The sequence below is a fragment of the Haliotis cracherodii genome, unplaced genomic scaffold (assembly GCF_022045235.1).
Source record: "Haliotis cracherodii isolate W230 unplaced genomic scaffold, xgHalCrac1.p SCAF_34, whole genome shotgun sequence".
Taxonomy (NCBI): Eukaryota; Metazoa; Mollusca; class Gastropoda; order Lepetellida; family Haliotidae; genus Haliotis; species Haliotis cracherodii.
The window spans coordinates 835,584-899,821 of NW_027266291.1; the positions used below are offsets into that span (position 1 = coordinate 835,584).

Sequence of the window (64,238 nt, forward strand, 5' to 3'; positions counted from 1 at the left end):
GTCTTATACATTACATGTCCTGTATGTCTGCTGTCAAGGCATGTGTACATGCCCGTATGTCTTATACATTACATGTCCTGTATATCTGCTGTCAAGGCATGTGTATATGCCCGTATGCCTTATGCATTACATGTCCTGTATGTCTGCTGTCAAGGCATGTGTACATGTCCTTATGTCTTATACATTACATGTCCTGTATGTCTGCTGTCAATGCATGTGTATATGCCCGTATGTCTTATACATCACATGTCCTGTATGTCTGCTGTCAAGGCATGTGTATATGCCCGTATGTCTTATACATTACATGTCCTGTATGTCTACTGTCAAGGCATGTGTATATGCCCGTATGTCTTATACATCACATGTCCTGTATGTCTGCTGTCAAGGCATGTGTACATGTCCTTATGTCTTATACATTACATGTCCTGTATGTCTGCTGTCAATGCATGTGTACATGTCCTTCTGTCTTATACATTACATGTCCTGTATATCTGCTGTCAATGCATGTGTACATGCCCGTATGTTTTATACATCACATGTCCTGTATGTCTGCTGTCAAGGCATGTGTACATGTCCTTATGTCTTATACATTACATGTCCTGTATGTCTGCTGTCAAGGCATGTGTACATGCCCGTATGTCTTATACATTACATGTCCCGTATGTCTGCTGTCAAGGCATGTGTACATGCCCGTATGTCTTATACATTACATGTCCTGTATGTCTGCTGTCAAGGCATGTGTACATGCCCGTATGTCTTATACATTACATGTCCTGTATATCTGCTGTCAATGCATGTGTATATGCCCGTATGTCTTATACATCACATGTCCTGTATGTCTGCTGTCAAGGCATGTGTACATGTCCTTATGTCTTATACATTACATGTCCTGTATGTCTGCTGTCAAGGCATGTGTATATGCCCGTATGTCTTATACATCACATGTCCCGTATGTCTGCTGTCAAGGCATGTGTACATGTCCTTATGTCTTATACATTACATGTCCTGTATGTCTGCTGTCAAGGCATGTGTATATGCCCGTATGTCTTATACATTACATGTCCTGTATGTCTGCTGTCAAGGCATGTGTATATGCCCGTATGTCTTATACATCACATGTCCTGTATGTCTGCTGTCAAGGCATGTGTACATGTCCTTATGTCTTATACATCACATGTCCTGTATGTCTGCTGTCAATGCATGTGCACATGCCCGTATGTCTTATACATCACATGTCCTGTATGTCTGCTGTCAATGCATGTGCACATGCCCGTATGTCTTATACATCACATGTCCTGTATGTCTGCTGTCAATGCATGTGCACATGCCCGTATGTCTTATACCACTGCATGTATACATGTCCTGTATGTCTGTTTATACCACTACATGTAGACCACTACATGTCTATATGTCCTATATGTCTGTTGTCACTATATGTGTACATGTCCTGTAAGTCTGTATATACCACAACATGTGCTCGTGTGACCCGTGAAGATCCGGGGTAGAATAGCTCTTCAGCAACCCATGCTTGCCGTAAAAGGCGACTATGCTTGTCGTAAGAGACGACTAACAGGATCGGGTGATCAGGCTCACTGACTTGGTTGATGCATGTCACCGATCCCAATTGCATGGATCGATGTTCATGATATTAATCACTGCCGTCATATAGCTGGACTATTGCTGAGTGTCGGCGTTAAACAACAAACCAACCAGCCAACATGTAAACATGTCCTGTATATCTGTGTGTACCACTACATGGAAACATGTCCTGTATGTCTGCTGTCACTACATGTAAACATGTCCTGTATGTCTGCTGTCATTACATGTAAACATGCCCTGTATGTCTGCTGTCATTACATGTAAACATGTCCTGTATGTCTGCTGTCACTACATGTAAACATGTCCTGTATGTCTGTGTATACCACTACATGTAAACATGCCCTGTATGTCTGCTGTCACTACATGTAAACATGTCGTGTATGTCTGCTGTCACTACATGTATACATGTCCTGTATGTCTGCTGTCACTACATGTTTACATGTCGTGTATGTCTGCTGTCACTACATGTATACATGCCCTGTATGTCTGCTGTCACTACATGTATACATGTCGTGTATGTCTGCTGTCACTACATGTAAACATGTCCTGTATGTCTGCTGTCACTACATGTAAACATGTCCTGTATGTCTGTGTATACCACTACATGTAAACATGCCCTGTATGTCTGCTGTCACTACATGTATACATGTCCTGTATGTCTGCTGTCACTACATGTATACATGTCCTGTATGTCTGCTGTCACTACATGTTTACATGTCGTGTATGTCTGCTGTCACTACATGTATACATGCCCTGTATGTCTGCTGTCACTACATGTATACATGTCGTGTATGTCTGCTGTCACTACATGTAAACATGTCCTGTATGTCTGCTGTCACTACATGTAAACATGTCCTGTATGTCTGCTGTCACTACATGTAAACATGCCCTGTATGTCTGCTGTCACTACATGTATACATGTCCTGTATGTCTGCTGTCACTACATGTTTACATGTCCTTTATGTCTGCTGTTACTACATGCATACATGTCTTGTATGTCTGCTGTTACTACATGCATACATGTCCTGTATGTCTGCTGTCACTACATGTTTACATGTCCTTTATGTCTGCTGTCACTACATGTATACATTTCCTGTATGTCTGCTGTCACTACATGTAAACATGTCCTGTATGTCTGTGTGTAGCACCATAGGTATACATGTCCTGTATGTCTGTGTGTAGCACTACATGTATACATGTCCTGTATGTCTGCTGTCACTACATGTTTACATGTCCTTTATGTCTGCTGTTACTACATGCATACATGTCTTGTATGTCTGCTGTTACTACATGCATACATGTCCTGTATGTCTGCTGTCACTACATGTTTACATGTCCTTTATGTCTGCTGTAACTACATGCATACATGTCGTGTATGTCTGCTTTCACTACTTGTAAACATGTCCTGTATGTCTGCTGTCACTACATGTATACATGCCCTGTATATCTGCTGTCACTACATGTAAACATGTCCTGTATGTCTGCTGTCACTTCATGTAAACATGTCCTGTATGTCTGCTGTCACTACATGTGTACATGTCCTGTATGTCTGCTGTCACTACATGTAAACATGTCCTGTATATCTGCTGTCACTACATGTTAACATGTCCTGTATGTCTGCTGTCACTACACGTAAACATGTCCTGTATGTCTGCTGTCACTACATGTAAACATGTCCTGTATGTCTGCTGTCACTACATGTATACATGACCTGTATGTCTGCTGTCACTACATGTAAACATGTCCTGTATGTCTGCCGTCACTACATGTATACATGTCCTGTATGTCTGCTGTCACTACATGTAAACATGTCCTGTATGTCTGCTGTCACTTCATGTAAACATGTCCTGTATGTCTGCTGTCACTACATGTACACATGTCCTTATGTCTGTGTGTAGCACTACATGCATACATGTCTTGTATGTCTGCTGTCACTACATGCATACATGTCTTGTATGTCTGCTGTCACTACATGCATACATGTCTTGTATGTCTGCTGTCACTACATGTATACATGTCTTGTATGTCTGCTGTCACTACATGCATACATGTCTTGTATGTCTGCTGTCACTACATGTATTCATGTCTTTTATGTCTGCTGTCACAACATATAAACATGTCCTGTATGTCTGTGTGTACCACTACATGTATACATGCCCTGTATGTCTGCTGTCACTACATGTTTACATGTCCTGTATGACTGAATTAAATATTCTGAACTTCACCATCATAGTAGCGAAATAGGTCCATATACAATTCGACTTCAGATGTGGCAACAATGTTAATACTGTGATAGGTCCATTTTTAATTCGACTTCAGATGTGGCAACAATGTTAATACTGTGATCGAAGCATGCCCATAAGAAAATGTACAGTAAAAAAGTATATTTTTAAAACAACATTCAGAACCATAGCACTTAATTTACTCACCCAAACCTTAATGAAGTTAAGTCAATACTCTCATAACGGTACCACATATGTAGAAATTTCAGTCCTCTCTGAATCTGCAGGATTTCATATTTTGTGATATTGGTCATTTTGCAATTTTATTTAAAGGCTTTATCAGGAAAATTGTGAGTTGGAAGTGATGACTTTGTCGTCACTGATAGCCGTTTTTCCCCATGTAGATTGATATCCTTGTTCCATCTTTTCCTCGTCAGTTTTCCTTACATTTAATTATTACCATATAATCGGTTACACATAAAGTACTGACCATTTCATTTGGTTTCAGGATGCTGTAACGATGTACGACTATGCTGAAGTGACCACAATCCAAAGAAGTTCAGTGACCACACATACTTTACTGGCTGTTTACCTCAAACACCAAGTATTTCAAAATGTCAGGTAGGTGTTACTGTGTGGGGCACTATTTCATCGTATGTGTTCGTGGCTTTGTTCAAGGGCACCCTACAACTGCGACATATGGCTGTTAATATGTTACCCAAGTCGGTTAGTATTGGATCATTTGTACGAGGTGGTGTATAAAAATCTATTGTTGTTATTCTAGCAAGATTTTTTCCTGTAGTGACGTTTTGAGTTGTGGTATCATTGAATTGCGGTGTCATTGAAACAACGGTAGTTATTGCACAAGTGGAAATACCAGTAATGATATCAGTACTGTTGGTGACAGTAGTAGTAGTAGTAGTAGTAGTAGTAGTAGTAGTAGTAGTAGTTAACCTTTATTCATATATGAATTTATAAATTACTTTTATTGTGTTGACTAGCAACGTGGAACACAAGGTAGAGTTATGTGTATAACGGGTTCTAATTCATTCAGCATTACAATTGTCCTGTAGGAAGGGCCAGACATACGTTGGCTCAAAGGGGCGACGTCAAGCGTGGCCGTCCGTGTGCTCATTCAACTAGCGTCAGACGCCACGTTAGACCCGGAGGTCACGGCTGCAGATGTCAGGGGAAGGGATTGCTCCCCCGGGTGGTTGTGGAATGGCCTATCGTTGTGTATCACAATTCCAACTCACAAGTGCACTTGCGATTCCTATGGAGACGTCTCAGGTACGAACAATATGGGAATTTCCATTACACATCATCACGTGACTTTTTTAAATCAAGGAATATGATTGGTCGGAGGGCGGGGTTTCAAACGACTATTAATTAGAGGTGCACGTGCTGCTTACGGTGGTATTTGGACGCTGTTGTTGGGACGGGTACTTGTATGAAGTTGCCTTTGGGAGCTTGCACTGCGGGTACGTATTGGTGTTGGGACGTCATCACAAGTGCGCTGGTGCAGGCATTACTATGTTACCCGTACTCTTTGAACAGGCTATTATAATCGAATTGTTTCTCTTTTTCGGTGAAGACTCAGGTATATGCCACGTAGATAATCACATTTCGCACTACGCGTGGAACATTGCTAGTGGTGTTACTTTGCAGTAGGATGTTAACAAAACTGTTGCAACATGCGCAGTAATTGTATGTTTTTAGGTATTTTGATGAAGGATAACTATAGTTATGCTAGGTTTATTACAGATATCCAGGGTACATATAACACAGCATATATGGCCATACATAACTGATACTCATCAGTGTGCGCCTGAAGCACTTGAGTAAAACATGCTTAAAACGTAACGCTTCTGTGACATAGAAGAACTACGGTAATGGTGTTCACATGGCCATGTCCTGCAGTAATAACAGTATTCCTTTTTTCACCAGAACCCGGACAAAATACAGACTCAGCATGGCTCAGACAACATACGTGGAGCATATGCCGATGTTGTACGACCAGCGGGGATGTGGTGAGTGTGTTCTCAGGACCAGCAATTACACACTAGTGGAAGTGGGACAAAGTTGCGAAACTAGAAACCATTAAGATTTGTGAGTGAGTGAGTGAGTATGGTTTAACGCCCCTCTTAGCAATATTCCAGTGATATCACGGCGGGGGACACCACAAATGGGCTTCACACATTGTACCCTTGTCGGGAATCGAACCCGGTCTTCGGTCCGGCGTGACAAGCGAACGTTGTGTAGAAGCGTCGGGTGTATTTTGACTGTTACCAAGTCAAGTGCCATTGTCTGGACAGTTAAGGGAATACCATGCACACAAGTTGTGATAGGAGTGGTGGTTGAAGTGGTGGTGGCACGGTAGACAGTAAAGTTGAAGTAATGCGAAATATTGTTTTGTGAACAATAAGAATTGGTTACTTCCATACTGCTGTAAACATCAGACAAACTATTTTGTATCTGATTCAAGTGTACGAACTATTATCTAATGCTATAAACGTAGAATTTGCACAAAGTCAGAGTGAATTTCCATTTGACAAAATACGAATATGACCATATTCTCCTGTAAGAAGCCTGTTGGAACCCGTGACTGGGTTGAGGGGAAGTGTGCACGTGGGCAGTGAGGTGATGGTAACATGGATGTTCTGTAATACAACATTGCTTTCAGACTACACGTACGACTATTCGTCCGATGTGTCGTCCCCGGCGTCCTCCTCAGCATCCCCCCAGCACTCGCCTCTCCTCTCTGACGACGAGGCCGCCCACCACTGGTTCCTCACCAATCCAGGTAATTACCTTCCTGCATCAGTTGTGTGCATTGTGGGTTCATTATAGGGAGCGGGGATTTCTTACCGTTACCCGTCTTGCAGTTTCGATGATCTGTTTGAACATGCAGGTGAACAAATATCATAGTGAGACTGACGGTATAACAATTTTCGTAGATCAGTACAATCTTCAAATCTTCGTTATTTGCATGTTAGTTTTAGCATGACCTTGAAATATTGGAACCTGCAGTGACTTGGGTGAAATATCCTCCGCGGAAGATTACTGTGTCTGCTGGGTTGCCTTATATTTCGTTATAATATACAAATGTTGAGGTTTGTTTTGGGGTGCTTAATTCCAGTGGAGGTGACGTATAGCGGCTACCACATCAATGAACCTGCGCAGGAGTACACCCCACTTGCTCCAATGGACAGTTCATGTTTGCATTATGTCGATCCTCGGCCAGAAGGTAAATACATACATCGTAACATTGAAATTGAGGTAAACAATCTATGGGAATCAGTCGTCTGGAACATGTACACCTTACCAACGTTATATGCGATTTGCATGATGAAACCTCCATCTGTTGGTCAGAACGTTCAATTCTCAAATATAGCTCCCGTTCGATTGTTCTGTTTAACGTCCTCATGGTGATATGTAGTATATTGAGAACCAGCGTTGTTGGTTCGTACTGAAAACAATAAAGATAATAAAGTTAAAATACAACATAACTTAACAATCATGTTGCTTTTGTATTGAAATACACGGTGATTATGTATTGCAGTTGAGATGCACATGCCTCGAGCACATCCCCGAGGCAGTGATGTTTTGAAGATAGAAAAGTTGGAAAATCAAGTGTTTGCTGTTTTTGGAAGGCATCGCTACAGCATTGACCCAGAAGACAAGTTTGATGCCAGTAACTGTGAGTGTAAGAATTCATTCAAATCACCATACGCCCTCGACTTGTTACCCCGCACCACGTAAACGCCGCATACATTATTTGTATATGTGCAAACTGTACCTTCATTAAGATTATGACGCATCATTTTATCCCAATGTTGGTAGTAGAGGCTAGGGATGCCGCTGTAGTTCCAAAGGAAACTCAAAAACTGTCAGAATAGTACAGTGAAACGTGATATTTGTCAGTTACTGATACTGATACTGATACTGATATTGATACTGATGCTGATACTGATACTGATGCTAATACATCTCAGCGCACGAAAGGATTGTGTTTTTATCATGAACGTAACAAAGATTTTGCGTGCTTTATCTAAACATGGTTGGATTGTAAACACATTCACACTACGTACCCACAACATCACCAACATCTGAATACCTGAAGGATACAATGCGTAAACGTGTTTCAAATTGAAACGAGTTGAAAACTTAACCACAAAAAGGGATGTCCGTAATAGTGGCACTCAGTAGTTACCTCCCTTGCCAGAGTCAACAGGAAGTATACGTACGTTACACTGTGTACAGCAGATCTACTGTCGTATCAGAACAAATAACAAATTTACGAATCTTGGGTGGATCTTTCCCTTTACGAAGATCTTAGAATACTTATTTCACGGAAAATTAAGCATGTTATCATATTTCATGATATTCAATCCAAATATATTTACACATTAAATATGGGATTCTCTGAATATTGTTGGTTCGTAGTTTGCTTTGAGAACTACTGCAGAAGAGTCGTGGGAGGGAGGTAGTTATGTGAAATGTTGTAACTTGGAAGCCCTTGGCCTTGATACTGTCCCACTGTAATCCTGTCTGTCTTCCCGGGTGGCTGTGTCGTCTAGGACGCCTCGCTTCACTGTCCCACAATGCGAATCCTAGGCGAGCCTTAAACATCTCAGTGTGAGTTCGACTCCCAGACTCAGCCTGATTATGTTTTCCAGGTGTGTCAGTACCAAACACGTCCTCGTGGTATTTGTTTATGACCTGCACCGCTTCGGGCTTTCCTCCCACAGTATGCTGATACGTCACTGAAATACTGTTCGAAGCTGTTTAAACACAAACTCACTCATCCTAAGTGTTTTCTTTTCCCTCGCAGACCAACTGCATCAGGTTGACTTCTTGGCAAATTGCAAAATATGCCAATTACGAATCTATATATTCTGGGCATGATTTGGTTCAAAACACATGTTTTAAACATGTTAATTGAAGGTCCAAAACATTACAAACACAATCATATGTCTAGGCCTCTAAACATGCTTAAGTGATGGGACAAGGAACGTATTCAGGGTCGTGTTTGGGATCTAAACACAATTAATGATTGTGAAGGGGGTGTCCAACAAACTATTTATTTACTGAGAACCATCAAACAAACTATTCATTTTGGGCATATTTCTATAGAAACTGTTCATTCAAAAAATATATCCTTTGCTTAGTTGTGTACTCTGTTGATGTGTTACGTGTTTTGTTTGCAGGTTACCCATCTAATGTTGCCAAAAGTGTCGTCACGCATACAGCTGCAGAAGAAAGTGTTTCGATCTTCTACCCCCAGCCCCCGAGACGCACACAGGGCACCAGGAGCAAGCGACGTAAGACTTCTTATTTACCAATTGTTTTTATCAGAACGTTATGACAAAAGTGACAGTCAAGATTATATTGGAGTATAATGTACTGAATAATGTACGTGTATTGAATTTATAAAAATATACATTTATGATGTGTTTTTTTATTTAATTGATCTCGCCCCACCCTCCACCCCACTCCCCCCCCCCCCCCCCCCCCCCCCCCTTATCCCACTCCCACACAGAATATCAAATGATCGGTCCCTAAACGAAACAGAGCTGCACATTATCAATTACAAAAATAAGTCTGTCGCGGATCTCTTACGGAACAACGATGAAGGAATTTGACAAAATAACGCTACATGTCAGCCTCATGGTACTGCCGGCGTTCCCTGAGACGTCACACCATAAACCTTTCAGTTTCGCGTCTCTACATTTACATAAATCACACACTGACGTTGAACGATTACGCTCTCAAAAACTTGTAAAACGGCTGGCCATACTAGCGTTACGGCGTCCTTCAATAAACAGCCGCAAGCACGTGTGCTATTATAACAGAAACGCTTGTCAGGGGATGTTATTGTTGCTTATGTTTAACCGCGCCACTGGTCCATAACCCATACGAATAAAGACGTCTCATAGAGAAATATTGATTAGCGTCAATTCACTGTAATACAAGCATAAGCTGTCATCAGCGCGAGACGATTGTGTAAGTGGGTGTGGGAATGTGAGCCCCAGATTTAGAAACCTCTTTGTTCTGTTTGCAGACTTATTAACGGTGACATTCAAAGGATTATTTTGAGTCAATTCACGTGGTTTTGCATGACTACTTCAACTGAAAGTGTAGTGTTTTTATCCATTTAATATCTTATTCGCATCATTTTCAAATACGGCCTGGGCTAATAATATGTGTTCTTTTGGAATATGTCAAGACACGGATTGTAAACAGGTTGCTACATGTAATTTAACTTATGCTTTCTCAACATCTGTGGCTTTAAGATGAATAGTGCTTCGCATTGAGTAGTGTCAGTTATAGGAAATTGCAGAAACATGAAACTGTAAGCCCCATGGTCCGTGGAAAGAGCGGGGCCTAGAAACAACATCGCTTCTCTATATTTCAGTGTACCGCGATGCCGACAACATCGCTAAAAGCAATCACTGTGCTAGTAACTGAGTAAACTGACCACATGACTTGATAAAGAAGATGAGTAGGTAGAAGTAAATATATCGTGCTGTGAAGGCAGGAACCACCAATAAAAGTTATGCAGAACTCTTCTTTAAGTTACTAGCTTGTATGACTTCTTCGCTAAACACAAGAGCATTGTGGGTAAAATGGACATATTGCCCAGATAGGGGCAGTGTGTGAAGGCTATCGCTGGTGTCATTGAAACTGGATTCCCCATGTCTTCCTCAGCCTGACAGTGCCCGTCTCACCCCCATGTCTTCCTCAGCCTGACAGTGCCCGTCTCACCCCCATGTCTTCCTCAGCCTGACAGTGCCCGTCTCACCCCCATGTCTTCCTCAGCCTGACAGTGCCCGTCTCACCCCTATGTCTTCATCAGCCTGACAGTGCCCGTCTCACCCCCATGTCTTCATCAGCCTGACAGTGCCCGTCTCACCCCTATGTCTTCATCAGCCTGACAGTGCCCGTCTCACCCCCATGTCTTCATCAGCCTGACAGTGCCCGTCTCACCCCTATGTCTTCATCAGCCTGACAGTGCCCGTCTCACCCCCATGTCTTCATCAGCGTGACAGTGCCCGTCTCACCCCTATGTCTTCATCAGCCTGACAGTGCCCGTCTCACCCCTATGTCTTGAACTGCTTGACAGTGCCCGTCTCATCTCTATGTCTTGAACTGCTTGATAGTGCCCGTCTCATCTCTATGTCTTGAACTGCTTGATAGTGCCCGTCTCATCTCTATGTCTTGAACTGCTTGACAGTGGCCGTCTCACCCCCATGTCTTCATCAGCCTGACAGTGCCCGTCTCATCTCTATGTCTTGAACTGCTTGATAGTGCCCGTCTCATCTCTATGTCTTGAACTGCTTGACAGTGCCCGTCTCACCCCCATGTCTTCATCAGCCTGACAGTGCCCGTCTCACCCCTATGTCTTGAACTGCTTGACAGTGCCCGTCTCATCCCTATGTCTTGAACTGCTTGACAGTGGCCGTCTCATCTCTATGTCTTCCTCAGCCTGACAGTGCCCGTCTCACCCCCATGTCTTGAACTGCTTGAAAGTGCCCGTCTCATCTCTATGTCTTGAACTGCTTGACAGTGGCCGTCTCACCCCTATGTCTTGAACTGCTTGACAGTGGCCGTCTCATCTCTATGTCTTGAACTGCTTGACAGTGGCCGTCTCACCCCTATGTCTTGAACTGCTTGACAGTGCCCGTCTCATCTCTATGTCTTGAACTGCTTGACAGTGCCCGTCTCACCCCTATGTCTTGAACTGCTTGACAGTGCTCGTCTCATCTCTATGTCTTGAACTGCTTGACAGTGCCCGTCTCACCCCCATGTCTTGAACTGCTTGACAGTGCCCGTCTCACCCCCATGTCTTGAACTGCTTTACAGTGCCCGTCTCATCTCTATGTCTTGAACTGCTTGACAGTGCCCGTCTCACCCCCATGTCTTCATCAGCCTGACAGTGCCCGTCTCACCCCTATGTCTTGAACTGCTTGACAGTGCCCGTCTCATCCCTATGTCTTGAACTGCTTGACAGTGGCCGTCTCATCTCTATGTCTTCCTCAGCCTGACAGTGCCCGTCTCACCCCCATGTCTTGAACTGCTTGAAAGTGCCCGTCTCATCTCTATGTCTTGAACTGCTTGACAGTGGCCGTCTCACCCCTATGTCTTGAACTGCTTGACAGTGGCCGTCTCATCTCTATGTCTTGAACTGCTTGACAGTGGCCGTCTCACCCCTATGTCTTGAACTGCTTGACAGTGCCCGTCTCATCTCTATGTCTTGAACTGCTTGACAGTGCCCGTCTCACCCCTATGTCTTGAACTGCTTGACAGTGCTCGTCTCATCTCTATGTCTTGAACTGCTTGACAGTGCCCGTCTCACCCCCATGTCTTGAACTGCTTGACAGTGCCCGTCTCACCCCCATGTCTTGAACTGCTTTACAGTGCCCCGTGCGGAGAGGCTGTGGGAGTTCATTTTGCGGCTGCTTCTTGACCCCAGCTACAACCCGTCACACATAGAGTGGGTGGATCGGGAGAAGGGGATGTTCAGGCTGGTCAACTCCAGGGGCATTGCCCGGATGTGGGGGAAGCGAAAGAACAACCTGGACATGACCTATGAGAAGTTGAGTCGAGCTATGAGGTAAATATAAACAGTGTTGTTGACATCCATCTCCATGACCTTGTCAGTGACGTGGTTAACATAAAACACAACGTATGAACGATGCAACTGTAACGTTAAAATTATCCCCATCTTTAGATTGAAACTTGATTTTCATTTATATCAGGGGCGGTATGTTAGGTAGCCTAAATGTTACAGCGTTCGCTCCACGTCACACCGAAGGCCCGGTCTCGATATCTCACACAGGTACATTGTGTGAAGCCCACTGCTGGTCTCCCCCCGTCACATTGTTGGAATATTGCTAAAATCGGCTTAAAGCCACTCGCTCACTCATTTACATTAGCTTCCAAACACGAACAATGCCAATGAAGAATTTGTGGCCTTGATAATTATAAAAAAAATCGTATACTAGGCCCATGGATAAATAGCTGATACATATAAGGTTAACAATGTTGTAAACAGAAGAAGCTAGATACTGTCTGGTCAGGTGAAGGGGCTTGCTTGAGGTCTCCGTCTTACACGCGTGGTGTGCGTCAGTCTTGATTTCAAGTGTCTTCCACGCACGGCGGCACAATGACTAGTGAAGACATTGTATTCGTGGATGGTATATCCAACAATAATCAGCTGATCTTTGTTGAGGTTAATCTGACCCAGATTCACCTGTCGCCAAGCCCGTTAAAATTGTGTGAGAGGCAACCAATAAGCGTCCGTTGTGTATGCAAATAATGCCTATTACAAGTGCACCGCCGGGGTATTCTGTACCCGAGCTCACTGACCCAGTTATGCAGGGTTGTGCAGGCGTCTCCTTGTATCAGGGCAAAGGCAGAGTAATGGTGAACGGCCACTCTATTACATACACTTGCAAGAAGGATTGTTATTTAGTGGACAGTGTATTTTGACCTAGTTTCCGTGGTGTTTAAAGGAGAACCCTTTATTCAACACTCGATGTAAACCGTGACAATGTGTTGCTTTCTTTGATAAAAACAAGCTGTTTTGGGTATTTCTAATATAGATCATGTTGTATTCCAGTTTCGTTGAACTGATATCGGTCGAAAATTAAGTCTCTGTGCAGGTCACCTGGTGCTCCACGGCCGTATTCTGACATGTAATGTGTTGAAATTATCCAAATTCGAACTATCCCAAAGATAAACTGTGTGAAAACACGCAGACAGGTCCGACAAGCAATGACTCTTGCAATAGCTTGATACATTAGGGCATTCACTTACACTACTTATGTTTTAGCGAACCAAGTCTGAATGATAAATGATATCAGTTATGTTTATTAATTTTGCCGTTCCTCTTTTACAGATACTACTACCATCGAAAGATTTTGCAGCCTGTCTTTGGTAAGAAGCTTGTGTACAAGTTTGGACCAAATTCGACGGGATGGCAACTGAACTGAATGTGCACGCATGTCGCCTGCAGCTGTTTATATATTTATATCCTCTGTTGATAGATTATGTAACTTATGCTGAAATCAGCTGAAAGCTTAATGATAAATAATAAGTTCTCTAAAATGTAACATATTGTCTTGTGGCAAATTTGCCAAATGTTTTAATTCACGTTAAAATGTTTATTTTTATAGCTGTATGTATAGTTTGGTGTCTCCATTTTGAGACGTGTTACACAACTACCTTACTCTTTTAGCAGTGGAACAGATTTTATATTGAGAACAGAAAAATCCATGTTATACGTGCTGTGTTTTAACCGCAGATCAATATTTCTATTTCTTGTTTTGTAAACGTTGTAAATATTATAATAGTGCTAAACTAATATCCCGGTGCTCAATAATATAATTGATATATTTTATACAGTCAGTTTGGATATTTTTTATCAATGTGTTTATATCTGTACATTGAACATGTGTATATTGATGCTTTTACATTATTGTATAATGTTGTGGGCTGAATACCTGCTTTATCGGCCAAACGCTTAGGTACGTCTTGTATTTAACACAACAGGTTAAATATAGTGAGGTAAAAATTATTCTTTCCTCAACTCTGTAAAATATAGGAATATCTGAGAATAGATATCTTACATCGTGTGAATAACCACGTTAAAAATTACGTCATAGTTATCTTTTAACTAAAGCAGTGTCAACTTCTTAAATATGTTATTCATTTGTTAAATGTTTTATAGAAAGTATGATTTCACTGACTCAATATCCCCGCCCCGATGAGAGTCTGTGATGTGGGTTCTAATACATAGCATTATATATATTTGAGGATTATTGTTGCAAATTAGTATTTCGGTTGAAAAATGCTTTCATGATTCCCTAAATATGTATTAGATTTATTATTTAAGGGTCAAACTTTACAGTAACGCAATCTGTAAATTTCACGAGTGGACTTTGCAAAACAAAATGCTCTTAGTTTGATCTCATGCATAGTGTATATTCTGTCCTGACATTGCTGTGTCCACCACCAATCTGTGTTCTCTAATGTCCAAACAGAGATATTTAAGTGATGAGGTATCTAATCCATGTGTGGCTAGTCAGTGTTATTTTCTCCTTTATAAATGTCTGTACGACACAACCGCACTATAAAAGACTTAGTTACTTAACCAACGATTTCATTACCATCGTCGTCATCGTCGTCGTCATCATCATCATCATCATCACCATCATAATATCAACTCTATCTTTAATCACATATGTTATGATTGTCCTATGTAAGTGTCAACATTCCCATTCGTTTGTTGATCAAAGTATATTGTTAACGTCAGGTCTGAATATTAGCTCTTGCGTCCCAAACATATATTGTACATGATCATTTTCTCATACCCATAATTCTCTTCATACTGCAATCATCCTGATTCATTGTCATCTCTGTACACTAAAACTTTGTCTCCTCGTTGAGTTACATTTTCCTTCACCCCTCTTGCAATAACTCCAGTCTTACCTGTATGAAAGGCCTCTGCCTTCTCCTGTCTGCCTTCCTGGTTTTGCCTTGCCCAGTCCATACCACCTGCCGCCGTCCATTTCAGGAAACATTTTCAGATTCACATTCATAATTTGGTTAAATAATCCTTGACATTATCCCGTGAGGATGAGTTCCTCAATTCTCTGCCATCGAGTAAAGTGTGACAGATCCAATTTATTCAAAAAAGAAGTTGTAGTCTTTTCCTTTACCGACAATCATCTCGAGGGTTACGGAGGTAAACATGAAGAACGTGAGGCCAAATGGCTGCATTGTTTGTACATCCAAGAACTTTAAGAAAGCTTGACACCATTTCTTCAAAATTTCGTTTTCATTTTTCTATTTCTTCTTATGCTTTTTCTATTACCATGATGGTGACTTTGCCGATTATATAAAGAAATCAATAACTTTACTTTACCTGTAAGTGTACATTTTGTTATAAACCAAGATAGCATAATGTTATACTATATGTAGTGTAAGATTTTGGCAGTGTTCAAATTCAAACTGCCATTTTGTTATCCCCAAAAATGTTTTGTTTTGGTTGTGAATAAAACGTTTATTTTTCTTGAGATTTTATCTGTTCAATATTTTCACATGGATATTTAGCAGTATTGTACTCAACACCATGATCAGATTGCAATGCGGTGTCTAGGTCTAGCTTCGTGTGTGGCCTGTACATCCAGACCAGTTCATCGTGTGTAGGTATAAACTAGACAGACAACATTAGACTATAGCATGGTGCCAAGGTCGAGACCGTGGTGTATTGTCTAGGTCTAATGTGTGAGGCGGCGTCTAGGTGTAGACTAGACCAGATAGTAGTGTCTAGTCTAGATCAGTTGGTAGTATCTAGACTAGACAGGTTGGTGGAGTCAAAGCCTAGACTTGACTAGATTGTGTGTTTAGGTCAAGCATGTGTGTGTGTCGTCAAGGTCTAGCCTTAACTATAGTTTCTTGTCTAAACGAGGGTGTGTTTTTGTGTCTACGTTTAGACCATGAAGTGGTCCCTGCATATCTTGATACGGCGTCCTAAACACGACTAACTTGCGCTGCGGTGTCCAGATCTGGGCCATGACGTGATGCTTGTGTCTAGATGAGAGATCTCTTTTAACAAGACGTCTTCTGATAATGTGTCTAGATGCGGTGCCCAGATATAGACCATGACGTAGTGCCTGTTTAAAAGTTTGGTGTCAACACATAAACTATTTTCTTTCACACCATACATCGCGTCCTTTGACCTGCACGCAGCTAAACCACGCCCCAATAAGACACGAAGATGTGTCACATGATAAAAATGTGTAAATAAAACGACACATAAAATGAATAACAAACACAACGCGTACGTTCGTTTAGTGTAATATAAACTGTGTTTCACAAGTACTTTTGCAGTCAAGCTCATACAACATGCTGCGATATTACTGCAATAGTGTTATAGCTACCAGCAGCCCAGGGCAAGTTTATCTCTCGTAACATAAGCCATACATGATAAGAGCGCAGGACGTGTATATAATTTCAACCTAGGGCCATGACAAGAAATTTCATCCGATTTCCTCACAAAAATTGTGAAAAAATTGTGATAGAATGTCCAACACAACGCGGGGTGGGGGTAGGTGGGTGGGGACATGCACATCCTTTCTTTGTATAGCCGTGAGCAGCAAGCGTGGACAACATCCGCATTTCCATCTCATTGGGGACAAAGACCCCTGGTCCAACAACGTGGCGACTGTTCCGCACCAGCTTTTATTATCTGTGACGTCGTGTATTGTTTACACGATTCATTATCTGTAACAAGTGGATAGTTAGATGGCAACTATTCACGCCTATATCTTGATCCCATATGTAAATTACTTGTTTCGAAAAAATGCGTCGCCAAAGGGGACGGGGGTGACTGACAAACATATATTTTGTCCATCAAAATACTAAGAAAATGCAAATACCGTCAGTGTAACAAAATGTCACACATATCACCTTATGAGCATGTATTTTAAACCTGTTTGTAAGCGAAGCGTGCCCTGGTGAATGATTCTGCAGTCAGCAATCAACAACCTACTGCAGGCAGACTGTGGTCGACATAGCATGAGCCACGATCCACGCCGACGGGGGACAATGACGCACAATCATTCAGGTCACATAGAGTAACCACCCGATCCACATAAGCATGGACATGTGGTGATTTGAAACTACCCTTCCCGTAACCCCCACAGAAGAATAATGGGGGTTATAACAGCGTAACGTAATAACGTGCGAGAGTTGGACGTCAGTAATCTGTAATGTATTGAGAAAGACAGTATTTAGTAGAAATGTGGAAAAAACCATTTACGTCTTTGTAACCTGGAATCCTTTGCATCGGCTCTGGTGATCGCCGTGAATGACGTGATGAGGAACATGCTCCACGACGTTATGTGGTCTCTGTTGGTCGACGTGAATGAAGAGATGAGGAACATGCTCCACGACGTTATGTGGTCTCTGTTGGTCGACGTGAATGAACAGATGAGGGACATGCTCCACGACGTTATGTGGTCTCTGTTGGTCGACGTGAATGACGTGATGAGGAACATGATCCACGACGTTATGTAGTCTCTGTTGGTCGACGTGAATGACGTGCCCCTGTCTGACATTCATAATTGTGTGCCATAGCAATATGCCCTTACATTGGTGGGAGTATGATCCCTCGTCTGACATGCATAATTGTGTGCCATAGCAATATGCCCTTACATTGGTGGAAGTATGATCCCTCGTCTGACATACATAATTGTGTGCCATAGCAATATGCCCTTACATTGGTGGGAGTATGATCCCTCGTCTGACATGCATAATTGTGTGCCATAGCAATATGCCCTTACATTGGTGGAAGTATGATCCCTCGTCTGACATACATGATTGTGTGCCATAGCAATATGCCCTTACATTGGTGGGAGTATGATCCCTCGTCTGACATGCATTATTGTGTGTCATACCAATATGCCCTTACATGTGTGGGAGTATGATCCCTCGTCTGACATACATCATTGTGTGCCATAGCAATATGCCCTTAGATTGGTGGGAGTATGATCCCTCGTCTGACATACATAATTGTGTTTTAAGTCTGATAGTATAAAGGTTTCATTAGCCGTAAGTTGTACTGAAGACGTGAAGATCTGGGTGAGAGTTGATCTTCAGCAACCCAAGCTTATTGTAAGAGGCGGCTAACGGGATCGGGTGGTCAGGTTCCGTGACTTGGTAGATGAGTGTCATCGTATACCAATTGCGTAGATCGATGCTCATGATGTCAATCACTGGATTGTCTGGTCCAGTCTCGATTATTTACGAACCGCCGTCATATAGCTGGAATATTGCTGGGTGCGACGTAAAACAACAAACAACAAGAAACAAACAAACAAAAAACGAAAACAGAACATGTGAACGCATGTTTTATGATTAAAACATAAGAAAACAGGGTAAAACCCAAATATTTCCCGCATCCGGGTGCAATGGATACTCAAAAAACAAGTACCGTGTATGTCCACGCAACTCACAGTGGCAGCGATGTTTAAAAGGTAATTTGGCAATTAGTGCTTCTCTCACCCCATTCACACCCTGAATTACCACAAACCACAACGCCCCCCCCCCCCCCCCCCCCCCCCCTCCCCTGTCACACACACACACACACACAGAAGCGTTATGGGCATGCTCAGCTTTCGGACATTGTAATGCTAATCAGCCCCGTTGAGAGCGGTTTTGAGCTCCAGGATACACAACGCTGTCGAATGACATTGCATCCTTTTGAGGCAGCATACGCGCCGTGTGTAAATATGTTTACTCATCTGGAACACATGATCTTACCGTAAAACGGGAATTTCCCCTCAACAACCATAGCGTGGGGATTCTTTTTATGTACAGAGACGGGTGACATCAAGAACAATATTTTTCTTTGTTAACTCTTCGGGTTGGGAAATTACAATATGCTTAGGAGATTATGTTGTTATATACAGAATGGGATCAGATATCTTAACGGGACAGATAAAACATAAATCGCTTTACTGAATGTTCAAACAAGAGTACGTTGTGTCAATGTTTTTGTATCAGTGCCCACTGCACATATCTGACACACAGAGCGGTGAAACTCGTCCTCGTTCAGTTCGTAGCCAGGCCTATATGGCCTACTGGACAGTTGGCACAGCACAAGCTTAACAACAGACACTAAATCATGGTCCAATTGGGATCCGGTCACACCAGTGTTGATCCCGTATAATCATTAAGGTCATCAAAGTGAACAACTGCATGAACTCATGGGTCACTGTAGGTTCTTTCATATTTCTCACAAAGGAATATCACATCGTTAAGATCTGTTATGGAGACATATATGGATTACGGACTGACCATTTAATATCCTGGAATTTTATCGAAAAGAATTAATTGTCCCATAAAATTCTTGAAAATGATAATTATGCTTGAGAAATTGTCCACCACAAAATTTATATTTTTGCAAGGTGTTGTTTAGAATAAAATACTTAGGGCACATAGGTTTAATTATCTGGTTTAGCAGCTGTAGCTGAAAGAATATCAGGTCTCCAAACAAAATCCCAGCTCCTCCAGAGTCCTCTGTTTTGATTTGAAGTCAGTAAGTATAACACCAACATGCATGACTGAGTGTAGGTAAAGGACGCCCGTAGAGTATTATCTCAGCTGGTACTTGCGGAGATCTTATTTCTGCTGCTAAAGATCCTTTTCTGACTGAGTGTGAAACGCCACCGTTGACTGTAATCTTCAGCGAGTTTCAAAAGAGCCAACTTATGCTCTTCAAAAGCCAGATTTGTGTGAGGTAGGAAAATAAATTTAGACGAGGAACCGTACAAGGTACTGAGCCAAAACGTCGTGGAGAGAACACTTTGTGATTGTAGTCATCTCAGTGATCGGTACGTAGGAATAGTCCAAGGTGAAGGTCAGCTACCATCAATAACTCGTATGTCCCCGTTGGAATCGAGAGCGGTCTGACATCTGCCAATGGAAAAGACAAATATGCGAATCACATCCTGGGGAATGGTAGCCTACACGGCCCGCAACGCAAAAGCCTGCTGCAATCCTGGGGTTGTCGTTGACGTCGGCGTAGCCGTCTATCAAATTCATCCCACAGTTGCTCAATCGGGTTCAAATCCGGGGATTTGGAGGGTCAGGGGAGAACATCAACGTTGTTGTTGTGTAGACAGGCTCTTGTGATCCGTGGTGTATGCAGTCGAGTTGTCCTGCTGGTGTGGTAGGAGAATTTCGTTAATGTATCGTTGAGCCGTTTTTGCCCTGGATATGGACCAAACCTGTCCTGCCATGATGAGAGAAAGCAGCACACATCATAACGCTACCCCCACCAAACCTGTCAACTTCCGGCGTAACGTTCTCGCCGACGTCAGTAGACGTGTTCTTCCATCCCTTCGACGGAGGAGAAATCTTGATTCGTCGCTGAACCAGACATCTCTTCATCGCAGTTGAGGCCATACCCTGTGTTTAAGACACCAATGCTGTAGTTGTTGACGATGTTGTCGAATCAATATGATGCGTCGAACAGGACGTCTTGCTGCTCTTGACCGGTTTCGTACGGTCTGGTCGGAGATTCTGCGCAGTCACGGGTATTAAGGATGCGGTTAACGTTGTTTCTTTGCTCTTCTGTTAATCTTGGCATGTTGTTGAACTGTCACTGTTCGATTTACGCAGATACCTGGCACTTGAAAACCCTGCACTGTAATACCGTTCATATGTCTGCTGTACATGCATTACGTGCAGCTCCATGGCTTTGTTAATGCACTGGGTGAGTTTTTCTGAATCGTACATGTTTCCCGACTAATGGTTTGCATGTCCTTGTTGTGATCAGTTTGATCCGGGAAATTTGTCACTGACACTATAACACATTACCTCTTCATTTTGCACTTCCTGGTCCGCTACATTTGCTTTTATGGCCAAAAATATCCGTATTGCGTTGTGTTTTTTAAGGAGTATATTTGCTGACCAAGGCGACATCATCAGCTGGTTGGGCATCCAGTGGTTACATCCATGATGATAGACCCTCGTTTGTAGTCCACAGCATCTTCCCGAGGCAAGAGAGTTAACTGACTATAAAAAGTCCAGTCCAGTCCAGTCCTTGCCGAACTAGGCTGGTATTATGGAGTTACATTTTGACTGGATTAACGAGTCTATGTATCGAAATCCGGTTCGTAAACTGTCGCGCAGATTTCGGTCGATTGCAGGATTTGCAAAGCATGTGCACCACAAACTTGTTGTCAACAGATATTTTCCAAACCTTTTCATGTTTTTAATAAAGGTGCTCGCTTAAATTGATCCACTTCGCGATGTAAGACCCGTTTTAGCACAAATTAGATCTTGATTATCGATCAGATTGTCTTGACTGGGCGCCACCGTTTTGTCTGAAACAAATGCAAGTGATGGAATCTGATTGGTCCATAGGAGAGGCTTAGAAGGGACATAACCCGTAATAACCACTGGTGGCGCTAAGATCGAGCCAAGTTCGGCAAGGGTGGAAACTCGACTTTTAAAGTCAGTTAACTCTCTTGCCTTGAGAATATGAGTCCACAGTCGTGTCTTATGCTACTATTCCACACAGCACGAATCACAAGAATCGCTACGATTTGTAAATTTTAGGATTCGCGAGGATTCGTCGAATTTAGCAAATATTCTGGTTCAATTCGTGACGCTCTACGATTTATTTACGATACAGGTACGATAGAGTTACGAATATTCGTGGGTTTCGGCTGGATTCGCATGAATATTGTCAAGAATTCACTACGATTTACAAGAAGCTATTACGAATACTGCACGAAAGTTAGGAATCAGTTACGAATCAGTTAAGAATACGCCGAATGCATGTACGAATCAGGTACGAATAAAAATGAATTCGTGACTATTCTTGACAATTTGGGGTTTTTTCCCTCAAGATAGCTATAAAAAGGTCCCCACCCATGCTTGGGCATCAGCTTCAAAATGGATGTCCAACGTAGAGCATCTTGCTGAATCGTGAATTTCGTCTTCTAATGGCACAATCGTCAGCAGCTAATGACCTGAAATCAATGTTAATTTCCTTATATACCCAATTTGCCGGCAATCGTAGCTGATTCGTGAATGGATCGTGAGCTTCGTACCTGCTTCGGCGTGTATTCGTGGGATTCGTGACAGATTCGTAGCCGATTCGTCGTAAAGCCACGAATTCACGAATGAGTTAAGAATACCTACGAATGCCTACGAATCGATTACGATTCAGTTACGATACCTAAGAATGCATTACGAATTTGTTACGAGTTAACAACGATATTTTTGAATCGGGAGTTCGTGGCCAAAACTTTGAACAGCTCAAAACTTTTGCCACGAATTCCCGATAGCTCAAGAATTGTAAGAACTAACTACGAATATATGCGAATCAGTTAAGAATTTAACGAACTGATTTCGATTAAACTACGAATCCTAAAATTTATCAATTCATGGGATTCGTGGTCTGTGTGGAATAATAGCATTAGAGCTTCAGAGACACATGTATCACTGCGAACAACATGCTGCAATGTGTACCGTGCGTCAGGAGCTATCCGGCAAGTTGGTATTTGGTGGCCACCGTTCCCAATATGTATCATACCGGAAAGCTATTATGACCACCCGACCCCCTTTTGGGTGGATTGTGTTGAGTATGGTTTATGTTGGACCCGAGCGGCCCCACTGAGCAATATATACAGTAAGAGTGATTGACAACAACATCCGTGTGTATCGCTTTCCCCCACATTTCCCAATTAGCTGCACTATGTCACAGAGTGACTAGTACTCTTGTCTCACGTCAAACCTAACCGGAAATGTGCCCACCAGCAATGTCAGGTCTGTGTAGTCCAGACAATATACACTTTCACTTTAAACAGAATGAATTATAATACATTCCAAACAATATGTAATATACATTCCTCAATAAAATATATAAAATATAGAAGAACTTCACAAACGAAACAGTGTTGAATTTAAGTTGATAAAAAACAACAAATATATAAAATAATGGCGTTGAACGTGGTGGGCAACTGCAATTCGTTTTCCAGAAGGACGGTAGGGTAGCCTTGTGGTTAAAACCCTTGTGGTTAAACGTTTGCTCGTCATACAGAAGGCCCGGGCGTCGATTCCCCACATGGGTACAATGTGTGAGCCCATTTCTGGTGTCCGCCGCCGTGATATTGTTGCAATATTGCTAAAAGCGGCGTCAAACCTTACTCACTCACTCACTCACCTTCAAGAAAACCGTTATGCAAAGTCAATAACGTCTACACCAGCAGGCAACACTGCGTATTTACAGGATAGCCATGGAATATTAGTTTATCGTCAATTAAATAGTTTTGTAAGTCTCGAGGTATGTCGATTACAAATAGATATCAACATAATCTGTCGCTTTGACGGAACGACATCACGTGAATTCTTCTGTGACGTTCGGCATACGGAATCTATCTTCCTAAAACATTCACAACGTATGGTATATTTATACTTATGTTTTGTTTTGGTTTTTTGGTTTTACGTCGCACCCAGCAATATTCAAGCTATAATGACGGCGGTTCGTAAATAATTGAGACTGTACCAGACAATCCAGTGATTGACATTATGCGCATCGATCTACGCAATTGGGATACGATGACATGCATCAACCAAGTCAGCGAGCCTGACCACCGGATCCCGTTGGTCGCCTCTTACGACAATCATGGTCGCCTCTTACGGCAGGCACATACCCTCTTCTTAGTGCCTGGTGACTGATTTGGTTAACATATCCCCTTCTTAGTGCCTGGTGACTGATTAGGGTAACATACCCCCTTCTTAGTGCCTGCTGACTCATTAGGGTAACATACCTCTTTCTTAGAGCCTTGTGATTGATTTGGGTAACATACCCCCTTCTTAGTGCCCGGTGACTGATTAGGGTAACATACCCCCTTTTTAGTGTCTGGTGACTGATTGGGGTAACATACCCCTTTTTAGTGCCTGGTGACTGATTAGGGTAACATACCCCCTTTTTAGTGGCTTGTGACTGATTTGGGTAAAATATCCCCTTCTTAGTGCCTGCTGACTGATTACGGTAACATATCCACTTCTTTGTGCCTGGTGACTGATTGGGGTAGCATACCTCTTTCTGAGTGCCTTGTGACTGATTGGGGTAACATACCCCCTTTTTAGTGTCTGCTGACTGATTAGGGTAACATATCCCCGTCTTGGTGCCAGGTGACTGATTGGGGTAACATACCCCTTATTAGTGCCTGGTGAGTGATTGCGGTAACATACCCCCTTCTTACAGGACAAGACACTGACACAGACAGGACACAGACATAGACAAGACAGGGACAGGACACGGGACACAGTCACAGACAGGACACTGACATAGACAGGACACAGATACAGACAGGACACTGACATAGACAGGACACTGACACAGACAGGACACAGGCATAGACAGGACACAGCCACAGACAGGACACGGACAGGACACAGAGAGGACACAGCCAGGACACAGACACAGACATGGACAGGACACAGACAGGACACAGACACAGACATGGACAGGGCACAGCCACAGACAGGACACTGACACAGACAGACACAGACAGGACACAGACACAGACAGGACACTGACTTTGACAGGACACTGACACATACAGGACACAGACACAGACAGGACACTGACATAGACAGGACACAGACACAGACAGGACACTGACATAGGCAAGACCAGACAGGACACAGACATGGACAGGACACTGACACAGAAAGGACACAGACACAGACAGGACACAGACATGGACAGGATACACACATAGACAGGACATAGACATAAACAGGACTGGACACATACTGGACACATACTGGACACATACAGGACACATACAGGACACAGCCATAGACAGGATACTGACACAGACAGGACACTGACATAGACAGGACACGTACACTGGCAGGAAACAGACACAGACAGGACACAGACATAGACAGGACTGGACTTATACTGGACACATACTGGTCACATACAGGACACATACAGGACACAGCCACTGACAGGACACTGACATAGACAGGACACTGACACAGACAGGACACAGACACAGACAGGACACTGACATAGACAAGACCAGACAGGACACAGACATGGACAGGAAAGACACAGATAGGACACAGACACAGACACATACAGACATGACACAGACACAGACAGGACACTGACATAGATAGGACACAGACATGGACAGGACACATCCACAGTCTGGACACAGACACAGACAGGACACAGACATAGACAGGACTGTACTTATACTGGACACATACTGGTCACATACAGGACACATACAGGACACAGCCACTGACAGGACACTGACATAGACAGGACACTGACATAGATAGGACACAGACATGGACAGGACACATCCACAGTCTGGACACACACACAGACAGGACACATGCAGGACGCATACACAGACAGGACACAGACACAGACAGGACACTGACATAGACAGGACACAGACATGGACAGGACACATCCACAGTCTGGACACACACACAGTCAGGACACATGCAGGACGCATACACAGACAGGACAAAAACACAGAAAGGACACTGACATATACAGGACACAGACATAGACACGACACGGACATGGACAGGACATAGGCAGGACACAGACATAGGCAGGACACAGACAAGACAGGACCCAGACATAGACAGGACACAGACATAGACAGGATACAGACATGGACAGGATATAGACAGGACACAGACACAGACAGGACACAGACACAGATAGGACACAGACACAGACAGGACACAGAAAAAGACAGGACACAGACACATACTGGACACATACTGGACACATACTGGACACATACAGGACAAAGCCACAGACAGGACACTGACATAGACAGGACACTGACATAGACAGGACACTGACACAGACAGGACACAGCCACTGACAGGACACAGCCACAGACAGGACACGGACAGGACACAGAGAGGACACAGCCAGGACACAGACACAGACATGGACAGGACACAGACAGGACACAGACACAGACATGGACAGGGCACAGCCACAGACAGGACACTGACACAGACAGACACAGACAGGACACTGACATTGACAGGACACTGAAACAGACAGGACACAGACATAGACAGGACACTGACACAGACAGGACACAGACATTGACAGGACACTGAAACAGACAGGACACAGACACAGACAGGACACTGACATTGACAGGACACTGACACAGACAGGACACTGACACAGACAGGACACAGACAGGACACAGATACAGACAGGACACTGACACAGACAGGACACAGACATAGACAGGACACAGATACAAACAGGACACTGACACAGACAGGACACTGACACAGCCAAAGACAGGACACTGACACGGACAGGATACAGACAGGACACTGACACAGACAGGACTCTGACACAGACAGGACACAGACATAGACAGGACACAGACAGGACACAGATACAGACAGGACACTGACACAGACAGGACACAGACATAGACAGGACACAGATACAGACAGGATACTGACACAGACAGGACACTGACACAGACAGGACACAGCCACAGACAGGACACAGACACGGACAGGACACTGATATAGACAGGACACAGACATTCTTTTGACTGCTGAATATCCATGTTTTGGTGTTGGAAATGTTTTTATAATGATAAATTAAGGAAGTAATATTTTTTACCCATGTTGTGTTTAAAGCAACAATTAAGTGTCTCTGTGTTTTTATCATGATGAATGTGATACATTGAGCTGAACTTCTTTATCATGTATATTACATTGTAATGGGGATGTTTTCGGAAACAACCCATATGCTGTTGTCAAGCCATACTAATGGACAAGAATTGTACAGAATTATATTTGGAAGGGTAAGGTTTGACATTAATAACAATGAGTGGGATTAACATGAGAATTAACTGATAAACACTGAAGGATAATATTAAAGCAACCTGATGGACGGACAGAGAACACATGACAAGGCAGCCAATGTTCTGTGTCCTTGTGGATTCTTGGCGAGAAGGTGTCCCCAATCCCTCATACTGGTTGTGACCGCCTTCGTGGTCTAGTGGTAGAACGTCTGCCCGGAGAGTGGGACCCCCTCTGTGATCTAGTGGTAGAACGTCTGCCCGGAGAGTGTTAGGCAAGGGATTCAATCACAAGCCAGGTCAAACCAAAAGAGGTTAAAAGATGGTACTTGTTATAACTCTGCCTGGCGCTCGGCATTAAGGGCCTAAAACGAGGACTGGTTGGCTCGGAGTCAGTAAACTGTTTGTTTGTTTGTTGTTTTACGCCGCAATCAGCAATGTTCCAGCTATATGACGGCGGTCTGTAAATAATGAAGTCTGGACCAGACTATCCAGTGATTTACATCGCAATCTCATTAAAATCAGATCTTAGTTCTCTCTATCGCTATACAAAGATCTGAGGACATCCCATTAGGGGTCACGTCAGAACGACCTTTCCTCAGACCAATCAAAGCGTCGCTTACCTGATCATTAAAGTAACAGTCGGAATGTGTTTTCTTATATATTAGACATTCCGGAATGTTCGTTTGTTCAGTTTAAAAAAAAATTAATCAAGAACTGTGTCAACATATTTTTCAAGCGTTGTCTGAAATGGAAGTTGCCAGGTTCAAATGGTGCCGCAAAGCTCGTGAAAGCTGCATTCTGATTGGCTGATGTCGACTTCTTGTTACTCGTTTCAGTGGTCGGTCAAAGTTCGCAAAAGGTCATTCTGACGTGACCCGTAATGGGATGTCCTCAGGTCTTTGTTTAGCGGCAGCGAGAACTTAGATCTGATTTTAATGAGATTGTTTACATCATGAACATTGATCCCTGCAATTGGAATCGATGACATACATCAACCAAGTCCTGGTAGTCGCCTTTTACGACAAGCATGGGTTGCTGAAGACCTAGTCTACCACTGATCTTCACGGGTCCAGTATACTGAGTGAGGTAGTCATGTTAAACTGCGGCATGGTATCTCAGTGGGCTAGCATTTGAAAATCAGCATTAGTCCAGACTAGTAAAACCATACGCACCTGTGCATGCACATCTCTATGTGAGTGTAATTATCTTGAATGTTACATTAAAACCTCATTTCAACTCACCCTGGTTGTGAGAAGTAGCTGAGATTTGATGGCCGCTGTAGAGTACTTTGACGAGTAACCAACAAATTAACAATGTGGCTAATTATGTGTCATCTTGCCTGACTGTTCACAGTAACAATTGTAAGCCAATATTCTGTTGTGTGTCCTTTTGGATTCTTGGCAAGGTGTCCCCATTGGTCTGCTTCAGGCTTAATTCAGTATAGGGATTCCATGGTACAGCCACAGCTAACACAGACCTGTTTTTATTCTTTTTCAGCTACTGAACATGGAACAATGATCAGCCAGCTTGAGAAAGGCGACATTGTTTATGATATGTTTGCAGGTGTTGGTCCGTTCGCCATCCCGGCTGCAAGGCGTGGTATCTCTGTCAAGGCCAATGTCCTTAACCCAGATTCCTACAGCTCTTTACAGAGAAACATTTCTCTTAATAGAATTAAACCAGATATGTTGACAGCTTATAATCTTGATGGACGGGCATTCATTCGAACAGTTGTGAAGTCTGATTTGATCAAGAGGATAAAGTCAGATCCACAAGGCAGCAACATGCATGTGTTGATGAATCTCCCAGCATCAGCCATAGAATTCCTGGACTGCTTTGTGTCTCTTTTAGCGGATTGTGATTTAGTAAGGGAGGATGTAGATGATGCAAATTTACCAGTGGTGCATTGCTACTGTTTCAGCAAAAGCATTGATCCAAGGAAAGATGTCGTGGAACAAGGGGAGAGAATTATTGCTAAATCTTTGACAGATGTCAGTGTGAGATTTGTTCGAAATGTTGCCCCCAACAAAGATATGTTGTGCTTAACATTTCGCCTGACAAAAGACATTTTATTTCATGAAGTACAGGAAGCTGATTTGAATCTAAATGAGGATGGTAAGTTTGCTTATGATGTAGTTGCATTTAGATTCAATATCTGTTGGTGATTATAGAGTTAATGTACTTTCAGTTTTTAGATCAAAGATTATGTCAACCAAAGATACAATAATGCTTCACCCATTGTCTGTCCTGCAATCGTACTGACTGGCATTGCGTTTCAGTTTCTTATGCTTGATTTTCAGGTGAACCAGAGGCTAAGAGAGTGAAAACTAACTGATGGCCATTGCAAAATCTTCATTCAAGTTTCAGTTTTCTGGAAAAGAGACAGTGAATGATAAGAGGAACAACTAAACCTTAGAAAGACAAGAAGTCACATTCATCATGACAAACTGATCCTACATGTTATTTTGTGTACCCAACATTTGTAATAACTTGCTTAGATAAGTTAGCAGGACAAACCATACACCCAATATGTATATACTTATTCAGGTGATATTTTGCAATCACATGTAACTGTTTACATGTTTTATCAGAATTTGATCACTTCACATTTGTTTTGGAAGCCTTGTGGGGATTGAACAACTTCATTGATATCACAGCAAGTAAGTTGTCTTGGCCTGGCACGTTTTTCTAACAGGTCTTTCAAACATGTCGAGGGTCAAGGTCACCCTCAAGGTCATAGCCTGAAAAAGTTGGGTCAGCGATCTGAAAAGGCCATGAGTGACCCAGTTGAGACTTCTCGAGGCAAGGGAGTTAACTGACTATAAATTTCCACCCTTGCTGAACTAGGCTGGAATTCCGGTGTAACATTTTGGCTGGACTAATGAGGTGATGCGTAGACCAATCAACATAGTGTAACTAACTAGACATCCTGTTTGAAAACAACATAGATTTCAACGTGCAGATTTCTGACGACTGCAGGATTTGCAAAGCATATGTATTGGTGTCGATAGATATTTTGCAAATCTTTTCATGTTTTAAATCAAGGTGCCAAAGTGATTTGATGCACTTCGTGAGGTAAGACCCGTTACAATATAGATCTGAGATGTTGAATCTGATTGGTCAAAAGGAGGGACACAGAAGGGACATAACTCGTAATAAACACTGGTGGTGCTACGAGGAAGCCTGGAAATTCCAGCCTAGTTCGGCAAGGGTGGAAACTGGCCTGGGGGATGTTACAAATGTCAGTCAAAGATTGGCCCAACTGACCTAGCATTAACAGTGAGTTGTGTTCTCAAATGACTTGTGATGTCGCCCCATACCATTACTCTTCAATCACCAAACTGACGATGTTGAATTACGAAAGCGTTGCTGAAACGTTCTTTTGGACGCCTGGAGACCCTTGCACCAGTATCAGAGCTGTACAAATGAAATCTGTGAATTTGTGAACAGTATGCTCACCCAGTCTTGTCTTCTGAACCTCAGTTTTGTCTACACCAAGCTAGGCGTACCTGACCGTGACATGGAAGCAAAATTGGGCGTATCGCTGGACGTGGTCGTCGGATGTTGTTTTCCTTCTGGTTCCGTACGGAACTGCCACTAATTGGTCTCAACCCAGGAAATGAGGCCTTTTGGTGTCGATTCCGTAGATGCACGAACCGAATATGGCTGTCTTGTTGACGTCTTATCAAGAGAGATAATATTGTGTTTCGATGAACATTAAAAATGCCTGTTAACTTCGTTTTGTTCCATTCTTCTTTGCAGTATAACCACGGAGAGTAGACGTTGATTTTCAGCAAGCGTAAATTACGTAAGCGTTATTTAAAAACAAGTGTGTTTATGCGCACCTGATAGATGAACAATCATTGTGTGCTGTTCACATTTGAAAACCAAGTGAATGGGTATCATGCTTCCAACAAACGCGCAAATATCCAAACTGTGCGCCGTGCATGAGCATACACATGCACATTCGGAATCAAGACCAAAAGGTCGAGAATTCTTCGTGAAAATGCATTATTTAATTTCAGAATAAAACTATTTTTATTGACTGATGCACACAACCCCTCCCCCCGTTATTATATATGTCATCATTGATCAATGGGTAAGTCAATATTATTAATGTTATGTCATTGTGTAGTCCACCATGTACATAAACCCTTCTTTCATGCTTAAAGTCAATCTCGTAAGAATCGGATCTTTTAGGTCGCGTCGGGTAAACTCTAATTAGCCAAAAGGCATCGAGGCTTCTAAATTCACGGTACGAAAAGAGCGAAGCATTCAGCCATGCATATCTGAATTCTGTTTCTCGAAAACGAAATATAATCGGGGAGTAAATGAATAAAGAAGTGTTTTTACATTAGTTCAAGATTCTGCTTACTGGAAAAAACCAACAACAATACTTTCATTATAAAATCTTGTGAACACGGATTTATTCATGAAATTACAGAGAGAACGTTCTTCTTTTGAACAACTAACAGACTGGACAGAAACAAAGATTTACAAAGTACCGTCCCCAAGGCAAAGTGCAGAAATTACTTAATTAAAAAGGATGAAAGCATGTCGAGAAAAGATATACAAGCAGTGAAGGCTATTCCCACGGGGTAAAATACAATCAAGAGGCGCTCAAGTCGATGTACTGACACCAGCTGCATCTGCTCATCACAAGATTGCGCCCTACTTTATTATATATTATGTTGTATATAATATATGCGAAATATGATGAAGTTAATATTATTCCGGGGAACCATACTGAATATGATCTTTTATATATTTCCACGTTTCATTACGAAAAAATAATCCACATTATATTATTTACTATCAATTGGAAACATCTTATTAAATACATAACACCGAATGAAAGGCGGGTGTGTGTGTATATCGGCCATGTTATATACATAATTCAGAATGAAAGGCGGGTGTGTGTATATCGGACATGTTATCTACATCATTCAGAATGAAAGGCGGGTGTGTGTGTATGTCGGACATGTTATATACATCATTCACAATGAAGGGCGGATGTGTGTGTATATCGGACATGTTATATACACCATTCAGAATGACAGACGGGTTTGTGTTTATATCGGACATGCTATATACATCATTCAGAATGATAGGCGGGTGTGTGTATATCGGACATGTTATATACATCATTCAGAATGACAGACGGGTTTGTGTATATCGGACATGCTATATACATCGTTCAGAATGACAGACGGGTTTGTGTATACCGAACATGTTATATACATCATTCAGAATGACAGACGGGTTTGTGTGTATACCGAACATGTTATATACATCATTCAGAATGACAGACGGGTTTGTGTATATCGGACATGCTATATACATCATTCAGAATGACAGACGGGTTTGTGTATACCGAACATGTTATATACATCATTCAGAATGACAGACGGGTTTGTGTATATCGGACATGCTATATACATCATTCAGAATGACAGACGGGTTTGTGTGTATACCGAACATGTTATATACATCATTCAGAATGACAGACGGGTTTGTGTATATCGGACATGCTATATACATCATTGAGAATGACAGACGGGTTTGTGTATATCGGACATGTTATATACATCATTCAGAATGACAGACGGGTTTGTGTGTATACCGAACATGTTATATACATCATTCAGAATGACAGACGGGTTTGTGTATATCGGACATGCTATATACATGATTCAGAATGACAGACGGGTTTGTGTATACCGAACATGTTATATACATCATTCAGAATGACAGACGGGTTTGTGTATATCGGACATGCTATATACATCATTCAGAATGACAGACGGGTTTGTGTGTATACCGAACATGTTATATACATCATTCAGAATGACAGACGGGTTTGTGTATACCGAACATGTTATATACATCATTCAGAATGACAGACGGGTTTGTGTATATCGGACATGCTATATACATCATTCAGAATGACAGACGGGTTTGTGTGTATACCGAACATGTTATATACATCATTCAGAATGACAGACGGGTTTGTGTATATCGGACATGTTATATACTTCATTCAGAATGACAGACGGGTTTGTGTATATCGGACATGCTATATACATCATTCAGAATGACAGACGGGTGTGTGTATATCGGACATGTTATATACATCATTCAGAATGACAGACGGGTTTGTGTATATCGGACATGTTATATACATCATTCAGAATGACAGACGGGTTGGTGTATATCGGAATCAAACCTAAAGCAAATAACGCTCGATGCATGGTGTCGTGCAATAACATAAAAAGCGCAACAAGATGTACACTGTCACGTGTCCTACAGTCGGACAGTCTTCAGTTTGTCAATCAGCGATGCCTACCACACGTGATTCCCACAAACGACAATATAGGTACACCGCGACATATTTTACGTACGCTTCTATATCCCATTGGCGGTCATCTGCGTTCATCAACGTGGCAGTCTGATGTCAATCACATGTACTCAAACCTGATGTTATGACATTGTGTATATGTTTTCAAGAATAAATATTTGTGCTAAAACACGTTTGGAGGATTATTACTACACACTCTATCATCTTATGACAAAATCCTCAGGAAATTTGTTTTGTCTCCAACAAATAAGGTTTGTCACACCCTGTTACCCCACATTCCCATACATCCTGATCTACAAACAAACATTGGCTGTCATTCCAGAAAAATGCTTTGATTTTTTTCAGGTATTCGGCACATGGAAATCGTGAAAACCATGCCACTCGCGACTGTTCGTATTCGTTATACCCGGAGTCGAGAACTCAGGACGGAGGCCCATCCCTCTACCTTTTATTTTTTTCAGCAAAACCTCACAGGCGTGATTTGTAACGTAAACAGTGGAACCTGCATTTGGTCTTTGCTCTTCGTACTGTTTCAGCTGCCTTAGCATCATGGCAGTAGATAAGCGTTCAAGACATTGTGCGAACCTGCACAAGGCACTCGTGACTGTATCATTATTTCTATGTTTGGATACCATGACGCCATACATAACCAAGCCACAAATATATAAAAAATGAGTGTATTCCCATGTACAAAGGACTTTAGCCTTACACCAAGAATGCAATATTTTTTTTCAGAATGACACAAATAGCGATATAACTGACAAACATTCCAACCCATATATCTCTAAAGTGTCGAAGTGGTGATGTCAAAGAGAACTATCCACTGGTATAAAAACGCCCACCACATATTCCTGGATTTGGTTCATGCTAGCATTGAAAAAAAATGTGATTAATAATATATCTAGTCAAGCAGATCCGTAAATTCTTATGTTATAGTTTATTGTATTCTTGCTGTTTCAATAGAATGTGTGTATCTGTTTATAAAATGGTGTAACTTCGGGATAGTTCTCTTTGACATTTTTGTTCAAATCATTATTACATAACAAGAGCCTTACTGAACCAAACATTTATAATATAAATTGCCAGTGTAAATAAAAGCCTTTTTCAAGTATTCCCAAAGAGTTCTGTATAAAACATAAAAGTTATCGGTGTGTTGCCAAAATGTTGACCAAATACGTTTGAAAGTTACTTCATTCAGGCATCAAAGTTGAATGGCTGATATCTCAAAATGATGTGATTGTGGTTTGGTTCTATATGGCTTCATGGTATCTGTTTATTGTCCACATTCAGCACAGGAGCTTGTTATTGGTCAGTTTGGGAAATATACCACCCCAGTGTAAGTAACGAGACGTCTCTAATACTGTGCCGGGACCTAGGCGCGAGAAAGTTTTTTTTGTGTTGACACAAATCTGTACTCCCCTCTCCCAGAAAAGCTGTATCCGCCCCTGGGACACGTGCTTTGCTTTGTGACAGATAACGGGATAAGCTAGGGGCCAAAACGAGATCTGGACACTTTAGTTAACGAACATTTCCCAAGATTTGAGAGGTGAGTGAGCTGGAATTTAGGCCGCTTTGAACAATATTCCAGTTATATCGCCGTACTACCCATCTTCATCCACGTGCCAGGGCTGATGTCATATGGAAGATGTCATATGCCACTCAGTACCCATAGTTTCCTGTGACGTCACACTGGTTTTGTTTGTTTGTTGTTTCACGCCGCACTCAGCCATATTCATATATATGACGTCGGTCTGTAAATAATCGAGTCTGGACCAGACAATCCAGTGATTGACATCATGCGCATCGATCCACGCAATTGGGATATGATGAAATGCATCAACCAAGACACGATTGCCCAAAAAGAAACCTAACGATTGTTTTAGTTAAGGAATGTCCACGAACCCTCCTTTGGAACTCGGAAATAATGGAGAATAGCGCGGACATACTCTCAACGTAGTTATCATCAAAATCATAAAAAATAACAGTTCAATAACTGTCCATTCCTATACATGTAAGACCGAGTCCACAATACTAATGTTTCTGGTCCTATTATAAATACTCGGCATACAGGGCGGGCTCATAAAGTGCAACAATCACCAGTAGATGTTGAGTTGTCTCCCTTCTCTATTACAGTTAAGATCATTTACAGGTGTGAATTGTTACTGCACGGCGCCATGCGCTGAGCTTTATTTGTTTTTTTTTGTTTGAGATAGGTACATGGGATGAGTAATAGTTGGAAAGACGTAAACAAACTTTTAAAAGAAACCTTATCTTTATCTCGCATATATATAATGATACCACATATTTTTAGATAGTTGTAGACAAAGTTATAAAAGAAACCATATCCTTGTCTCAGATATTCATAATGATATGTGTTCGTACGAAATCCGTGTAGCGAGGTATGAGTGCTTTCGTACCGGGTGAATAACTGACGTGCCAGGCTACAGCAGTAAACACACAGTACGCTAAGTATTACGGGGGTAACTCATAGAGAAGTATGATTCATGGTTGTATAAAAACTACAATTCTAAAAATATATGCATGTTTCCACTGATCTACATTATAAAATAATATTACAACCATGTAACTATAACTTTGAAAATGATTCACTATGAAAAATATTAACAACTTTACAATTACAGACATTAACAACATATGTTTAGTCCTGGTATGTGTTATTATTTGATTGTGTATTTGATTATACCAAGTTCTCCCGTGCGTCTTTAGAACCAATTTGACAACATTCATTTCTTTCAGAAGCTCGGACATCGAGGCAGCGGATGTGTCATGTGTGCCAGTAAACACCAGTCCCTGAGCTTCAGGCACCCACGTCAGAAAGAAGCATGATGTAATCTGTGAATGATGCCTGAAGACATACAAGTCTAAATATGTCCCACCACTGCATGTGAAGACATTCACTGTAATCAGTAAAAGCAATGAAAAATGGCTTCTTTCATTTCTAGAAGGATAAAACTATCCTGAACATAGTGTCATGTTTGGCCTGTCGGCTATCGGAAATGCAGGAACAAACTATAATGAGATAAGTTTTTGTTTTGTTAAATATCTAGGAATTTATACATCACACAAAAGTAATACATCAATAAAAATCCTTAAGAAACTAATAAAGCTAACAGAGACACAACAATGCGCTGGCATGAAGTAATTATGACCTATTCATGGTGAAAAGCACCTTGTTTCCGACAGGTAGCTGTCGCGCCAGATGACACCATAAGTCCAGTAAAACTTAATACTGAGTGTCGTATATAACTTCTATAACCAATGAGGTCCTGAAGCCATTCGGAGTATGGTATATGTTAGATTTAGTTCAAATTATTGAGTAAAAGGGCCAAACACTTGTCTGAACCATGTGCTTGGGTAAAATCACAAATTATACTGTCCCGCGTGAAAATGATAGTTGCTATGAAGATATATTAGTTACTATTTTTTTTCAATGTTCCAAATAATGACAAAAGTATTTGGTTGGTCGAATAACTGGTTACTAATTTGTTGTCTACAAAGCCCTGGACATGGGGCCGTGGTCTCCACCCGTAGAACGTCCGCCCGGAGAGTGGAAGGTCGGGGGTTCCATCCGCTTACGTTATACCAAAGACGTCTAAAGGTGTTACTTTCTGTTACCCTGCCTGGTGCTCCGCATGAAGGGGCTTAAACAAGGACTGGCTGGGAGTCAGTATACTGTGTCATGTTAAAACTGCGGCATGGTATCTCTGGGCTAGCATTATAAAATCGACATTAAGCCGGACTAGTATATGTCGATTTTATAATGCAACTTCAGACATTAATTTATATATGTTGAAAACAAAGACGTGACTCGTAAAGATCCGGGGTAGAATAGGTCTTCAGTAAGCCATCGACTATATGCTTTTCATAAGAGGGTGATCAGGCTCGCTGTCTTGGTTGATGCATGTCATCATATCCCAATTGCGTGGATCGATGCGCATGATGTCAATCACTGGATTGTCTGGTCCAGACTCGATTATTTACAGACCGACGTCATATATATGAATATGGCTGAGTGCGGCGTGAAACAACAAACAAACAAAACCAGTGTGACGTCACAGGAAACTATGGGTACTGAGTGGCATATGACATCTTCCATATGACATCAGCCCTGGCACGTGGATGAAGATGGGTAGTACGGCGATATAACTGGAATATTGTTCAAAGCGGCCTAAATTCCAACTCACTCACCTCTCAAATCTTGGGAAATGTTCGTTAACTAAAGTGTCCAGATCTCGTTTTGGCCCCTAGCTTATCCCGTTATCTGTCACAAAGCAAAGCACGTGTCCCAGGGGCGGATACAGCTTTTCTGGGAGAGGGGAGTACAGATTTGTGTCAACACAAAAAAAACTTTCTCGCGCCTAGGTCCCGGCACAGTATTAGAGACGTCTCGTTACTTACACTGGGGTGGTATATTTCCCAAACTGACCAATAACAAGCTCCTGTGCTGAATGTGGACAATAAACAGATACCATGAAGCCATATAGAACCAAACCACCAATCACATCATTTTGAGATATCAGCCATTCAACTTTGATGCCTGAATGAAGTAACTTTCAAACGTATTTGGTCAACATTTTGGCAACACACCGATAACCTTTATGTTTTATACAGAACTCTTTGGGAATACTTGAAAAAGGCTTTTATTTACACTGGCAATTTATATTATAAATGTTTGGTTCAGTAAGGCTCTTGTTATGTAATAATGATTTGAACAAAAATGTCAAAGAGAACTATCCCGAAGTTACACCATTTTATAAACAGATACACACATTCTATTGAAACAGCAAGAATACAATAAACCATAACATAAGAATTTACGGATCTGCTTGACTAGATATATTATTAATCACATTTTTTTTCAATGCTATCATGAACCAAATCCAGGAATATGTGGTGGGCGTTTTTATACCAGTGGATAGTTCTCTTTGACATCACCACTTCGAAACTTAGGAGCTATATGGGTTGGAATGTTTGTCAGTTATATCGCTATTTGTGTTATTCTGAAAAAAAATATTGCATTCTTGGTGTAAGGCTTAAGTCCTTTGTACATGGGAATACACTCATTTTTTATATATTTGTGGCTTGGTTATGTATGGCGTCATGGTATCCAAACATAGAAATAATGATACAGTCACGAGTGCCTTGTGCAGGTTCGCACAATGTCTTGAACGCTTATCTACTGCCATGATGCTAAGGCAGCTGAAACAGTACGAAGAGCAAAGACCAAATGCAGGTTCCACTGTTTACGTTACAAATCACGCCTGTGAGGTTTTGCTGAAAAAAATAAAAGGTAGAGGGATGGGCCTCCGTCCTGAGTTCTCGACTCCGGGTATAACGAATACGAACAGTCGCGAGTGGCATGGTTTTCACGATTTCCATGTGCCGAATACCTGAAAAAAATCAAAGCATTTTTCTGGAATGACAGCCAATGTTTTTTTGTAGATCAGGATGTATGGGAATGTGGGGTAACAGGGTGTGACAAACCTTATTTGTTGGAGACAAAACAAATTTCCTGAGGATTTTGTCATAAGATGATAGAGTGTGTAGTAATAATCCTCCAAACGTGTTTTAGCACAAATATTTATTCTTGAAAACATATACACAATATCATAACTTCAGGTTTGAGTACATGTGATTGACATCAGACTGCCACGTTGATGAACGCAGATGACCGCCAATGGGATATAGAAGCGTACGTAAAATATGTCGCGGTGTACCTATATTGTCGTTTGTGGGAATCACGTGTGGTAGGCATCGCTGATTGACAAACTGAAGACTGTCCGACTGTAGGACACGTGACAGTGTACATCTTGTTGCGCTTTTTATGTTATTGCACGACACCATGCATCGAGCGTTATTTGCTTTAGGTTTGATTCCGATATACACCAACCCGTCTGTCATTCTGAATGATGTATATAACATGTTCGGTATACACACACCCGCCTATCATTCTGAATGATGTATATAACATGTCCGATATACACACACCCGTCTGTCATTCTGAATGATGTATATAACATGTCCGATATACACACACCCGCCTATCATTCTGAATGATGTATATAACATGTCCGATATACACACAACCGCCTTTCATTCTGAATGACGTATATAACATGTCCGATATACACAAACCCGCCTATCATTCTGAATGATGTATATAACATGACCGATTTACACACCCGCCTATCATTCTGAATGATGTATATAACATGTCCCCAAAACACACACACACCTTTCATTCTGAATGATGTAGATAACATGTCCGATATACACACACCCGCCCATCATTCTGAAATATGTATATAACATGGCCGATATACACACACACCCACCTTTCATTCTGAATGATGTATATAACATGTCCGATATACACACACCCGCCTGTGATTCTGAATGATGTATATAACATGTCCGATATACAGACACCTGCCTATCATTCTGAATGATGTATATAACATGTCCGCTATACACACACCCGCCTTTCATTCTGAATGATGTAGATAACATGTCCGATATACACACACCCACCTTTCATTCTGAATTATGTATATAACATGGGCCATATACACACACACCCGCCTTTCATTCGGTGTTATGTATTTAATAAGATGTTTCCAATTGATAGTAAATAAGATAATGTGGATTATTTATTCGTAATGAAACGTCGAAATATATAAAAGATCATATTCTGTATGGTTCCCCGGAATAATATTAACTTCATCATATTCCGCATATATTATATACAACATAATATATAATAAAGTATGGCGCAATCTTGTGATGAGCAGATGCAGCTGGTGTCAGTACATCGACTTGAGCGCCTCTTGATTGTATTTTACCTCGTGGGAATAGCCTTCACTGCTTGTATATCTTGTCTCGACATGCGTTCATCCTTTTTAATTAAGTAATTTCTGCACTTTGCCTTGGGGTCGGTACTTTGTAAATCTTTGTTTCTGTCCAGTCTGTTAGTTGTTCAAAAGAAGAACGTTCTCTCTGTAATTTCATGAATACATCCGTGTTCATAAGATTTTATAATGAAAGTATTGTTGTTGGTTTTTTTCCAGTATGCAGAATCTTGAACTAATGTAAAAACACTTCTTTATTCATTTACTCCCCGATTATATTTCGTTTTCGAGAAACAGAATTCAGATATGCATGGCTGAATGCTTCGCTCTTTTCGTACCGTGAATTTAGAAGCCTCGATGCCTTTTGGCTAATTAGAGTTTACCCCACGCGACCTAAAAGATCCGATTCTTATGAGATTGACTTTAAGCATGAAAGAAGGGTTTATGTACATGGTGGACTACACAATGACATAACATTAATAATATTGACTTACCCATTGATCAATGATGACATATATAATAACGGGGGGAGGGGTTGTGTGCATCAGTCAAGATGAAGAAGAATTCTCGACCTTTTGGTCTTGATTCCGAATGTGCATGTGTATGCTCATGCACGGCGCACAGTTCGGATATTTGCGTGTTTGTTGGAAGCATGATACCCATTCACTTGGTTTTCAAATGTGGACAGCACACAATGATTGTTCATCTATCAGGTGCGCAGAAAAACACTTGTTTTTAAATAACGCTTACGTAATAAACGCTTGCTGAAAATCAACGTCAACTCTCCGTGGTTATACTGCAAAGAAGAATGGAACAAAACGAAGTTAACAGGCATTTTTAATGTTCATCGAAACACAATGTTATCTCTCTTGATAAGACGTCAACAAGACAGCCATATTCGGTTCGTGCATCTACGGAATCGACACCAAAAGGCCTCTTTAAACATCTCGGACGATTCCTGGGTTGAGACCAATTAGTGGCAGTTCCGTACGGAACCAGAAGGAACACAACATCCGACTACCACGTCCAGCGATACGCCCAATTTTGCTTCCATGTCACGGTCAGGTACGCCTAGCTTGGTGTAGACAAAACTGAGGTTCAGAAGACAAGACTGGGTGAGCATACTGTTCACAAATTCACAGATTTCATTTGTACAACTCTGATACTGGTGCAAGGGTCTCCAGGCGTCCAAAAGAACGTTTCAGCAACGCTTTCGTAATTCAACATCGTCAGTTTGGTGATTGAAGAGTAATGGTATGGGGCGACATCACAAGTCATTTGAGAACACAAATCACTGTTAATGCTAGGTCAGTTGGGCCAATCTTTGACTGACATTTGTAACATCCCCCAGGCCAGTTTCCACCCTTGCCGAACTAGGCTGGAATTTCCAGGCTTCCTCGTAGCACCACCAGTGTTTATTACGAGTTATGTCCCTTCTGTGTCCCTCCTTTTGACCAATCAGATTCAACATCTCAGATCTATATTGTAACGGGTCTTTCCTCACAAAGTGCATCAAATCACTTTGGCACCTTGATTTAAAACATGAAAAGATTTGCAAAATATCTGTCGACACCAATACATATGCTTTGCAAATCCTGCAGTCGTCAGAAATCTGCACGTTGAAATCTATGTTGTTTTCAAACAGGATGTCTAGTTAGTTACACTATGATGATTGGTCTACGCATCACCTCATAAGTCCAGCCAAAATGTTACACCGGAATTCCAGCCTAGTTCAGCAAGGGTGGAAACTGGACTTTTATAGTCAGTTAACTCCCTTGCCTCGAGAAGTCTCAACTGGGTCACTCATGGCCTTTTCAGATCGCTGACCCAACTTTTTCAGGCTATGACCTTGAGGGTGACCTTGAACCTCAACATGTTTGAAAGGCCTGTTAGAAAAACGTGCCAGGCCAAGACAACTTACTTGCTGTGATATCACTGAAGTTGTCCAATCCCCACAAGGCTTCCAAAACAAATGTGAAGTGATCAAATTCTGATAAAACATGTAAACAGTTACATGTGATTGCAAAATATCACCTGAATAAGTATATACATATTGGGTGTATGGTTTGTCCTGCTAACTTATCTAAGCAAGTTATTACAAATGTTGGGTACACAAAATAACATGTAGGATCAGTTTGTCATGATGAATGTGACTTCTTGTCTTTCTAAGGTTTAGTTGTTCCTCTTATCATTCATTGTCTCTTTTCCAGAAAACTGAAACTTGAATGAAGATTTTGCAATGGCCATCAGTTAGTTTTCACTCTCTTAGCCTCTGGTTCACCTGAAAATCAAGCATAAGAAACTGAAACGCAATGCCAGTCAGTACGATTGCAGGACAGACAATGGGTGAAGCATTATTGTATCTTTGGTTGATATAATCTTGGATCTAAAAACTGAAAGTACATTAACTCTATAATCACCAACAGATATTGAATCTAAATGCAACTACATCATAAGCAAACTTACCATCCTCATTTAGATTCAAACCAACTTCCTGTACTTCATGAAATAAAATGTCTTTTGTCAGGCGAAATGTTAAGCACAACATATCTTTGTTGGGGGCAACATTTCGAACAAATCTCACACTGACATCTGTCAAAGATTTAGCAATAATTCTCTCCCCTTGTTCCACGACATCTTTCCTTGGATCAACGCTTTTGCTGAAACAGTAGCAATGCACCACTGGTAAATTGGCATCATCTACATCCTCCCTTACTAAATCACAATCCGCTAAAAGAGACACAAAGCAGTCCAGGAATTCTATGGCTGATGCTGGGAGATTCATCAACACATGCATGTTGCTGCCTTGTGGATCTGACTTTATCCTCTTCATCAAATCAGACTTCACAACTGTTCGAATGAATGCCCGTCCATCAAGATTATAAGCTGTCAACATATCTGGTTTAATTCTATTAAGAGAAATGTTTCTCTGTAAAGAGCTGTAGGAATCTGGGTTAAGGTCATTGGCCTTGACAGAGATACCACGCCTTGCAGCCGGGATGGCGAACGGACCAACACCCGCAAACATATCATAAACAGTGTCGCCTTTCTCCAGCTGGCTGATCATTGTTCCATGTTCAGTAGCTGAAAAAGAATAAAAACAGGTCTGTGTTAGCTGTGGCTGTACCATGGAATCCCTATACTGAATTAAGCGTGAAGCAGACCAGAGATGTGCATGCACACTACGTATGGTTTTACTAGTCTGGACTAATGCCGATTTTCAAATGCTAGCCCACTGAGATACCATGTCGCAGTTTAACATGACTACCTCACTCAGTATACTGGACCCGTGAAGATCAGGGATAGACTAGGTCTTCAGCAACCCATGCTGCAGCTAAACAAAGATCTGAGGACATCCCATTACGGGTCACGTCTGAATGACCTTTTGCGAACTTTGACCGACCACTGAAACGAGTAACAAGAAGTTGACATCAGCCAATCAGAATGCAGCTTTCACGAGCTTTGCGGCACCATTTGAACCTGGCAACTTCCATTTCAGACAACGCTTGAAAAATATGTTGACACAGTTCTTGATTAATTTTTTTTTAAACTGAACAGACGAACATTTCAGAATGTCTAATATATAAAGAAACACATTCCGACTGTTACTTTAATGATCAGGTAAGCGATGCTTTGATTGGTCTGAGGAAAGGTCGTTCTGACGTGACCCCTAATGGGATGTCCTCAGATCTTTGTATAGTGATAGAGAGAACTAAGATCTGATTTTAATGAGATTGCGATGTAAATCACTGGATAGTCTGGTCCAGACTTCATTATTTACAGACCGCCGTCATATAGCTGGAACATTGCTGATTGCGGCGTAAAACAATAAAGAAACAAACAGTTAACTGACTCCGAGCCAACCAGTCCTCATTTTAGGCCCTTAATGTCGAGCGCCAGGCAGAGTTATAACAAGTACCATCTTTTAACCTCTTTTGGTTTGACCTGGCTTGGGATTGAATCCCCGGCCTAACACTCTCCTGGCAGACGTTCTACCGCTAGACCACAGAGGGGGTCGCACTCTCCGGGCAGACATTCTACCACTAGACCACAGAGGGAGTCCCACTCTCCTGGCAGACGTTCTACCACTAGACTACAGAGGGGGTCGCACTCTCCGGGCAGACATTCTACCACTAGACCACAGAGGGAGTCCCACTCTCCGGGCAGACATTCTACCACTAGATCACAGAGGGAGTCCCACTCTCCTGGCAGACGTTCTACCGCTAGACTACAGAGGGGGTCGCACTCTCCGGGCAGACATTCTACCACTAGACCACAGAGGGAGTCCCACTCTCCGGGCAGACGTTCTACCACTAGACTACAGAGGGGGTCGCACTCTCCGGGCAGACATTCTACCACTAGACCACAGAGGGAGTCCCACTCTCCTGGCAGACGTTCTACCACTAGACTACAGAGGGGGTCGCACTCTCCGGGCAGACATTCTACCACTAGACCACAGAGGGGGTCCCACTCTCCGGGCAGACGTTCTACCACTAGATCACAGAGGTGGTCCCACTCTCCAGGCAGACGTTCTACCAATAGACCACGAAGGCGGTCACAACCAGTATGAGGGATTGGGGACACCTTCTCGCCAAGAATCCACAAGGACACAGAACATTGGCTGCCTTGTCATGTGTTCTCTGTCCGTCCATCAGGTTGCTTTAATATTATCCTTCAGTGTTTATCAGTTAATTCTCATGTTAATCCCACTCATTGTTATTATTGTCAAACCTTACCCTTCCAAATATAATTCTGTACAATTCTTGTCCATTAGTATGGCTTGACAACAGCATATGGGTTGTTTCCGAAAACATCCCCATTACAATGTAATATACATAATAAAGAAGTTCAGCTCAATGTATCACTTTCATCATGATAAAAACACAGAGACACTTAATTGTTGCTTGAAACACAACATGGGTAAAAAAATTTTACTTCCTTAATTTATCATTATAAAACCATTTCCAATACCAAAACATGGATATTCAGCAGTCAAAAGAATGTCTGTGTCCTGTCTATATCAGTCTCCTGTCCGTGGCTGTGTCCTGTCTGTGTCAGTGTCCTGTCTGTGTCAGTGTCCTGTCTCTATCTGTGTCCTGTCTATGTCTGTGTCCTGTCTATGTCAGTGTCCTGTCTATATCTGTGTCCTGTCTATGTCTGTGTCCTGTCTATGTCTGTGTCCTGTCTGTGTCAAGTGTCCTGTCTCTATCTGTGTCCTGTCTATATCTGTGTCCTGTCTATGTCTGTGTCCTGTCTATATCAGTGTCCTGTCTATGTCTGTGTCCTGTCTGTGTCAGTGTCCTGTCAATGTCAGTGTCCTGTCAATGTCAGTGTCCTGTCTGTGTCTGTGTCCTGTCTGTGTCTGTCTGTGTCAGAGTCCTGTCTGTGTCTGTGTCCTGTCTGTGTCTGTCTGTGTCTGTGTCCTGTCTGTGTCTGTGTCAGTGTCCTGTCTCTATCTGTGTCCTGTCTATATCTGTGTCCTGTCTATGTCTGTGTCCTGTCTGTGTCAGTGTCCTGTCAATGTCAGTGTCCTGTATGTGTCTGTGTCCTGTCTGTGTCTGTCTGTGTCAGTGTCCTGTCAATGTCAGTGTCCTGTCTGTGTCTGTGTCCTGTCTGTGTCTGTGTCCTGTCTGTGTCTGTGTCCTGTCTGTGTCTGTCAGTGTCCTGTCTGTGGCTGTGCCCTGTCCATGTCTGTGTCTGTGTCCGGGCTGTGTCCTGTCCATGTCTGTGTCTGTGTCCTGGCTGTCTCCTCTTTGTGTCCTTTCTGTGTCCTGTCTGTGGCTGTGTCCTGTCAGTGGCTGTGTCCTGTCTGTGTCAGTGTCCTGTCTATGTCAGTGTATTGTCTGTGGCTGTGTTTTGTCGGTGGCTGTGTCCTCTCTGTGTCCTGTCTATGTCTGTGTCCTGTCTGAGTCAGTGTCCTGTCAATGTCAGTGTCCTGTCTGTGTCTGTGTCCTGTCGGTGGCTGTGTCCTGTCTGTGGCTGTGTCCTGTCGTGGCTGTGTCCTCTCTGTGTCCTGTCTGTGTCCTGTGTCCTGTCTGAGTCAGTGTCCTGTCAATGTCAGTGTCCTGTCTGTGTCCTGTCTGTGTCTGTGTCCTGTCGGTGGCTGTGTCCTCTCTGTGTCCTGTCTGTGTCAGTACCCTGTCTGTGGCTATGTCCTGTTTGTGGCTGTGTCCTGTCTATGTCTGTGTCCTGTCTGTGTCTGTGTCCTGTCTGTGGCAGTGTCCTGTCTATGTCAGTGTCCTGTCTGTGTCTGTGTCCTGTCTGTGGCAGTGTCCTGTCTATGTCAGTGTATTGTCTGTGGCTGTGTCCTGTCGGTGGCTGTGTCCTCTCCGTGTCCTGTCTATGTCTGTGTCCTGTCTGAGTCAGTGTCCTGTCAATATCAGTGTCCTGTCTGTGTCTGTGTCCTGTCTGTGTCCTGTCGGTGGCTGTGCCCTGTCTGTGGCTGTGTCCTGTCGGTGGCTGTGTCCTCTCTGTGTCCTGTCTGTGTCTGTGTCCTTTCTGAGTCAGTGTCCTGTCAATGTCTGTGTCTGTGTCCTGTCCGTGTCTGTGTCCTGTCGGTGGCTGTGTCCTCTCTGTGTCCTGTCTGTGTCAGTGTCCTGCCTATGTTTGTGTCCTGTCTGTGTCAGTGTCCTGTATATGCCAGTGTCCTGTTCATGTCTGTGTCCTGTCCATGTCTGTGTCAGTGTCCTGTCTATGTCTGTGTCCTGTCTGTGTCAGTGTCCTGTCTATGTCAGTGTCCTGTCTGTGGCTTTGTCCTGTATGTGTCCAGTATGTGTCTGTGTCCTATCTTTGTCTGTGTCCTGTCTGTGTCTGTGTCCTGTCTATGTCCTGTCTGTGTCTGTTCTATGTCCTGTCTGTGCCCTGTCTGTGTCTGTGCCCTGTCTATGTCTGTGTCCTGTCTATGTCCTGTCTCTGTCTGTGTCCTGTCTATGTATGTGTCTTGTCTATGTCTGTGTCCTGTCTGTGTCCTGTCTGTGTCCTGTCTGTGTCCTGTCTATGTCCTGTCTGTGTCCTGTCTGTGTCCTTTGTCTGTGTCCTGTCTACATCTGTATATTGTCTTTTCTGTGTCCTAACTGTGGCTGTGTCCTGTCTGTGTCTGTGTCCTGTCTACAATTGTGTATTGTCTCTGTCTGTGTCCTGTCTGTGTCTGTGTCCTGTCTGTGGCTGTGTCATGTCTGTGTCTATGTCCTGTTTACATCTGTGTCCTGTCTGTGTCCTGTCGATGTCCTGTCTGTGTCTGTTCTATGTCCTGTCTGTGTCTGTTCTATGTCCTGTCTGTGTCCTGTCTATGTCTGACTGTGTCTGTGTCCTGTCTGTGTCCTGTCTGTGTCCTGTCTATGTCTGTCTGTGTCCTGTCTGTGTCCTGTCTATGTCCTGTCTGTGTCTGTTCTATGTCCTGTCTGTGTCTGTTCTATGTCCTGTCTGTGTCCTGTCTATGTCTGTCTGTGTCTGTGTCCTGTCTATGTCTGTCTGTGTCTGTGTCCTGTCTGTGTCCTGTCTGTGTCTGTGTCCTGTCTGTGTCTTATCTACGTCTGTGTCCTGTCTGTGGCTGTGTCCAGTATATGTCTGTGTCCTGTCTGTGGCTGTGTCCTGTCTTGTCTGTGTCCTGTTTATGTCCTGCCTGTGTCCTGCCTGTGTCCTGTCTGTGTCCTTTGTCTGTGTCCTGTCTACATCTGTATATTGTCTTGTCTGTGTCCTGTCTGTGGCTGTGTCCCATCTATGTCTGTGTCCTTTCTTGTCTGTGTCCCGTCTATGTCTGTTTCCTGTCTATGTCTGTGTCCTGTCTGTGACTGTGTCCTGTCTATGTCTGTGTCCTTTCTTGTCTGTGTCCTGTCTTTATCTGTGTCCTGTCTTGTCTGTGTCCTGTCTATGTCCTGCCTGTGTCCTGTCTTGTCTGTGTCCCGTCTATGTCTGTGTCCTTTCTTGTCTGTGTCCTGTCTTTATCTGTGTCCTGTCTTGTCTGTGTCCCGTCTATGTCTGTGTCCTGTCTATGTCTGTGTCCTTTCTTGTCTGTGTCCCGTCTATGTCTGTGTCCTGTCTATGTCTGTGTCCTGTCTATGTCTGTGTCCTTTCTTGTCTGTGTCCTGTATGTGTCTGTGTCCTGTCTGTGACTGTGTCCTGTCTATGTCTGTGTCCTTTCTTGTCTGTGTCCTGTCTTTATCTGTGTCCTGTCTTGTCTGTGTCCTGTCTATGTCTGTGTCCTGTCAATGTCAGTGTCCTTTCTTGTCTGTATCCTGTCTATGTCTGTGTCCTTTCTTGTCTGTGTCCTGTCTATGTCTGTGTCCTGTCTATGTCTGTGTCCTTTCTTGTCTGTGTCCTGTCTTTATCTGTGTCCTGTCTTGTCTGTGTCCTGTCTATGTCTGTGTCCTGTCAATGTCAGTGTCCTGTCTATGTCTGTGTCCTTTCTTGTCTGTGTCCCGTCTATGTCTGTGTCCTGTCTATGTCTGTGTCCTGTCTGTGACTGTGTCCTGTCTATGTCTGTGTCCTTTCTTGTCTGTGTCCTGTCTTTATCTGTGTCCTGTCTTGTCTGTGTCCTGTCTATGTCCTGCCTGTGTCCTGTCTTGTCTGTGTCCTGTCTATGTCCTGCCTGTGTCCTGTCTTGTCTGTGTCCTGTCTATGTCCTGCCTGTGTCTTATCTATGTCTGTGTCCTGTCTATATCTGTATATTGTCTTGTCTGTGTCCTGTCTACATCTGTATATTGTCTTGTCAGTGTCCTGTCTATGTCCTGTCCATGTATGTGTCCTGTCCATGTCTGTGTCCTATCTGTGGTTGTGTCCTGTCTATGTCCTTTCTGTGGCTCTGTCCTGTATGTGTCCTGTCTCTGTCCTGTCCATGTATGTGTCCTGTCCAGGTCTGTGTCCTATCTGTGGTTGTGTCCTGTCTATGTCCTTTCTGTGGCTCTGTCCTGTATGTGTCCTGTCTGTGTATGTGTCCTGTCTATGTCCTGTCCATGTATGTGTCCTGTCCAGGTCTGTGTCTTATCTGTGGTTGTGTCCTGTCTATGTCCTTTCTGTGGCTCTGTCCTGTATGTGTCCTGTCTATGTCCTGTCCATGTATGTGTCCTGTCCAGGTCTGTGTCCTATCTGTGGTTGTGTCCTATGTCCTTTCTGTGGCTCTGTCCTGTATGTGTCCTGTCTATGTCCTGTCCATGTATGTGTCCTGTCCAGGTCTGTGTCCTATCTGTGGTTGTGTCCTGTCTATGTCCTTTCTGTGGCTCTGTCCTGTATGTGTCCTGTCTCTGTCCTGTCCATGTATGTGTCCTGTCCAGGTCTGTGTCCTATCTGTGGTTGTGTCCTGTCTATGTCCTTTCTGTGGCTCTGTCCTGTATGTGTCCTGTCTCTGTCCTGTCCATGTATGTGTCCTGTCCAGGTCTGTGTCCTGTCTATGTCTGTGTCCTGTCTATGTCTGTGTCCTTTCTTGTCTGTGTCCTGTCTTTATCTGTGTCCTGTCTTGTCTGTGTCCTGTCTATGTCTGTGTCCTGTCAATGTCAGTGTCCTGTCTATGTCTGTGTCCTTTCTTGTCTGTGTCCTGTCTATGTCTGTGTCCTGTCTATGTCTGTGTCCTGTCTATGTCTGTGTCCTTTCTTGTCTGTATCCTGTCTATGTCTGTGTCCTTTCTTGTCTGTGTCCTGTCTATGTCTGTGTCCTGTCTTGTCTGTGTCCTGTCTATGTCTGTGTCCTTTCTTGTCTGTGTCCTGTCTATGTCTGTGTCCTTTCTTGTCTGTGTCCTGTCTATGTCCTGCCTGTGTCCTGTCTTGTCTGTGTCCTGTCTATGTCTGTGTCCTGTCTTGTCTGTGTCCTGTCTATGTCCTGCCTGTGTCCTGTCTTGTCTGTGTCCCGTCTATGTCTGTGTCCTTTCTTGTCTGTGTCCTGTCTTTATCTGTGTCCTGTCTTGTCTGTGTCCCGTCTATGTCTGTGTCCTGTCTATGTCTGTGTCCTGTCTGTGACTGTGTCCTGTCTATGTCTGTGTCCTTTCTTGTCTGTGTCCTGTCTTTATCTGTGTCCTGTCTTGTCTGTGTCCTGTCTATGTCCTGCCTGTGTCCTGTCTTGTCTGTGTCCTGTCTATGTCCTGCCTGTGTCCTGTCTTGTCTGTGTCCTGTCTATGTCCTGCCTGTGTCTTATCTATGTCTGTGTCCTGTCTATATCTGTATATTGTCTTGTCTGTGTCCTGTCTACATCTGTATATTGTCTTGTCAGTGTCCTGTCTATGTCCTGTCCATGTATGTGTCCTGTCCATGTCTGTGTCCTATCTGTGGTTGTGTCCTGTCTATGTCCTTTCTGTGGCTCTGTCCTGTATGTGTCCTGTCTCTGTCCTGTCCATGTATGTGTCCTGTCCAGGTCTGTGTCCTATCTGTGGTTGTGTCCTGTCTATGTCCTTTCTGTGGCTCTGTCCTGTATGTGTCCTGTCTGTGTATGTGTCCTGTCTATGTCCTGTCCATGTATGTGTCCTGTCCAGGTCTGTGTCTTATCTGTGGTTGTGTCCTGTCTATGTCCTTTCTGTGGCTCTGTCCTGTATGTGTCCTGTCTATGTCCTGTCCATGTATGTGTCCTGTCCAGGTCTGTGTCTTATCTGTGGTTGTGTCCTATGTCCTTTCTGTGGCTCTGTCCTGTATGTGTCCTGTCTATGTCCTGTCCATGTATGTGTCCTGTCCAGGTCTGTGTCCTATCTGTGGTTGTGTCCTGTCTATGTCCTTTCTGTGGCTCTGTCCTGTATGTGTCCTGTCTCTGTCCTGTCCATGTATGTGTCCTGTCCAGGTCTGTGTCCTATCTGTGGTTGTGTCCTGTCTATGTCCTTTCTGTGGCTCTGTCCTGTATGTGTCCTGTCTGTGTGTGTGTCCTGTCTATGTCCTGTCCATGTATGTGTCCTGTCCAGGTCTGTGTCCTATCTGTGGTTGTGTCCTGTCTATGTCCTTTCTGTGGCTCTGTCCTGTATGTGTCCTGTCTGTGTGTGTGTCCTGTTTATGTTTGTGTCCTGTCTGTGTCTGTGTCTGTGTCTGTGTCCTGTTAATGCAAGTGGAGTCCATCCTTTCTAAGGTATAGGATTATGATTCCCATCTGAGACTGTAAAATGATCTGTGGCTTCAACGTTGTGTTGCCTATTGAGAACTTACAGAGTCTTGGATTCCAGTAGACCTTAGAGAAGTCAAATTCATATATGCAGCCATTTTCTCGAACTTGTGTGACATAGTTGTCTTCTCCTGCCAGAAGTTCCATCTTGAAGTTGCGGAATGTGTTGTCAATCACATCAAGCTTGTTAACCACAGTACTGATATTAGGAAGCTTGTCAGAGATTACCTGCCCTGGACAAACAAACAAAATATTACTGTATTTTTGTGTAAATAGTTTTAGTGTAAATATATTTGTAGTAACTGTAGGTGGCAGCAAAAGATTGAAATACTGGTAAAATAATATCAAGCGCTGACATGGCTGGTTTGAACCACAGTTAACAGAAGCGAGTGGAGCTTGCCAGTATGATTTTGTACTCCAAATAAGAAATGTAAAGAGTTACCTGCCCTTGTATACATGACTATGGCAGTTTCAGATGGGACAGTTTCTAGAAGGCTGTCTGTACCTATATCATGTATATAATATAAGAGTTATACAGAGGGAGATTTGATGCCTTTTTCAATCTGACTTGTTTCTAATCTACTTACCATGTGCAGATTGGATACCTATCTAACACTGACTTCCTGTCAGATTCCAACACTCATCTACGTTCAAGCAATGGAGACAGACCTCTTACAAGGCACGCCACAGTGACAATATTCTGAACATTCGTGAGTGCACTAACATTAATTCTAGAGCTGCTGCCACGTTTCACCCACTGTGTTGCTTTTTGGATTGTAAAAGTAAAAAGCTTAAATTTAAGCTTGTGATTATTTATTGAACTTGTGTGGTCGTGAACTGATTTCTGGGTGAAGCTCTGCATATAATTAGGAAAACACCTTGGAATAACAAAAACAATGATATATCAAGGTGTATTTTCCATTGCTACAACAATTCACCACTTGTCAGAGCTCACAACATCGTCAAGAAAGTATTTGAAAAAAAGACATGCCAGGCAGCCATCCGGTCCCGCAGACATAGAAGCTGCTGGGCTGACGGAACTCTTCTGGCTCTTATTAAAAAACTGCAGCTTTCTGTGACAAAATAAATCAACACGCAGTTTTACTGCAAGTCATAAGGACCCTTACAAAATCGAACCTATGGGCCAGACACAAGGGATGAACCTGCCACAGGCCTACGGAAAGGAGCTTATCTCCCACACTGGTTATGAGAATACAAACTGAGTTGACATGAGTAACACAATCCTGTTGTTTACATGGAATTCTCGGACGTTTAGATAGCTGACATATCACTTTGTCATGTTTACTGGGTTTTGTGAAATCATTGCCATAATTATCAATGAAATTCGTACTTATCATCATAAAGCTTACTCAGTCTGCGCCAATAATACCCAGCTTGAAGCCACCAAGTAGGTCTACTATTGTGTTTAGCGAATAATTAAATTCGTGTTAACCAGAAATGCTTTCAGCACTGTACATAACTGAGACTCGCCACCTTCATTCTGACAAATGTACCTCGCTATATGGAATTTGACCTTCAACGTAGGTCACTCACGACCTTTTCCAAAAATGGTCCTTCTCTAAGGAAGACATTATTTAGTTTCATTAACCTACAGTAACATTATTTTCAGACTATGAAGTTGTGCATGACCATGTCCCTTCACATGACATACTAATGTGTCCAACAATTTCCTGTGCTATTAAGGAGATATGCTTGCTTCCATATCCCTGAGATGTCTCAAAATCAGTGAGTGAGTGAGTTGGGTTTAACGCTGCTTTTAACAGTATTCCACTAATATGAAGGTGTGTCAGCTTAATGTGGGAGGAAAGCCCAAGGTGATGCAGGTCTCAGGCTTTTACCAGTTCAGTGAAACCCACGAGCACAGGTATGGTGCTGACAAACCTAGAAACATAATCAGGGCGAACCAGGATTTGAACCCACAATCATAGGTTTCTGGCGTGCCCAAGGGACACAACTCTGCACAGCGAATCGCAGCACCTTAGACGACTGGGCCACCCGTGCCCCAAGCAGAGAAAGAAACTGGAAATTATATATGAAAACCTGGTCACTATTATTGATACAGAACATGGCAGTACACTGTTTAGCATTTTTTTAAACAAAACGAAAGGAGGGTGTCACATGGAACAAAATGACATTGTACTTGTAAGATGATATGGATACCGGCTAATGAAGAGCTACTATGTCAGCATCATGCTGGCAACTGTTGAAATACCTCATGATGAAATAGTAAGAAATGGTGTTCCTGAAAATGTTTACTGCCTTCAAAGTACAAGTGAACAAACTCCTGAGGTTAGAAATATGTTATGAAATTGAAACAATGCAGCACGGTAACACGATACGCTACCTATTGCGTTATGCATATTTACGTCATATCACGTTGAAACTTCTTGACTATTTTTGTGATATTTGACTATCAAAAACACCTGGCTAGGGGCATTAAACGAGTAGTAAGTAATTTATTTTGGCAAGTGTATTGTCTCGTACCAATATAGAAAAAAGTGTTTCATGTTTCGTATCGTTGCATGAAAACTCATGATGCACCAAAGTATCATTTCACCCCTTTTTATTATTATTGCTATTGTTTATGAAGCAAACAAATTCATATTTATAATCATGTTTTAAAATATTTAGCAGAGCTATTATTAGAATTGTTTCCTTTAAGATAGTGGACTAGTTACAAGCTTGCAAGATGGATTTCACAAACCATGGTGGTCATGGGTTAGAGACGCTAGTGACCTTGATGATAATGTTTTGGTTCCTGTTGAAGTTATAGGGAAGCTAACTAGAGAGCCCAGGTTTGCCCTGATTTTGAAAGCACTTCTCAACAACTCCTAAGTTGGTCTTACCAATAAGTTTCTTGTACGGATAGACTTCAGGTTTAAGGTTGAGATGAGCGATGTGGCCGATGACACTGAAGCTGGTGACACTGTCAGAACTGACTGGTATGACAGCCCGAAGGATGTCTTGTACATTCCAGTTCTCGTATGTCATCTCTACATCATACATATCAAAGTCTTTACATTGAATGTCATTTTCTTGCAGCAACTGTCTGTCAGACTGTTCAAGATCCTACAACAGAGATTTGTCAATATTTGGGAAAATTGTGTGATACCCTTATTTTAAGTCCCCTTGTATTTTGTTGTCTATGCTGATCAACAAATAACGGCTACTTAATCATAGAGTCATATTTTCAGGATTTCTACCATTCCATTAAAATCCATGATCCTCATGTATATGGCAATAACAACATTCCAAAATTTTATCTTAAACTTGGCATATTCCATATCAAACTTGTCAACTGTTGGCCCTGCAAAATAATTCCCCTCACTCAACACCTTTGTTGTTGTTTATTAAGTGGATATCTTTTCCACGGGTATTTTTCAAACATTAACCACCAATTATAAGAGGATATAGGAAACATATAGACTTAGAGATAGGATTTGTGATCATAACATCACTGGGCGTGACCATGTGGACAGGATATCAATAGGGTTTGTGAACATAACAATCACTGGGCGTGACCATGTGGACAGGATATCAATAGGGTTTGTGAACATAACAATCACTGGGCGTGACCATGTGGACAGGATATCAATAGGGTTTGTGATCATAACAATCACCGGGCATGACCATGTGGACAGGATATCAATAGGGTTTGTGAACATAACAATCACCGGGCATGACCATGTGGACAGGATATCATTAGGGTTTGTGAACATAACAATCACCGGGCATGACCATGTGGACAGGATATCAATAGGGTTTGTGATCATAACAATCACCGGGCATGACCATGTGGACAGGATATCAATAGGGTTTGTGAACATAACAATCACCGGGCATGACCATGTGGACAGGATATCAATAGGGTTTGTGAACATAACAATCACCGGGCATGACCATGTGGACAGGATATCAATAGGGTTTGTGAACATAACAATCACCGGGCATGACCATGTGGACAGGATATCAATAGGGTTTGTGAACATAACAATCACCGGGCATGACCATGTGGACAGGATATCAATAGGGTTTGTGAACATAACAATCACCAGGCATGACCATGTGGACAGGATATCAATAGGGTTTGTGAACATAACAATCACCGGGCATGACCATGTGGACAGGATATCAATAGGGTTTGTGAACATAACAATCACCGGGCATGACCATGTGGACAGGATATCAATAGGGTTTGTGAACATAACAATCACTGGGCATGACCATGTGGACAGGATATCAATAGGGTTTGTGAACATAACAATCACCGGGCATGACCATGTGGACAGGATATCAATAGGGTTTGTGAACATAACAATCACCAGGCATGACCATGTGGACAGGATATCAATAGGGTTTGTGATCATAACAATCACTGGGCATGACCATGTGGACAGGATATCAATAGGGTTTGTGAACATAACAATCACTGGGCATGACCATGTGGAGAGGATATCAATAGGGTTTGTGAACATAACAATCACCGGGCATGACCATGTGGACAGGATATCAATAGGGTTTGTGAACATAACAATCACTGGGCATGACCATGTGGACAGGATATCAATAGGGTTTGTGAACATAACAATCACTGGGCATGACCATGTGGACAGGATATCAATAGGGTTTGTGATCATAACAATCACTGGGCATGACCATGTGGACAGGATATCAATAGGGTTTGTGATCATAACAATCACCGGGCGTGACCATGTGGACAGGATATCAATAGGGTTTGTGATCATAACAATCACTGGGCGTGACCATGTGGACAGGATATCATTAGGGTTTGTGTTTTTGACAATCACTGGGCATGACCATGTGGACAGGATATCGTTGGGGTGTGTGCCTTTGACAATTGCTTAATGAGCATACCGGGAATTGGTGCTTGGGGATACCACAGGACATAGATAAAGTATAGACAGTAGTGAATACATGAAGATGGGTCATAGCTAAAATGTCACCTCAGCAAAACGGCACCTTGTCTGAAGCAAAAACGGCTACTATTGCATGCGGAGAACGGCACTTTATAAAAAAATTTACCTTTGACCTTGGTACTGAAATACATGAAATTAAAGTCACATGGTCACTTGCAAACACAACTAGTTGTGAAATGTTAATTGCCTTAAAACAAGTTTACATTCGAAATTAGCCTCTACTCGAATTTACTCGCCGACTTATCATGAAAACATCACATGCTTTGAAGTTTTAATTACCCTCACTCAAATCAACTCAATGTCAAGCTGAAACTGAGTCTGGCGGACATGTCAAGAAATTAGACAACAGGTATACAATATATTTAATATTTATTTTAGTAAGTAGGATATAAATAATAATTTTACAGATATTTCATATATATCTCCCTTTTCTGCCAGCAGCCAACATCACAAGAATGTTTCTGCAGATAACACACCTTGTCCCTGCCCAAAGGTAAACATATATACTACAACATAACATAATAAAGCATGTAAATAAAGTATATATACTACTGCATAAATTGTTCTTTTTGATATTAGAGATAGAGGTTCCGTTTTTGCCCGAGAAATCAGTGACGTTTTGCTGGGGTGCCGTTTTAGCCTGCACCCCTTGAAGATAATGTCTCAGACAAAAGTGACACAAATATTGCAAATTCATCCCTACACTGACAAGTGACCCTAGCATAGACAGTATAGTGACTACATGAGGATAATGTCTCACACAGAAGTCACACTAATATTGCAGGGTTTATCCCTACACTGAAGAGTGACCCTAGCATAGACAGTATAGTGACTACATGAGGATAATGTCTCACACAGAAGTCACACTAATATTGCAGGGTTTATCCCTACACTGAAGAGTGACCCTAGCATAGACAGTATAGTGACTACATGAGGATAATTTCTCACACAGAAGCCACACTAATATTTCCGGGTTTATCCCTACAATGAAGAGTGACCCCAGCAGACTGTACCTGATAGGATTTATATTTTTCTGGATCAAGTAAAATCAGTTTGTGCGTCTTCTTGTTGTGATCATCATCCGATAGTTCTGCTACTGGCTTCATCAATCTAACCTTTAACATCGACATCTTCGTGGACTTTTTAAGAATGCCAACCTTACGGGCTGGAATCTTTAGCCCTGGAACTTTCATTTTTTTCTTGAACATATGTCTATCCAGTTCAGTCATTCCCCGTACAGATTCCGGTGGATCCATAGCAACAGCAAACTCACTCATTCTGTAAGCATCCATGAACCTCTCCGACCACTGCCTGATATGCGATGGGTCACTCTGTAATATGATGTGTGGTTGTGCAAACTTATGCTTGCATAAATGTGTTTGTTTTGAAGATGTATCAGTGATCTGTTCCTTAGAACTCACAACTCTATACTTATTCGTGGTAGTGGGTATTTTCTGAATTTGCTGACGACTGCGAACAAAGATCCCGCTTAAATAATTGAACAGTGATCTTAATCTGTCTGTTCGTCCGGCCATGTGACTTGTTTACACATGAGACTAATTGTATTTCCGTTTGCCAGATAAAATCCGGACATAATAAACCGGAAGATGTAGCAATAAACTATTGTTATATCGGCGACAATGGACAAGAGAATACCCTTTCGCTCAGATTGTTGATGTGGTATCATATTACAAATTGCGAACGTTCAAATGTCTACAACTGATGTATACATTGTACCAGAAAAGGCCGAGAGAGTCATCCCATACATCACATCTACAACTGGGGTCCCCTGAAAAGCGCAAGCTTGCGGCGGCACCAGTTTAACTTTAAGCTCCTTACAGATATACGGAGCTCCTGACAGCGATATCCCGTTCGCGGAGCTCTCAATACTATCGCTGCCACCAGCCACAGCTCCCAACTGTGCTCAGCCACAACCATGCAGGGAGTTGCAGACGCAACCTATGGGCTGCCATTCGGTAAAAAAATACAAAGTTGAAAGAAAAAGGACAAAAGTACGCAATTAAGGTCAAATATTAGGAATAAAGAACTAAATGTTACTACTAAAGGTCAAAATACAAAACAAACAGACGCCGATTAAACATACAAAGTTGAAATAAATATCAAAATTACGCAATATTATAGTCAAATGTTACGAAAAGACGTCATAAGATAAGAAAGAACAATGTGTTCGAAAGAACGTCAGTGAACACGAAAGGACGTTTTCAATAAAGAACGTCAGTGAGCACGAAAGGACGTTTTCAATAAAGAACGCCAGTGAGCACGAAAGGACGTTTTCAATAAAGAACGTCAGTGAGCACGAAAGGACGTTGACAATAAAGAACGCCAGATGGCGCTGCAATTGTAAAACATTCCGAGGTGCACAATGTATTACATTTATTTCAACTTTGTATGTTTAACCGGCTTCTGTTTGTTTTGTATTTTGACCTTTAGTAGTAACATTTAGTTCTTTATTCCTAATATTTGACCTTAATTGCGTACTTTTGTCCTTTTTTTTCAACTTTGTATTTTTTTTACCGAAAGGCAGCCCATAGCAACCGCCTGACCGTTGTGTTAGCAAAAAAGTACTGATTTTGTTAAATTCAATATCATGTGACTGGTTTGGTTAGAATGCAATGGAAATGTTAGGTGCTTTTCAATGAGTCTGCAATCTCCAACCGATCTGATTAAAAAAACGCAATGCATGTGGGGAAAATAAAGTCAGCGTAAACCTTTTCAAGACTCTTCTTATGGCTTCTTGCCAATCTCATTAAAATCAGATCTTAGTTCTCGCTACCGCCAATCTCATTAATATCAGATCTTAGTTCTCGCTACCGCCAATCTCATTAATATCAGATCTTAGTTCTCGCTACCGCCAATCTCATTAATATCAGATCTTAGTTCTCGCTACCGCTAAACAAAGGTTTGTGGCGAGAACTAGCCACCAGTGTACAAGAAGCCCAATCACATTATAATCAGATCTTGGATCTCGTTCTCGATATGATTTTAATGAGATTGGGCTTCATGCACACTGGTGGCAGGATGATAAACTGGGGGCCTAACTCCTATCACATTACATATATATTATTGCAGTTACACCAGTTTGTTGCAGCGCACAACGTGTGTCACAACCCAGAAAGTATGAACAGTCCAGAAGGTATGTTACCGGGCAGAACGTTTAATGCGGACTATCTATAAATACAAGCAGACACACCACGGCTCAATAACATGTAGGGTTAACTACAGTTGCAGGTGGTGCCTGATATCTGAGTAGAACGGGCACGTTGTCAGGAAAGGGCATTCATCTTCGGTAGTATTCAAGTCACAATAACGGCATTAACTTTTAGTAGTGGAGTCTCCAGTGGTGATGAACCGCATCTCAACTTGACCAACGTACTACGTTGTATGTAACGAACCTGAGTGACGTTTGAATACAATAATGAATAAATTAAGCTGTACTCCAAAGCCAATGAGGGCATACGATACAGATCCACGATGTGCCTCGGTCATATGTCAAATGTTGTATAATGTACCGTTTATGTGATGAACCGGAGTGACGTTTGGTTCAAATAATGGATAAATATGTTTTTACTTCACATCAAATAAAGGAATACGATACAGATACATGGTCTGCCTAGTATAGGTCAGTATTTCAGTGTTGAATCATGTAGCACTAATGTAAAAACCGATGCGATTCTTAGATTGAAATATCGATTTATTTACTTTTTAACTAATGGGGAACGTATTATATAGACCCTACTTTTCATGTCAATAATTGTAGTTTCTCTTTAATATTACTGATTATTATCCCCCGCCACGAAGTGGAAGGGGGATACAAGAATGGGTGGTGTCCCTCCGTCCCGTTTCGTTTCCGGAGCAGAACTAAAAAACAATGAGTGATATCTTAACCAAACTTTGCACATGGATAGATCTAGTGGTAAACTGGTGCCTTTTGATAGTTTGGGATTTTTTAACATAAACAGTTTTCCATGGCAACGGCTTTGAATGGTGGCAGTGCTCGTTTCCGGAGGGCTAATGCCTTGCACACAACCGGACATGTCATACTGGCCGTGGATAGCAGTATTTTGCATAGAACCCCGAATGTGGACAAGTTTTCACAGAAACCACTATAGCTGCAAGCACGAACTATAATGAACATGCTATATAGTAACCCCATTGAGTGATAAGTAGTTGTAGTTATTAATCAAAACAAGCGTCCCTGTGGCAGAGTACATGAATGTCTTTGGGATAAGTAGGAGTAACGGTGGTCCAATGAGTGGGTGAGTTGGGGTTAAGGCCGCTTTTAACAGTATTCCAGTCATACTAAGACATTATTTAGTTTCATTAACCTACAGTAACATTATTTTCAGACTATGAAGTTGTGCATGACCATGTCCCTTCACATGACATACTAATGTGTCCAACAATTTCCTGTGCTATTAAGGAGATATGCATGATTCCATATCCCTGAGATGTTTCAAAATCAGTGAGTGAGTGAGTTGGGTTTAACGCTGCTTTTAACAGTATTCCAGTGTGTCAGCTTAATGTGGGAGGAAAGCCCAAGGTGATGCAGGTCTCAGGCGTTTACCAGTTCAGTGAAACCCACGAGCACAGGTATGGTGCTGACAAACCTAGAAACATAATCGGGGCGAATCGGGATTCGAACGTACAATCATAGGTTTTCTGGCTTGCCCAAGGGACGCAACGCGGCGCCTAAGACGACTGGGCCAGCCGTGCCCCCTATGAGCAATGTTTGGGAGGAGGCTTCAACTTTAACTACCTACACGGTCTGCGTAATTATCAATCATAAGTTATTCTCCATTTCTGTGTCAACACTGGCGGCTTTGTTATTCAATTCATACAAAGCGTTGTCTTACCGCGACAACCTTACCTTCTGGAGGGCTAATGCGACAACCCTACCTTACAATCATAGGTTTCTGGCTTGCCCAAGGGACGCAACTATGTACAGTGAATCGCAGGGCCTCAGACGTGTCCACCCGTGCCCCCGGTAGTCGAATGACCCCTGACTCCTTGACTTAGAGAAATTCTGGCTTACTGACCGTGACGACACGGGACGACAAGACACTGTAGTAACTGTAGTTGGGTCGCGTTAGCTGACCGTGATGACACGGGACGACAAGACACTGTAGTAACTGTAGTTGGGTCGCGTTAGCTGACCGTGATGACACGGGACGGCAAGACACTGTAGTAACTGTAGTTGTGTCTCGTTAACTGACCGTGATGACACGGGACGACAAGACACTGTAGTAACTGTAGTTGTGTCTCGTTAACTGACCGTGATGACACGGGACGGCAAGACACTGTAGTAACTGTAGTTGGGTCCCGTTAACTGACCGTGATGACACGGGACGACAAGACACTGTAGTAACTGTAGTTGTGTCCCGTTAACTGACCATGATGACCCGGGACGACAAGACACTGTAGTAACTGTAGTTGGGTCGCGTTAACTGACCGTGATGACACGGGACGGCAAGACACTGTAGTAACTGTAGTTGGGTCCCGTTAACTGACCGTGATGACACGGGACGGCAAGACACTGTAGTAACTGTATTGGGTCCCGTTAACTGACCGTGATGACACGGGACGGCAAGACACTGTAGTAACTGTAGTTGTGTCTCGTTAACTGACCGTGATGACACGGGACGGCAAGACACTGTAGTAACTGTAGTTGTGTCTCGTTAACTGACCGTGATGACACGGGACGACAAGACACTGTAGTAACTGTAGTTGTGTCTCGTTAACTGACCGTGATGACACGGGACGGCAAGACACTGTAGTAACTGTAGTTGTGTCCCGTTAACTGACCGTGATGACACGGGACGACAAGACACTGTGGTAACTGTAGTTGTGTCCCGTTAACTGACCGTGATGACCCGGGACGACAAGACACTGTAGTAACTGTAGTTGGGTCCCGTTAACTGACCGTGATGACACGGGACGGCAAGACACTGTAGTAACTGTAGTTGTGTCTCGTTAACTGACCGTGATGACACGGGACGGCAAGACACTGTAGTAACTGTAGTTGTGTCTCGTTAACTGACGGTGATGACACGGGACGGCAAGACACTGTAGTAACTGTTGTAGGGCCCCGTAAAGCAAAAACACGTAGTTATGACAATACTTGTGATTACGTCATCTTGTTTATTCTTTTATTTTCAGAAGGTATTTGCGAAACAAATTCCTCTTTTATATCATCCTCTATTAAATTGTGGAATACATTTGCCAATTCAAAAAGGGAATATTGAAACTTTCTCTCGATTTAAATCCAGTTTAAGAACAGATAAATCTACAGTTCCATCATATTTCTCATATGGTCTCAGGGAAATAACATAATACATACAACATTAAGACATGGTGATAGTGAATTAAAAACTGACTTATTTAGATCCAAAATGTCGATGTGTAAACCAATATGAAAAACATTCATATAATGTTTTTACTGAACGTCCATTTTTTTAAAAATCAGCTAGAGCGCACTGATGCACTCACTCACTATTGTTAATGTGACAGATACTTGTGATGTAAATGTTGACCTGATGCTAGTCGGCAATGCAGTTTTACCTAATCATGTGAACGGAAACATTTTTAGAAGTGTACATACGTGTATAAACAAAAAAAAAAGGTTTGAGGGAGCAATGCTAAAGTGCATACGTTTCTGTATTTCGTTTCTTTTCTTTTTTTCTGTCATCTAATTTATAAATTGTAAATAAGCATACATGTAAATCTATGGGAGAGGGCGTTCGAAGTTGTGATACCTTGTGTCCAATCCTTTTCATGAGAATAAGGTATGTTTAAACAAATTCCCATTACAAATCCTACTATTCACAGTCAGGACTCTAATGTATTTTATATTCTATTCTGGTGTAAATATTCATGGGCGATGTCACTGGAAGCAGTCGTTCAAAGATGTTCAACATTTATTGTCGAGTGGGATCAATGCACATGACACGAGGGTCAGAGGGAAACAGCTGCGTCCTATACTAGCACCAGATTCAGCAGATCGGGATGGACATCGTTGGCCATCGTTTGAGGTGACATTATCATGTAACCGATATATCACACAGTGGGTTGATGCTGCATGCGACAACACGTCTGCCTAGTCTGTATTGAAAATTCTTACTGAATGTGTCTTTATGCATGGGGCAGACAGATTATCACCACTGGCCAGGGCCTAGAATTCTGTAATGAGATTAATGAGATTTTGTCATCAAATGGGAATTGGGCACAGAAACTCCTCAGCATACCACCCACAGACTGGAGGACAAATGAAAAGCGTCTCGTTAATGAAGACCAGAATGACTGGTAAGAGAAACTACCATACGCGCTTTTCACTTACAGAACAGCTGAGCACCAATGCACTGAATGCATTTTGTTTTCACTGGTCTTTGGACGCAAGGCTAGGTAGCCCGTAGAACTGTTGATGCTTCTCACGAAGAGGCAAAAATAAAAGAGCCAGATCTTTCCTCAATCTTCCTCACACAAGCAGAGAATTTAAGCTGGAAAGAATGAGCGCCGAAGAGACATGTATATCATGACAAAGCTGAGAACTTTGAGATTGGGGATAAAGTCCTTTTACACGAGGAACACAGCGAGGAAATGAGGAAAACTGACTTGATTGAACCAGACAGAATCTGATCCGTTTCGAAGAAGGGGTCTGCAAACTGAATGGATTGGATCAGACAGAATCTAATCAGTTTCGGAGAAGTGGGTCTGCAAACTGAATGGAT

The 64,238-nt window shown here is 42.4% G+C and overlaps 2 protein-coding genes across 5 annotated transcripts in view; one reads left to right on the forward strand and one right to left on the reverse strand.

The window, feature by feature from the left end:
• The window catches only part of LOC139477692 (ETS homologous factor-like), a 17,115-nt gene extending 1,216 nt beyond the window's left edge, over window positions 1–15,899 (forward strand). The window contains exons 2-10 of one of the 4 annotated variants that reach the window (XM_071260072.1): window positions 4,330–4,442; window positions 4,895–5,111; window positions 5,769–5,851; window positions 6,505–6,624; window positions 6,961–7,068; window positions 7,384–7,527; window positions 9,032–9,145; window positions 12,243–12,438; window positions 13,726–15,899. In XM_071260072.1, coding sequence (XP_071116173.1) covers window positions 4,436–4,442; window positions 4,895–5,111; window positions 5,769–5,851; window positions 6,505–6,624; window positions 6,961–7,068; window positions 7,384–7,527; window positions 9,032–9,145; window positions 12,243–12,438; window positions 13,726–13,819 — 1,083 coding nt within the window. In that variant the 5' untranslated portion in view covers window positions 4,330–4,435 and the 3' untranslated portion in view covers window positions 13,820–15,899. The other 3 variants (XM_071260074.1, XM_071260075.1, XM_071260076.1) reach the window with 3 other exon arrangements.
• Window positions 15,900–41,304: 25,405 nt separating this feature from the next.
• LOC139477679 (tRNA (guanine(37)-N(1))-methyltransferase-like) lies at window positions 41,305–58,270 on the reverse strand. The gene is made up of 5 exons (XM_071260058.1): window positions 57,507–58,270; window positions 54,403–54,625; window positions 51,580–51,768; window positions 42,935–43,552; window positions 41,305–42,749 (listed from the first exon to the last, which is right to left on the reverse strand). Exons 1-5 carry the CDS (start codon window positions 58,026–58,028, stop codon window positions 42,715–42,717), a joined length of 1,587 nt encoding a protein of 528 aa, XP_071116159.1. The 5' UTR covers window positions 58,029–58,270; the 3' UTR covers window positions 41,305–42,714.
• Between the last annotated feature and the right edge of the window lie 5,968 nt (window positions 58,271–64,238).

Bases quoted from the DNA above. Each gene is read 5' to 3' on its own strand.
- LOC139477679 (XM_071260058.1), bottom strand. From the start codon at position 58,028: ATGGCCGGACGAACAGACAGATTAAGATCACTGTTCAATTATTTAAGC. The intron at 54,626-57,506 runs GTACAGTCTGCT...TCTCTGTTGTAG, and splicing joins AAAAATATAAATCCTATCAG to GATCTTGAACAGTCTGACAG. The intron at 42,750-42,934 runs GTAAGTTTGCTT...CTTGATTTTCAG, and splicing joins TTTGAATCTAAATGAGGATG to GTGAACCAGAGGCTAAGAGA.